Source organism: Chiloscyllium plagiosum, unplaced genomic scaffold, assembly GCF_037043375.1.
Source record: "Chiloscyllium plagiosum isolate Xiang-an unplaced genomic scaffold, Cpla_swu_hap1 HiC_scaffold_3, whole genome shotgun sequence".
Taxonomy (NCBI): Eukaryota; Metazoa; Chordata; class Chondrichthyes; order Orectolobiformes; family Hemiscylliidae; genus Chiloscyllium; species Chiloscyllium plagiosum.
In genome coordinates, this window is record NW_028270141.1 from 128,689,811 (window position 1) to 128,761,899 (window position 72,089).

At 44.2% G+C, this 72,089-nt stretch overlaps 2 protein-coding genes across 2 annotated transcripts; both read right to left on the reverse strand.

Annotated features, from left to right (window-relative positions):
- Positions 1 to 20,864: 20,864 nt before the first annotated feature.
- Positions 20,865 to 30,504, reverse strand: LOC148151342 (uncharacterized). The gene is made up of 4 exons (XM_087976394.1): positions 30,332 to 30,504; positions 26,845 to 26,974; positions 24,147 to 24,321; positions 20,865 to 22,379 (listed from the first exon to the last, which is right to left on the reverse strand). The coding sequence occupies exons 1-4, from the start codon at positions 30,461 to 30,463 to the stop codon at positions 22,205 to 22,207; spliced, it is 612 nt and encodes a 203-aa protein (XP_087832520.1). The 5' UTR covers positions 30,464 to 30,504; the 3' UTR covers positions 20,865 to 22,204.
- An 8,577-nt stretch (positions 30,505 to 39,081) lies between these two features.
- Positions 39,082 to 56,945, reverse strand: LOC122545690 (uncharacterized). The gene is made up of 4 exons (XM_087976398.1): positions 56,814 to 56,945; positions 55,380 to 55,521; positions 50,267 to 50,441; positions 39,082 to 40,795 (listed from the first exon to the last, which is right to left on the reverse strand). Exons 1-4 carry the CDS (start codon positions 56,943 to 56,945, stop codon positions 40,633 to 40,635), a joined length of 612 nt encoding a protein of 203 aa, XP_087832524.1. The 3' UTR covers positions 39,082 to 40,632.
- Between the last annotated feature and the right edge of the window lie 15,144 nt (positions 56,946 to 72,089).

Consider the following 72,089-nt stretch of genomic DNA (forward strand, 5'->3'; position numbering starts at 1 on the left):
GGGATCTTGCAGGAGGTGGTGTTCTCATGTAATTACTGCCCTTAGTCCTTCTAGAGAGTAGAGAGCACAGATTTAGACGTTGATGCCAAAGAAGCAAGCTGATTGGTTGAAATACAATCTGAGTGATTTTCCAGCCTTCCCTGTACAGGCAAGTGGTGTGTAGTCTATTCCACTCCTGACCTGTACCTTGTCGATGGTGGACAGGGTTCAGTGAGATACTTGATAGAAAGTGAGGGCTGCAGATGCTGGAGATCAGAGCTGAAAATGTGTTGTTGGAAAAGCGCAGCAGGTCAGGCAGTATCCAAGAAACAGGAGAATCGACGTTTCGGGCATAAGCCCTCCTGAAGAACGGCTTATGCCCGAAACGTCGATTCTCCTGTTCCTTGGATGCTGCCTGACCTGCTGCGCTTTTCCAGCAACACATTTTCAGCTCGGTGAGATACTGCAGTGTATCTTGTAGATGGTACACGTTGTTAACTTTGTGTGTTGATGGTGGGAGGAGACATTTCCAAAGGAGCTGATTTCCGGGGCTGAGGTGGGAGAGGCTGACCTTGTCATCGAGGCTGTGTCTGAACAAATGTGATATTAAGGAGTTCCAGCAAAACTGGAATCAATGGGAACTGGGAGGAATTTCCACTGGTTGGAGTCATACCTGCACATGCTCACTAACCACCTCCCTCTTCAATGGGACTGCCTGAAGCCGTCTCGAAGCTGTCTCTGTTACCAGTTTCATTTCATTCTTCATCTCAATTGACCCCTCCTGAGAAATCTTTTCTGTCCCTTTCAGGTGTTAAGGAACACCAGCCCAAATAAATCTCTGAAGAAGAGTCACACTGAACATGAATCACTGACTCTGCTTCTGTCTCCAGAGATTCAGCAAGTCCTGGACAATATCTGGGATTGGGCTGACAGGTGGTAGGTGACATTTAGAATGGAGAACATAGAACATACAAGAGTGCAGCACAGAAACAGGCCCTTCAGCCCAACATATCTGTGCTGACCATGATGCAACTCTACACCATTCCTAACTACCTGCACAAGGTCTATATCCCTCTGTTCCCTTAAATGTCTCTTAAACTTTACTCCCATATCTACATCTTCCAGTGCCCTGGGTAGCACATTCCAGGCACTGATCACACTGTGTATAAAACCTCCCCTCGCACATTCTCCTCTCACCATAAACCTGTGCCCACTAGTGTTTGAGATTTCCACCCTCGGATAAAGACTCAGACTGTCTACCCTCTCCATACATCTCATTATTTAATATACTTCCATCAGTTCGTCCCTCAGCCTCTGATGTTCTAATGAAAACAATCCGACTGTGCCCAAACTCTCCTGATAGTAAATACACTCCAATCCAGGCAACATCCTGATAAATCTCTCTTGCACCATGTCCGAGGCCCCCACATCCTTCCTGTAATCTGCAGCGTGACTTTGTAACTTTTATACTCAAGCCCCAGACTGATGAAGGCAAACAAGCCATTATTCCTTCTTTACAACCTTCTCCACTTGTATTGCCACTTTCAGCGAGCTATGGACTTGACCCAAGATCCCTCTGCAGATCAATTCTTGCCATTTCTGATATAATTTTGAACTCTTGCTTTTGACCTTCCGATGTGCATTATCTCACAATTGCCTGGATTAAACACCACATGCCATTTCATTGCCCAACTTTCCAAGCGATCTCTATTTGTTGCTGTATCCATTGACAACCTTCCTCACTGTCCATAACTGCACCAATTTGGTTTGCACCACATAACTGTCAGGCACTGACCATCTCCAACAAGAGAGAAGGTAAACATCACCCACTGACATTCAATGGCATCACAGTCACTGGATCCACCACTTCAGTGAAAACAGACACAACATATTCATTCAGCTCCTCGACCACTTCTCTATTCCTTCAAATAAATCCATCGAACTCTGTCTGGAATGAACCCACATCCGTTTTATCCAAATATTTACCATACCAGTGGGAACTTTTGCTGGACATTTCTCTGTTTTTTATGGAATTCCTCACCAAACCTGTCTCCCCTTATCGGCCACGGGGCTGTCCATTCTGATTGCTTTTCGATTCTGTTCCTGTAATCATGATGGAGCAGAAAGATGGAGGGTTCCCAATGGGCTGAAAGACTGACTCCTGTTGCTGTTGCCCTGTAACCTACTCTGATTCAGACAGGTTTTGTCACGAGAAATGAGAATTAAATGTCTATATTCTTAATTCTGTTGCAGGACTATTCCCAATGTAACCGATGGGAAACAATATGAAGAACTGGTCCTTGATTTCCTGAAAGACTTAAAAGAAGACAAGAGAATACTTGATGGGAAATTTGTTATTGGTTGGTATAAGAAACATGGACTAACACAAATAGCTTGAGAAAAAGAATTGGAATGAAACTTTTCTAGAAGGTTCTGTTACCTTTGTACATTTTGAACAGTGAGATTTGCTTAATTCTGAAATTGTTTTGTCTTCCCCAAACTACACATTGCATTAACCTAGACTACTGTGCATAACTCTGGTCTCCGTACCTAGAGAAAGATATACCCTTCTCCATCACTTCCAGTGAATGCAGTGACTGTTCCTTCGACATATTACGGACATGTGCCCACATTGGTGGAATTGGTCAAATTCCCAATGTCCTATCTCAGAAATCCCTGTATCCTGTTTATAAACACTGCCCTTTACTGGCAGTCAGTAATTTTACAAGCACTTATTCTTCAATCAAATTTATTCATATACAATAGCATCAATAGGGAGTATTTAGTTCCCCATTTACATTCACTGTTCTCACTGGTCGTTTAATCTAATGATTCCAATCAATGGAGTTATCCAAGTTACACTTCATTGGCCCCGGAATTCTGATCAGGTTCAGTCATTGTCACCGACACACTTCCCCCATTCCCCCTGACCCGACAACACCCCCGACATGACCATGTCAGATTGGACAAAGCCCCTCCACCTGACACCCATGACCCAGCTGGTCCCAAACCTCCATCACCTCCTCACCAACCCCAGGAGTCTACAGATCCCTCATCACTGACACACGACTCCCTTCGCCCCGACCACAGCCCCATTGGAATGGGATACCTTCCCCCCACCCCATTACCAGCAAAACAACAGCCCCTCCACTTCACCAGCCGTCACACCCTACTCAGCCCAACCCCACTAGCCCCTGAACAGACACTCCCTGCTCCTGCCAATGTGTTTGGAACTGACAGCAATTTGCATTCCCCCATCACCACCCAACACCCACACAGCCCCTGTCTCACTAACCTGAAACCCAACCCAAAGCGACCCAGGTGGTACTGACCCTCCGTCCCAACCTGGTAGCACCGCACTCCATCCCTCAACCTTCTGGACCTGACACCGCCCCTTCACCTCATCCACCTCACAACCCCAGCAGATCCATCAGTCACATTCCTCTCCAATGTAGTGCCAGCAGAACCGAAATGGTCCTTCACTCCATCCCAGCCCTTACACACCCCAAGCTTCCTCTCATGTACCTGACAATATACCTCTCCACCCCGAGCCCCATTCTCTCCCAACCCCTGGTCTTCTACCTTCCTCACCCACCTCCATGCTACGCCCTCACACACATTCCATTGAAACCCCTCACCCACCTGCCACTCTGTCCATCCTCCTTCCCACCCTCCCACCAACTGAAGCTCCTCCCCTTCCTGCCCATCATCCTCCCTCCACACTTCCCTCCACTCTCATCTTCACACGATGGTTTTCAGCTGTCCTGGGGGCTGTACCATCTTGTCTTTCCCCCGGGTCATAAAAAAGAAGGTCCACCATTCAATGAGATCATTGCTGATCTTCTCCTTCCAATCCACTTTCCCACACTGTCCCTCGATTGGGCAATCTGTCCAATGATGTCATTGCACTCACTGTAATTCACTCTTGGGTACGGAGAGTAAAACTACTGATGTCATCCACTGCTACAACTGAAGTGAGATTTTTGTACTCTTCACCCCCTTTGTAATAAAGGATAAGATACTGTTTGTTTCTCCAGTAGCTTGCTGAACCTGTCCATTAACGCTCTGTGTTTGATGTAGAAGGACATCCAGGTCACTCAGATGCCACCATTTTCCAGTCACTCACCAATACTAAACATTCCCTTGGGATATTTTTTCCACATTTGGTTCCTATCACATTTTCCCAAATTCTATCCCATCTGCCCAGTTCCTGTCCACTCCCTCAACTACACATTAACCAGACATCAGGTTCCAGCTCTGGTCGCTCTGACTGTCCCGGACAGAGCTGTCCTGAATGCTTGTGTTCCTTTTAATATCCTTTATAGTGAGGATTTCTCTTCAAAACTAAATTATTGCTCAGTGTTTCAGATTCATTTCTGACCAACCATCTCTGTTGGGCATTGGTGACACCAGTTTAAAGACTTCTTCCAGCACGTACAGAGGGTTAAATTCAATTGTAGATGGGGAGCTGGGTCCTTCACTGGGAAGCAGGGATTAAATGTTCTTTTCTCTAATCTTGTTTGAAAAGAATGAATTGTGCACATCCTGAGACAGGAAGGTTCTGGTGATGGATTATACTTCTGTTTAATCTCAGTCATGCTGGGTCAGAATGTTTCACGTTGATGTGGTCAGAGCTCATTGACAGTGGGAGGGATTACAGAGCCTGGTTGTTTGAGGTTGGTCGGTGCTGGAACTGCCCTGTGGAGTATTCCTACATGGAATGGATTTGTATTCCATCAATACTCATTGTTGTGACCCTTTTGGAATGATGTCCCACCTTCATCTGAAAGTTAGTGACACATGAGAATCAGTCAGCTTTGTGCTTTGGTGTCTGAGGTCAGAGGTCGCTCTTGTTGAACTCTGCAGCACAAGGGGAGGGGGCAGGAGAATGGGAGCTTTCATTGAGGCTCAGGACCAGGAGGGGTCAGTGACAGGAGGAAGAGGGATGTGGAGTGGAGCCTGGAGGAGGGTGAGGATCTTGCAATTGGAACCAGAAACATCCAGACACATGGAGAATTTTATATTCGTGAGGAATGTGTTCCCAGTCTCACTGGAGGAATTTACATTTGAACTGAAACCACCAAGAATGAAGAGAGTGGAAGTGGGGGACACTGTGGTTACTGCCATCAGGAACACCAGGCCAGGGTGAAAATTCTGCCCTCTGTGTGGGCAGTAGAATATTCTCTTTTCCTGCCATTCCTGATGGTCAGTCATTGTGCTGGGAATGAGGAGAAAGGTTGTTTTTCAATCCAGTTCAGTTTTACTCAGGTCAGTGCAGGTTCAGAAAACAGCTGGATCCAGGTGAGGAACAACAAGTGGAAGATTTTGGGAATCAGGAATGAAGCAGCTTCAAACTGGTCCCTGAAATGGAGAAAGAATCCCAACATGAAATCAGAATCCAGAGTCTGACGTTAGAATAAAATTCAGCTTCAGATCTGCTCCCACCCACGCTGGGAGCTCCCACCCACATACAGACTGACTGAATGTGTGATTGAAGAAATGATCTATCCCAATATGATTCCTGTTAACAGGCTGTTCATTCACATGCTTCTCGTGTGGAGTGAAGAAGCCATTGTCTTCGAGTTAGTGTTTGTCTGTGTTTTTCTAACTCCTGGGAAAGTATTCTCACTGTGAAATAAAGAGGGTGATGCATTACAACACTCAGTCTCCTGTTCAATTCTTACTCTGAGGGAAATCCGGGTCACTGATCACATCACAAGTTTAATATGAGATAAAATCTTCCACATTTCAGTGAAATGAATCTGTCGATGTATTGAAGATCAAAAGTAATAAATCTCCCATCTCAGAGAATTATCCTGTATTACTGTAGGGCATTTGGTCCACTGTGTACCAGTGCCAATGGGCAAACTGACACTGGGGATTTAAAGTCAGTTACATGTGTGGCTCAAAGATTGATGTATTTCTAATTTCTTCATTACAACCTACTTTCCCAACAGTTGTGGCATCATTTGCAAATCCCTGATCCTTTGGAATGGAGAGCAGGCTCGATGGGCTGAATGGCCCACTCCTGTTCCTACTTCCCATGGTATTGTAGTTACAGTGAAAGTCACCATCGTCCCAGAGGCTGTTCTCTCCCATTAGATAGAGGTGGCTGCTGGTGTAGAGTTTTACCTGAGGGTCAGCAGTCCTCAAGCAAGGGGTGAGGGGGAATATGATGGGGTAGCATTGTTGGTGTGTGATAGAATAGTAAGAAGTGATTTGGAATTGGAAGATGAAGTAATCAGGTGAGAAACTCACCTCCTGACTTCCCAAAGCCTCTCCAAGGCACAAGTCAGGACTGTGATGGAATATTCCCCAAGATGTGCTTCAGAATCTCGCCAAAGCTCCTCAGACAGAATTTTCCAAACACTCAAACATTGCCGCCTCGAAGGACAAGAATAACAGATACATGGAATCACCCCCACCTGCACGTTGCCCTCTAATCTACTCACCTTTCAGATTTGTTTAAGTTAAATTGATTTAGTTCACTTTCAATCCCCATTAAACACACTTCACTGGAGTACTCTGAATGCTGCCTCTCGGTGTAGCTGATACAAGTCCCTGACTCATCACTGAAGCAGTTCATACAAAATTGAGAAATATTACCCGTAACTGGAAATGGCTGACCCAGCACGAGATCCGACAGGCGACCCACCTTTGATCACTCGACTCAAAGTCAGTAGTTCTTGTGCAATGGTTGGTCTGTGCGATGAACATAGATCATAGGACGTGAGGCCCTTCAGCCCTTGATGTTGCGCCGACCTGTGAAAATAATCTGATGCCCATCCAACCTATACCTATGGATGTCCAATGCCCATTTAAATACCCCAAATATCTGTCCTAAATCTATCACCCCTCAATTTAAAGCTATGTCGCCTCCTGTTAGCCTTCACCATCCAAGGAAAAAGGCTCTCACTGTCCACCCTATCTAACCCTCTGATTATCTTATACATCTCGATTGAGTCACCTCTCAACCCTCCAACGAAAACTGCCTCAATTCTCTCAGCCTTTCCTCATAAGACCTTCCTTCCATACCAGGCAACATCCTAATAAATCTCCTCTGAACCCTTTCCAAAGCTTCCATATCCTTCCTATAATGCGATGACCAGACAACACGCAATACTCCAGGTGCTACCTTACCAGGTGAAGCATGACCACGGGCTCTGAAACTCAAACCACCTTCCAAATAAATGGCTACAAACCATATGCCTTCTTAACAACCCTATCAACCTGGATGGCAACTTTCAGGGATTTATGCACCCGGACACCGAGATATCTCTGTTCATCTGCACTGCCAAGAATTTTACCATAAGCCCAGCACTGTATTCCTGTTACTTCTTCCAAAGTGAACTACCTCACACTTTTCTGCATTAAACTCTATTTGCCACTTCTCAGCCCAACTCTGCACCTTATCCATGTCCCTCTGTAACCCACAACATCCTTCGGCACTATCCATAACTCTGCCTACGCCCACCTCCAAATCATTTATAAAAGTGACAAACAGCAGTTGCCCCAAAACAGATCCTTATGCCATACCACTGGTAACTGAGCTCTGGAATGATCATTTCCCATCAACCACCACCCTCTGTCTTCTTTCAGCTCGTCAATTTCTGATCCAAACCGCTAAATCACCTTCAATGCCAAAACTCTATATTTTGTACATTAGTCTACCATTTGGAACCTTATCAAATGGCTCACTGAAGTCCATATACACCACATCAACTGCCTTACCTTCACCTGTCTGTTTTCTCACCTTCTCAAGGAACTCAATAGAGTTAGTGAGGCACGATCTACCCTTCACTAAACTGTGTTGACTTTCCCTAATCAAATTATTCCTTTCCAAATGATTATTAATCCTACCTCTTTTCCAACATATTACCCACAACTGAAGTAACGCTCACTGGCCTATAATTACCAGGGTTGTCCCGACTCCCCTTCTTGAACAAGGGAACAGCATTTGCTATCCTCCAATCTCTGGCACTACTCCTGTCGATAATGATGACATAAAGATCAAAGCCAAAGGCTCAGCAATCTCCTCCCTGGCCAAACTGAGTTTTATGAACATAGAACATAGAACAATACAGCACAGAACAGGCCCTTCGGCCCACCATGTTGTGCCGAACATTTGTCCGAGCTTAAGCACCCATCCATGTAACTATCCAATTGCCAGTTAAAGTTCGCCAATGATTCTGACTCTACCACTCCCACAGGCAGCGCATTCCATGCCCCCACCACTCTCTGGGTAAAGAACCTACCCCTGACATCTCCCCTATACCTTCCACCCTTCACCTTAAATTTATGTCCCCTTGTAACACTCTGTTGTACCCGGGGAACAAGTTTCTGACTGTCTACTCTATCTATTCCTCTGATCATCTTATAAACCTCTATCAAGTCACCCCTCATCCTTCTCCGTCCCAATGAGAAAAGGCCTAGCACTCTCAACCTATCCTCATACGACCTATTCTCCATTCCAGGCAACATCCTGGTAAATCTTCTCTGCACCCTCTCCAAAGCTTCCACATCTTTCCTAAAGTGAGGCGACCAGAACTGGACACAGTACTCCAAATGTGGCCTTACCAAGGTCCTGTCTAGCTGCAACATCACCTCACGACTCTTGAATTCAATCCCTCTGCTAATGAACGCTAATACACCATAGGCCTTCTTACAAGGTCTATCTACCTGAGTGGCAACTGAAGCAGCTCATAATCATCAGCCACTTCAGCTGCTAATCTTACCATTTTAACTCTCTGCTCTTTCTCATGAGTTCGCACTACTTCAGGTAATGAATTTTTGAATTCCTCCAAAATAATTACCTCTCTAAAGGCATCCGTAGGTTTGCTCGATATTTAAAGGACTTATCCATCAACTAAAATTACTCAGTTTGATCCTTTCAAACTCAATATAGGTTTGACCAGGGTCCCTCCTTACATTCTTGAAACGTTGTCTATAGGCTTCTGGTACAAGCTCAGATGCACTTAAAATGGTTTTTTTCACCTCCTCATACTCCCCAGATCCCTCCTCTGATCGTGATGTGAATACCTCACATGCTCTACTTACATGTTTCATTTGGATCAACAAACCCCACATTGACACTGGCCACTGCATTTGTTTAGCCACTTTCTCAAATGAGATGAAAAAGGCTTCCACATCCTTCTCATCAAATTTAGGCAATGCTTGAACATACTTAAACGTTTCTCACTAGGCCTCTGACCACCAGGTGCTTGCTCCTCCTCACTCTCTTCCTCACTGAGCCTACCCTCAGCCTTTATCTCCAGCCTTTTAAGCTGACTTCCCTTTTTAAGTATCAGTTTTTGAAGTTCAAAAGCTCTCTCTTCTGTCTCTGCTCTCTCTTTTTCCGTCTTCTGCTTTTAATCGTAACTCAAACTGTCCCATTTCTGCTGCCCTTTCCTTATCTCTTGCCTCTCGCACAATCTGCTTCTTTTGCAATTGAATTCTGGCCATCTCTGTAGATTCTGATAATTTCTCCAGCAAGTTTAAACATTGAGCTACTGCTGTAATTCTCTCTCCTTTCCTCACAGAAGCAGGCAGTTCCAATTCCAGCTTGTCTGCAAATTCCTGCAGCTTAGTCTTATTCACCTTTTGCAAAACTTCCAAAGTCACCACATCCACATTCAGAAAATGGTTGACGACTGAAAGAGCCATTACTATTCCAAGTTGTGTCTCCCCAACCAAACCAACATCAGGAATAAAGACACTACCACTCACTGTTTAAAATCCCACAAAGAGCCCCTAATCTGTTATGGACTACACCAGACCACTCAAAACATTCTCAAGTAGGCAGCCCAGACCATAATTTTGCAATTTTTTTTTGGTCGGTGTACAGTGAAAGTTACCCAGAGTGAGGTAGCTAGGTTGACTATCAGGTTTTAAATCAGACAAAAATTTATTCACAAGATTCACAAAGAACAGAATAAAGAACCCCTACAGAACGCAGTCTATCCAAATTAGACTTAATTATGCAGCTCCCAATATACACTACAGTCCCAATAAGCAAACCCCTTTAAAACACAGTTAATAAAATGGAACAGATGCTTACAGGTTGAAGTTAGGAGGGCAGAAAAAGAGTCAGCCTGTTCACAAAGCCCCCAGCTGAGGTCCCAATTAGTTCTGGACTGATCTCAACTGCTCAGCTCGAGGAAGCCCATTCCTGATTAAGAGCGTTTGCCCAAAACATCGATTTTCCTGCTCCTCAGATGCTGTCTGAGGACCTGCACTCTTGACTCTGCTCAGTTCGAGAGCTGACCACTCTCCTTCCATAATACAGGTCACTTCTGAAACATGACCACTTTGGCCTGAAGTCTCACCTGTTTGTATATAAACAAAAAGACCTCTCTATACCGTTTAATCTCTGTACCAAACCAGTCTAATCAGCACCGGGAGCGTTTACGGCCCCTCTTTAAAAAACCAAGGACATAATATCCTTGAGAAAAGGAATAGCTTTTAGAAAAAAGGAACCAGTTTTGTGACAAGGGAAATGGGCCAAATGTTGGCAAATTAGTTTAGAATATCTGGTTGGCATGGAAGGGTTGGACAGAAAGGTCTATTTCCATACTGTACAGCTCTGTGACTGTAATAGTGTCCCCTCCAGCTGTGAAGTCATCCATGGGGCTCACGAGTATTTTTGTCACTGATCTGACTGTCTTTGAGCAGTTTAATGCTGTGTTTTCACAAGATGTGAGTTCTGTGTGAAGCAGGATTAACTGTTTACCACGTCCATTGCCTTCAAACCAGTCGACTGCCTTGAATGGCTGATCTCTTTACAGAGTTCTGTTGTTGTGAACTGTTTACAACGGAACCAGTTCAGATTTCTTTCAGTTGTTTTGAGTTTGCTTCACTTGACCATTCTCCTTCCCAGGAGAAAGTGAGGACCGCAAATGCTGGAGACCAGAGTTGAAAAGTGTGGTGCTGGAAAAGCGCAGCAGGCCAGGCAGCATCCGAGGAGCAGGAGAATCAACGTTTCGGGCATAAGCCCTCCTTGAATCCTGAAGAAGGGCTTATGCCCGAAACGTCGATTCTCCTGCTCCTCGGATGCAGCCTGGCCTGCTGCGCTTTTCCAGCACCATACTTTTCAACTGCATTCCCCTTCCCAGCATGCATCAGAAACTGCCCTGACCAGCCATTTTAGGTTACAAACATTTCAAGCAGAAAGCTAAAAATCACACAACATCAGGTTATAGTCCAACAGCTTTAATTGGAAGCACACTAGCTTTTGGAGCGACGCTCCTTCATCGCTTCAAAAGCTAGTGTGCTTCCAATTAAAGCTGTTGGACTATAACCTGGTGTTGTGTGATTTTTAGCTTTATACGACCCAGTCCAAAACCGGCATCTCCAAATCATTGAAGAAGAAAGTTCATCTTCTCAACAGCAACAAGGAATGTGCAATAAATACTCTCCCAGCCAGCCACACCCACATCCTGGGAGTGAATTAAAAATAACTCCTGATGTAACCACAGGATTCTCACTGTTTCTGTAAAGCAAACTCTGTCCCTGTCAATCTCACTTTAATGCAGCACTTCTCGATGGTTCAGGTTGGTAGGGTGGAAGGTGAGCACCGGGGCGTTCTGTCCTTGTTATGGTTGGAGGGGTGGGGTCTGAGGGTGGAGGTGCAGGATGTAGACGAGATGCGTTGGAGGGCATCTTTAACCACGTGGGAAGGGAAATTGCGGTCTGTAAAGAAGGAGGCCATCTGGTGTGTTCTGTGGTGGAACTGGTCCTCCTGGGAGCAGATCCGGCGGAGGTGGAGGAATTGGGAATATGGGATGGCATTTTTGCAAGAGATAGGGTGGGAAGAGGTGTAATCCAGGTAGCTGTGGGAGTCGGTGGGTTTGTTGGCCATGCTAAATTGCCCATAGTGTTAGGTAAGGGGTGAATGTAGGGGTATGGGTGGGTTACGCTTCGGCGGGTCGGTGTGGACTTGTTGGGCCAAAGGGCCTGTTTCCACACTGTAATGTAATGTAATGTAATCTAATCTAGAATGCAAGCACTTGTTCATTATATTGTTACTCATCAAATATATTATGAAACGTTCTTCAACAAGACTATGAATGCAAACATTAATTCTCATTCCTCGTGACAAAGCCTATCTGGATCTGAGTAGATTAACAGGACAATATGAACAGGTGACAGTCACTCAGGCCATTGAGAACCCTCCACCATTCCGTGCAATTCCAGCTATGGGAATGTCATCAATAACCTCACAGAATGGGCAGACACGTGGCAGATGGAATTTAGGACAGGGAAGTGTGAGGTGAGGCACTCTGGGAAAAGGGATGTTGGGAATCATCGTAGACTGAATGGGACAGTTCTGAAGACCATGCAGGAACAGGGAGATCTGAGGTAGATTGATCGCTGAAGGAGGCAGCACCTATTAAGAAAGCATGGGGGACTTTGAGCTTCAATACTAGGGGTATTGAGTACAAATGGGGGTCGCCATGCTGAAGCTTTGTAAACCACTGGTGATGTCACAGGTTAAGTATTGTGTGAAGTGATAATCACCCACACTTTGGGAAAGGTGTGTGGGTCCTTGTGAGGGTGCAGATACTGGAATATTTGGAGGGATTTTTTTTGTTCTGGGGAAGGGGCGTTGCTGGTCCAGCATTTACTGCCCATCCTTCATTGCCCAGAGGGAGATTAAAAATCAGTGACATTGCTGTGGGTCTGGAGTCGCATGTCGGTAAGGGTGACAGATTTCCTTCCCTCAAGAACATTTGTGAACATGATATGTTCTTACAATAATCTACAGTGACCTGTTGGTTGCATTGGAACAGCTTTTTATTCCAGGTTTTACTGAATTCAAATGGCACCATGTGCTGTGGTGTGACTGATACTGATTAGATTAGATTAGATTACTTTACAGTGTGGAAACAGGCCCTTCGGCCCAACAAGTCCACACCGACCCGCCGAAGCGCAAACCACCCATACCCCTACATTTACCCCTTACCTAACATGACGGACAATTTAACATGGCCAATTCACCCAACCTGCACATCTTTGTGACTGTGGGAGGAAACCGGAGCTCCCGGAGGAAACCCACACAGACACGGGGAGAATGTGCAAACTCCACACAGTCAGTCGCCTGAGGCGGGAATTGAACCCGGGTCTCTGGCACTGCGAGGCTGATGTCCCTTCAGCATAAGCCTGGGGTTCTGGATGGCATCCAGTGACATTACCACTGTCCCTCCGACAATTTTAGTATCAGAGTTCAGTTGAAGAAACCAAGGTCATTCTGCTTCAAGTAAAGGGGTTTGACCGTTGGTGAGAAAATATTTCTCCTCAGTGTGGGAGCCTTGGAGGACACAACTGGGGAACTGGGATGGGTCAGTGGAAATTGCATATCATTTACATCACATTGCTCTTCACAGTAGAGGACACTGTAACAGTATAGGACAACAGATACGGAAGAAGCTAATGAGAGGAAAGATCTTGTGACAATCTACCACATGGGGCAAAGTATTTGACAAACTGATGAGATTAAAGGCAGGCCTTTAATCATCGCGCTCTCATATCTGCTTCTACCACCTCCCTCGGCAGCACATTCCAGGCATCGCCTCACACATCTCCTTTTCCCCTCTCACCTTAAACATGTGCCCTCTAGTATTTGAGATTTTCACTCTGGGAAGAAGGATCAGTTTATCCACTCTATCTATGACTCACATCATTATCTGTATTTCTATCAGTCTCTGATGCTTTGGCGAAAACAGTCCACATTTCCCCAACCACTCCCTCTAACTTAGAAACTCCAATCCAGGTAACATCCTGTTGAACCCCTTTCACACCGTCTACAATGTCTCCACAATCCTTCCTATAGTTTGGCGATCAGAACTGCACACAATGCTCCAAATGTGGCCCAATTAACACGTTAGCAACGTGACTTGCTAACTTTTTGCCCAATGCCGGATAAGGTGAAGGCACGTAATACGCCTTCTTTACCACCTTATCCATTGGCGTTGCCACTTCCAGGGGGCTGTGCATTTCTACTTGAAGGTCCCACTGTACGTTAATGTTCTGAAGAGTCCTGCCTTTTACTGTATACTTTTCTCTTACATTTGATCTCCCAAAATGCATCACCCCTCACTTAACCAGATGAAACTCCATCTGCCATTTCTCCACCCAACTTTCCAACTTATCTGTATCCACATTGACTATGAAATGTCACTGTCAGAGATTTGTGTAGAAATATCCCAGGTCTTTGTTCTTGAATTCCATCTTAATATTGTTCAGTTCAGTTTATGTTGGCTCCTCTGTTGGAATCCTCCTTATTTATTGCACGTTCCAAATTTTTTTTAATCATCGTCAATTTTTAAATTTACACCTCAAATACCCAAATGCAGATCTAACAACATTTCATAAAAGTGCAATTGGGTAACTGTGATCTCTCGGCAATAGCACTGCATATATTTTCTAATTCAACCTGTTAAGAGAAAGTATTACATACCTCTGGAGCAAGTGAGACTTGAATATGGCTCAGGGGTAGGGACACTGCACTGTGTACTTGCTCCCAGAGTGAGAAATACCTTATGACCACTATTATCTGCTGGCTGCCTTTTGGCCTATTCTATATGGGTTAGCTTAGTCAGGTGGTGTTGAGTTTTTATGAGCATTTCTAGAGTAAACTGGGGCCACAATGGGGTTCAGTTCAGTCGAAAAGACCCATGCCAGCAGCACAGTTGCTTAGATTTTTGGTGGGGGAGGGAAGTCTATTTTAACAGGCTCAAAGTATTCAAAGTCAGAGGAATGTCAGTGCACAAACAGGTCTGAGTGTCTCTGAGAGAGTCACGGTGAATCCCTTCTGATGAGTGCATGGAAATAGACTAAAAGAAAAAAAATGGTGTCCTCATGAGTACCTCATCAGATTCAACATGATAGAATGAGGGTGAGGATGGTACCTCACTGAGGTTGAGTGTCTGCGCAGGATATTGCTGATAAAAAGAATTGAGTCTTTCTTTTGCTGTTTACAATAAGATCCTTCCAAGTTGTCATGTATATGTAGAGCTCTTTATATTCTTTGTGCAACAGAATTATGTTCTGATTAAAGGTCTTCTGGTGGAATTATGTAAATTTATTTTTAAATTCCTTCACAGGGTGTGGGTGTTACTGGCTAGGCCAATAGTTATCACCCATCTCTCATTGCCCAGCGAGCGGGTAAGTGTCACCCACATTGATGTGAATCTGGAGGCACATGTATTCCAGACCAGGTCAGGATGGCAGTTTCCTTCACCATTAGTGAACGAGATGAGGGATTTTCTCTGGGAGTTGACAATGCCAATGGAATGGTAGGTGAGGACAAGGGAGACCCTATCTTAATTTAAATCAATATTTAACTCAATAAGTAAGAGTCTGACATTGGTGCCCTTGTTATCCAGTTCGTAGAATCGTATAGCCACAGAATCCCGAGTGTGGAAGCAGGCCATTTGGCCCATCGAATCCACACTGGCCATTCGAACAGCATCCCACCCAGACCCGCCTGCTCCCACCACCCTATCCCAATAATCCTACATATCCCATGGCTAATTCACCTAACCCACACATCTCTGGAGACCATGGGCTATATAACATGGTTGTTATCCACCTAAACTGCACATTTGCGAACTTGCCAGAGGATGTTGCAGTGTGAGTATAGGGCTGGGGTGATTGTGTCTGATGTGCATCTATTGTGATATTTCTAGTTTTAATAATTCCCATTGGTTGCTATTCATTGTGCCAGGCAGACCTTTACCCATTCCTGTGTCTGTCCAACTGTTGTGCTCTCTCTCTCTCTGGGCTCCATCTCCACCTCTCATTTACTCCTCCCACCTCCCACGACATCATCAGCACGTATTCCAACCTTCTCCCAGCATCAATCAGTTCTGAAGAAAGGTCACTAGCTCTGAAACATTAATTCTGCTTTCCCTCCACAGATGCTGCCAGACTTGCCGAGTTTTCCCAGCAATTTCTGTTTTCGTTTGAAGAGGAGGCGGCTGGTGCCTGCAAGCTGGAAGTTCTGAAACTGCGGTAAAGCGTCACCTTTTGCACCCTCTGAACTCTGTCTCCATCAGCAGTGCCTCAAGCTGGCTCAGAATTGTACAGCCCCCATTTTCCTCTTCCTCCTCCGGCTCACCGGACATTCTAACAAGAAACCTTCTCTTTTCCTTTCAGGCATTAAGGAACACAAGAGTGGAATTGAACCCAGGTCCCTGGCACTGGAACGCAGCTCACCCCTGAGTCACTGTGCCAGCCCTGTTCATTGAGAACTGTCAATGTGACATTGGTGACCTCAATTTCTCTGTGTCCCTTCCCATTTCAACTTATCTCCCTCTGAAATGACTGTGCTCTGTGGTTCCCAGTTCTAACCCTGACTTTCTGATCAAGCCTGCCAACAAGGGTGGTACTGTTGTTGCCTGGCGTACTGATCTCTGCATCTCAGAGACTGAGCGCCAACTCTCAGATGCCTCCTCCTACCTCTTCCAGGACCATGATCTAACCATTGAATGCCAGGCCATTGTGTCCATCACGGTCACTGATCTCATTTCACCTGGTGATCTCCACCCTGTGTCTCCAAGCTCATCGTCCCTCGACCCTGCTTCTTCCTCCTTCCCAAAATCCACAAACACAACCATCCAGGCAGACCCATTGTTACTGCCTGCTCCTGCTCCCCTGACACATCTCTTCCAACCTCGATCTGATTTCTTCCCACCTTGTCCAGTCCATTCCCAATTACATCCCCGATTCTTCTGATGCCTTACATCAGTTTCAGAATTTCCAGTTTGCGGGCACCAGCCACCTCCTCTTCAGCGTGGACCTGTGATCCCTTTACACGTCCATCCCCGATCAGGATGGTCTCAAGACTCTCCACCTCCTGAGAAAATGGCCTGAATCATCCCCATCCACCACTAACCTCCTCTGCCTGGCCAAGCCTGTTCTCACCCTGAACAACTCATCCCTTTAACTCCTCTCACTTTATTCAGGTCAAACAGGGGGTGGATGAGCACCCACATTGGCCATAGTTAGGTCTGTCTCTTTGTGGTGTACATGGGAAATTCTTTGTTCCAGTCCTGCTCTGACACCCACACACAAATCTTTCTCGTGTTCATTGATGACATCATCAGCGCTGCTTCCCTCTCTCAGTTTGAATTGGAAAAGTTTATTTGTTGCAATTTCAACTTTTACCCTGCTCTCACCTTCCCTGGTCCATTCCTGACTCCCCCCTTCCCCTCCTCGATATCTCTGTTTCCAATTCTGGCCACCAATATCCACCCCAAACCCACCAATTCCCACAGTTACCATGACTAACCATCCTCACACCTTGCTTCCTGTAAAGACTCAATTCCATTCTCCCAGTTCCTCCATCTCTGTCGTATCTGTTCTGATGATGTCAGTTTTGACAAATGAGTGCTCAGAAACCTCCACCATCTTCCTCAACCGAAGATTCTCCACCATCACGGTTGACAGAACCCTCAGCCGTGTCCGACCAACCTGCCACATTTTGGCCCTCACACTCTCTCTTCCCTCCCACAACAGTGATAGGGTCCCTCTTGTCCTCACCACAATCTAACCAGGATCCATATCCATAGAATCATTAGCCGCCATTTTCTCTCCCTCAGCGGGATGCCACCGCCGTACATGTGGCCCCCCCTCCCCTCCCCTCCCCTCCCCTCCCCTCCCTTCCCTTGTCAGCGTTCCACTGGCACTGTTCACTTTGAGACACTTTGGTCTACTCCTCCTCCACTCCCAACACCTTCCCACATCCCCACACTACTCTCCAATGGAATTGCCATCCTTTCTTTAACATGAGTACCAACCTTTTCCAGGCTGCCGTCAGTTCTGAAGAATGGTCGCTGGTCCCAAAATGTTAACTCTACTTTCTCCTAACAGATGGTGCCAGAGGTTTTCCAGCAATGTTTGGTTTTGTTCTTGATTTCCAGCATCCTCAGTTTTTAGGTTTTTAGCTGACTTGGTGAGCTTGGTTTGATTTATAATTGGAGAAAGTGAGGACTGCAGATACTGGAGATCAGAGTCGGAGAGTGTGGGCGCTGGAAAAGCACAGTGGGTCAGGCAGCATCCGAGGAGCAGGAGAGTCGAGGTTTCAGGCCTAAGTGCTTCATTAGCAATGAGTTTGATGAAGGTTCTGCTGGCACAATCGGTGAGTGCGGGGAACTTATATGTTAGTATAGAGGCGCAAGCAATGCTGGGGCTGTGAGTTCGAGCCACCCCGGGAGGAGCTTTATTCGACCGTTGCAAGATCCACTGCCTCCAAAACCAATGCACGGCCTACCTGGCACGTCACTTCTGCCTCGTAGTTGCCTCCACAGCAGCCACTTCTGCCCCCACCGATGTCACTCACCAGAACACCAACAATGATATTGCCTATGTCATACATTACATCATTTCTGCCCCCATGGATGACACCAAGGGCATCACTTCCCCTGACCCCAAGGATGAGGGTCACTTCTGTTGGTGATGTCACCCACGATCCCATAACCACACCCACTCCAGTTAATGTCTCCGCCCCCACTCCCAGCTCCAGCCCCACACCAGGTCGTAGCTCCCAGCCCTGCCATGTATTTACCATTCCCCCGATTCCCCCCTCCCTGAGGATGAACATTCAGGTCTCAGCAAAGGCCTCACCTTCATTCCCCCACACTCCTGGATCAATGGGTTTGACACGCGATGTGGCATCAAAGATTTCTTCCTTCGCCTCCGGGCTCAGTTTTTCCACCAAGACTCGTGCCCACCCTCCGAGAACCCCTTCTCCCGCCTGCAACACACCCCATCCACCTGGACACCCCATGCTGTCTGTTACCCGCCCTTGAACTCTGCATTTCCAACTGCTGCCAGGACATTGACTGCTGCAAACTGTCCACCCCCTCTCACCCATTCCAACCTCTCACACTCGCAACACGCAGCCCTCCACTTCCTCCGCTCCAATCCCAACCTCACCATCAAACCAGCAGACAAGGTGGGGGTGCAGTGGTAGTTTGGCACATCGCTGAAGCCAAGTGCCAACTCATGGACACGTCCTCCTACTGCCCCCTCAACCATGACCTCACCTCCCTCATTCCTGATGAAGAGCTTATGTCTGAAACGTCAATTCTCCTGCTCCTTGGATGCTGCCTGATCTGCTGTGCTTTTCCAGCACCACACTGCTCGACTTTGATGTATTATTGTCACAGATCTTGATCAATTGGGTCAATGGGCTGAAGAGTAGCAGTTGCAGTTTAGTTTGGTTTAATGCGATGTATTACACTTTTAGTAAAACAAACAAGGGCAGGACTGAAACAATTAAAAGTAGGGCCAAGGGTAATTTTGTAGAACAGAGACCTAAGGGTTCAGGTGCATATTCTTTGAACTTTGCATGATTTATGGATAGGATGGTTAAGAAGGTGTTTGGCACACTTGCCTTCATTGCTCAGACCTTTGAGTCTCGGAATTGGGAAGTCATTTTGAAGTTGTATGAGACTTGGTGAGGCCTTTTCTGGAGTACTGAAATGCCGCTTCAGCTGGAAAGAGTATTTGGGCCCTTGGATGGTGAGCAGGGAGGAGGGGAAGGGGCAGGTATTGCACCTTCTGCAGTTACCTGGGAAGGTGCCCTGGAAAGGAGAGGGGTGTTGGTGATCGAGGAATGGGCTAGGATGTCCTGGAGGGAATGATCCCTGTGAAATGCAGACAGTGGGAGTGAGGGGAAGATGTGTTTGGTGGTGCCTTTCTGCTGGTATTGTCTGAAATGTTGGAGAATGGCCCTTTGAATGCAGTGTGGCTGGTGAGATGAAAAGTGAGGGCAAGGGAGACGAGATCACGCTGTTGTGAGCGATGGGAGGGGCAAGGGCAGAACCACAGGTCATGGTCAGATGTGGCTGAGGGCCCTGTCAACCACAGTGGCAGGAAACCATAGTTATGGAAGAAGGAAGCCATGTCAGCAGCGCTGCTTTGGAAGGTGGCATCATCCGAACAGATACGATATCGGTGAAGGAACTGGGAGAGTGATGATGGGAGTTCTTGCAGGATGTGGGGCGTGACAAATTACAGTGAAGGTAGCTATGGGAGTCAGTGGCTTTGCAGTGGATGGCAGTGGACAGTTTATTCACCAAAATGGGGATGGAGAGGTCAAGGTAAGGAATGGAAGTGTTGGAAATGGACAGTGTGAAAGTTATAGAAGGGTGGAAGTTGGAGACAAAATGCACAATTTTCTTCAAGGTCCGGATGGGAGCAAAAGGCAGCGCCCAAACAGTTGTCGAAGTAAAGAATTGTGGGAGGGTACCTGTGTAGGACTGGAACAAGGATTGTTCCACATACTCCATAAAGAGACAGGCAGAACTGGGGCTCATGCAGGTGTCCATCGCCACTCCTTTGACTTGGCCGAAGTGAGGTGAATTAAAGGAGAAAGTGTTCAGAGAGAGAACAGATTTAGCCAGGCAGAGGAGTGTGGTGGTGGATAGGGAGTGTGCAGGCCTCTAGTCTAGGACAAAGCCAAGAGCTGTCAGACCATCCTGGTGGGGACTGCAGGTATTGAGGGATTGGGCATCTATGGTGTGGCAAAGTTGGTATTGTTTTATTTTCCTTATTGCTTCACTGTTTTGTTATACAGCAAAGACAGTAAATGGATCTTCCACCAGATGGTGACGATCCATCCGCTGCATGATTTGATTAACTGATGGATCCGACTCAAGGATCTGATTGGCCTGCACTACTCCTACCTTGTGAGTATGTATGCATGGGCCTTCCCCAAATTAACACTGTGGCCAGCCTTATAGTCAACGTCCACACCCACAAACAAAGTGTTGTCATGCATCACCCTTTATTTCACAGTGATTATACATTCCCAGCAGTTAGAAAAACATCAGATAAGCAAAGGCGAGAAAAGAAAGGCTTATTTACTCCATAAAAGAAACCCGTGAATGTGTCATTTCAAACAGGAATAAAACCTTTTCAGAATCACAGATTCAGTTTGTCTGTGCTCAATATGCGAAGATACTTTTGAGGAAGTCAGAATTGTATTTCATCTCCAGTCTCTGGATAATGATTTGGACCAATTTTAAAGTGCTTCATATTGGAGTCTCAAACAGATTCAGTGCCCCATTGGCAGATGCCTCCAGTGAATATGTTGCCCTCATACTGGGCACCATCTATGGTTGATCCAGTCATATTTGTCCAATTGTAATTTCACTGTACAGAAGGCACACATAAATTGAAATTAGAAGCTGTGCTAAAAAATCCTCTGCATCGTCACAATTTAAGCATTCCCTTGTAAGTAAATATTTCAATCTGAAACTAATAGAGAGGTAGAGAACCCAAATCCAATCTCACATCTGAAAAGTGTCATGATTTCACACGTAATTACTTCAGTACTTTGTGCTCTGCAACAATACACTGTTCTGTTATCAACTTTAAACATTCTGATGAGCATGACTGGAGTAAGCAAATATAATCCATTGCTGTGTGAAGAGAGAAAATTTTGGAACTTATCATATCACCAGAAACTTCTTGACCTCAGTTTGTACCCAATTTCTTTAAAGCAACTTTATAGAAAAGGGAAATTAGTAGATAGCTGAATCCCTGTTAGCGCAGAGTCTACTACCTGTGAACAATTGGGATTAATCCGATGTGTGTGTGAGACTTTAAGATCAAATCACCAGAGGAGTCACTAAAGTCTTTCCCCTCTCCCTAAGATCCAGGTATCGGAAATGAATCCAGTCCTCCATTTGAAGCCAAGCCATTGTTTTATAAATATTTACCATCACTTCCTTCCCTTTGTGCTCTCTGCAATTTATTTTAACTGGGAAATGACAGGACTGCAGTTCCTAGTGAGAGCGAAGAACTAAAGAACTACCTACCCAGGATTATGTGATGACATTTTGAGTTGAATACATGCAAGAGGAGCTTCAGAAAGTAATTGACCAAAAACATTTGAAAACTGAATGTCCAACAGAATCAGAAAAGGCAAAAAAAACCTGACTGTTTTAGTGAACAGAGCTGAAGTAAGCTCATGCCAAAATGAGGCACTGTGAGTTGGAGACAAAACTTTCTCACTGCTGGTGAAGGGCAGTGTTTATGAAGAGGACCATAGGGCTCTGAGGAGAGGAGATTGGGGGAACTGTTCGATACTGCAAATACTGGCCCATGCACAGAGTGAAATCCAATGTGTACCAGATGGGAGATCAAAAGAGCTTAGAAACATAGAATAGTATTAAGCACAGCTCACTGTTTGATGTCTGAAATGTTTAGAAACGTTTTAACTTTTCTTTTGAAAGGCAACTTCCATTAGCCCAAGTTTGTTAAACCAACCGAGGTAAAAGAAACTGCTATCAAAGGATTTGCTGTCAGCTTCCAAGTCCTTCTTCAATTGAAGCACACGATCTCCGTATGCTTGGCTGCTAAGATTGCTGCCATCTTTTTCATCAAAAGCCCTGCAACAGAGTGAAGTAAATGTCAGTTTACTTTGGAGCATAAGGCCATTGAAAAGAAGAACAACAGCAGGCTATTCAGCTCCCACTTGAAATAACTGTAATAGAATAGAACATCAGATATCACAGGGAAATGATGTAGTTTGGGTGGGGCTCTGATCAAAGAGAGTGAAAGTATTCTTCCAAACACCAAGTGAGATATTTGTGAGAATGACAGAAAGAAGAGAAGCCCACCTTCAGATGAACGGACTCAGTTGAATGGGGAGGTATTGCCATGTTCTCCGAAGTAGGAAGTAAAGGTTTTGTGACGTGTGTCGACTCAGTAAAAGGTTTGTGTTAATCAGCATCTGCACCTGATGTGAGCAGCCCATTAATCACAGTCTGACCTGATTTTGAGTCACGTGGGTAAAAGAAGTGACGCACTTAATGTAAAAGACTTTGGTACAATACTCATAGAGATCAACACAGTGAGAAAATTAAACTTCTCAAATAATCCAGGCAAAAAAAACTGATGGCAAAAGTTTAGCTTTTGCAAACAGATGATATAAATCAAGAAAACTACAAATAGTCAAAGAGATGGACAGCATGAAAACAGCCTTTGGTCCAACTTGTCCATGCCAACCAGATATCCTAACTTAATCTGATCCCATTTGTCAGGAGTTGGCCCATATCCCTCTGAACCCTTCCTATTTATATACCCATCCAGATGCCTAATGATGGTGAGACAAAACGTGTTCAGCTATGTAAAGTGAGGCTTGAGTCTCTGGAGAAGAGTGGAGAATTTGTGGTAGGAGTACAGGTCAAACTCTCAGCTCCAGGAATACAACTTATCATTGCAAATGATAGAGCTGATACATCGATATCAGCTCCACTCTAGTTGAAAAGCCAGTGGAGGCGCAGGCAACTGAAGCAATGCAGGATGTTTATCCAGGAATCTTCCCAGATTGTGTCTTAATGAGATCACAGAGTCACAAGCTGAAGCAGGAGAGATCAAAAGGCACAGATAAGGAGGCATTCTCCAAGACTGTTTTTGATCAGATAAGTGGGACAGAGCAGGAGCCAATTGTTAAAAATGCAAGTATCTTTCGATCTGCGAAGCTTATTGAGTTACAGCAGAAAGGTGAGAATTTAAAGCAGTTGTATCAAAAGGCATATACATGGAAGGAGAGTGAATGTATCCCTGTGCAATATTACCTGAAAAATGATGCCTTAATGAGGAAATGGAGACAATCACACATTCAAGCAGATGAGAAATGGGCAGATGTTCATCAGATTGCTTTGCCAGTACAATATAGGAGATGTTGGAGTGGCACATGAGCTAGCACTTGGAGGTCATATCGGAATGAGCAAATCACAGGCTAAAATACAGAGATTTTTACTGGCCTGGACTACACAAAGATGGAGTTGAATTTTGCCAGGCATGTCATACATGTCAGCTAATAGGAAACCGCAGGCAGTAATAAAACCTGTACCTTTAATTCGTATTCCAGCATATGAGGAATCTTTCACAAGAGTCTTGATTGATTATGTAAGTCCCCTACCTCAAACAAAAAGTGGGAATAAGTACTTATTAACAATAATGGATATATCGACTAGATTTCCTGAGGCAGTCCCATTACACAATATCACAACAAGAAGGGTTGTAGAAGAATTACTTAAAATGTTCACTGAACATGGACTACCAGTAGAGACACTGTCACAATATCAACCCTTTGCTTCAGGAGACACAAAAAAAGCATTTTAAGTCATTTTGTTACACATCATACTCACCTGATATAGAACCAATCATGAATTTTTGCTCCGATTTGAACTAATGGATCTTTTGGCTGAGGTGTACTTGTGATTTGAGGAGTTAATGTAACAAATACTTTGAAGTTATCTTGTATTTTGCCATCTTTTATGTATCCAATGATTCCCCAAGGGGCCTCGAGAGGAACAATTGTTTCTGCAGACAAAAGGGAACACAGTTGCAGTGTTTGACAAGGTGATAATTAGGGGCATTGCCTGTCGTGATTTAAAAGTTACAAATGGGGGAGGGATGATGGACTGGTTAACACCCTACACATCTATCATTCTCTTGAAATACCTGTAGCCCTGCTTGATTGACAGCTCTGGTTAGAGACAAAAAAAACAGCAAATGCAGGAATCCAAGATGAACAAGCAGGAGGCTGAAAGAGCACAGCAAGCCAGACAGCATCAGGACTGAAGAAGGGTTACACCTGAAACATTGACTTCTCCACCTGATTGACAGTTGTGACTGTGACTACTTTTGTCACCTTCACAATATTTATTTAATCGAGGTTAAGAGTTTCAGTGTTTGTGGTTTCTGCAGTTAAAGCTGCAATGAGTTTTGATGATTGCCAACATTTATATCCCGCCGTAAAAAGAGGTTTATTTTAACGGAGTGGAAAGTTATGAAAGAATGAACTTCTAAAAAAATTTTCATAAATCCTGCTGTCAATATGTGGGTCATTGCTTCTGTACAGTGTACCGTGGGTAAATAGGCAGTGGTGCTCCCTAGCATTGGGGACTTGAGGGTCTATGGAGTTTGAGGGGCATACATTGACCTGGGCATACAAGAAACTGTAGGGTTTGTTTGTGGCCTGGATGGAAGGTTGGGGTGGGGATGACAGAATGGGTTTGGGACAAAGACTGTCGGGTTTTTCTGTTTTTATTGGAACTGGGATGAAAAGGCTGCCTCCAAACTTTTTCCCAGGTTCATGGCCTGGCAGCAGCCCACAGCTGACTTCTGACTGTCTTCCTTGTCATTTCCTCCAAGCACAGGGAAGACAACTCTCACTTTCCATTTTCAGATGAAAATCTAGGCCTGCATCTCCAGATTCTCCAGCCAAGACAGACAGTTTCTCAGAATTCACCCTCTCAGTGTCATCAGCAACTTGGATCTTGTAATGGGATCACCTTCTTCTAACATCTGGGGCCTCAGCACTTATATCCAGAGTATCCATTAATTATGCTTGCCATCATGAAAATGCTACTTTTATTTCTACTTCCTTTTTTCCTTCATTAACCAATACTCTTTCTTGCCGATATTTTACCTCCAATATTTACTGTCAAATTAGTTTTTTATGAACAACCTTATCAAAACATTTTAGAACTTTAAGCATTCTATTGGTACTGATTCCCTTTTACCCTCAAAAACCTCTTGCTTTCATTACCTAGATCACTGAGGAAAGGAATTGGGACGTCATGTTTTGACTGTACAGGATACTGGTGAAGTCAATTTTGGAGTCATGTATCCAGTCTTTGTTGCACTGCTAAAGGAGAGATATTATTAAATTGGAGAGGTTGAGAAGGTTTGCCAGGATGTTGCTGGTTCTGGAGGCTTTGAGTTATCAGGAGAGGCAGGATAGGCTGGGACTTTTTTCACTGGTGTGGCGGGGGTTGCTTGGTAACTTTATAGAGTCTTACAAGATCATGAGGGGCATAGATAAGATAAATAACAAATAACTCTGGGGTGTGTGAGTTCAAAAATAGAGGGCATTAGTTTTAATGTGAGAGGAGAAACATTTAAAAGGGACCTGAGGGTCAATGATGTTTCTTATGTGGAATAAACTGCCAGAGGCAGTGGTAGATGCAGGTACAGTTACAACATTTAAAAGACATTTGGGCAAGTTGATAAATAGGAAAGGTTTCAAGGAATATGGGCCAAACACGGGCAACTGGAACTAATTTACTTTGGGAAACACGATCAGCATGGATGAGTTGGACTAAAGGGAATGTTTCTGTGCTATATGGCTATGACTCTTTTACTGTATTTTAGCATCTGGAGAGATTTGGAAAATTAGACCTCACAGTTCCATTTTTCAGAACCTTTTCTATTCTATTGGTCTTCTTGAAATGTTTCTATCCTGGAATATTTATTTCCAAACATTGGTGTCTTTGTAAGAATATCTCTGGGTACTGGATCTATTTTCCTTTTATCTATTTATGTAACCAGTTTACCTGAAGTATTACAAATGCTTTGTACATTCAACGAAAGAGTCTTCAATTTATTTACTGATAATCTTTACATTGACCTTACTCACCGATACACTATTCCCATGAAACTCTCTGTCTCTTCCTATGTCACTTGGCTTACCTTTTTCCAGGTCACCCCTCTGCCCTATTGCCTTGACTTTTGTCCCCGAGATTAGAAAACCTTACTTTACCCCACCTAGCTCTGGGCTGGATAAGGTTGCCATGTCCAAAGACAAATCAGAGATCATGATTGGAATGAGAAAGTGTGCTTGGTATCCCACTGTACCCATATATGGACAGCTTCCACAGATTCCAATAGGTTAGTAATGGAGGGCACAATGGACAGAATCCTGGAATGACCACTAAGATCAGCAAGCTGGAATCCTTTGGTCAGTGTGTTTCTACATACAGAAAGTTTCAAATAAGCCAGGTCAAATATTTCAGGGTTGTTTTCAATTCCAATGTTACAGTGAAGGAACAGGAAAATTACCTGCATCATTGTGGAACTGTGAATATTCAAAAAATCTTTTGAGGCCGGCCTCCACCACATTATTGATAACCATTCCGTGTATTTCTGTTTCAACCCAGGGGGCAAATTTAAATTCTGCTTCTTCATAACCCTAAAACAAGAAAATAACATTTATTAACATATGATGTGTGGGAAATCGTGTCTCATGAACTTGATTGAGATTTTTGAGCAAGTAACAAGATTGATGAGGGCAGAGTGGTAGCCATGATCTATATGAACTTCAGTAAGGCATTTGACAAGGTTCCTCATGGAAGACTGGTTAGCAAGGTTAGATCTCACAGAATTCAGGGAGAACTAGCCATTTGGATACAGAACTGGCTCAAAGATAGAAGACAGAGGGTGGTGGTGGAGGGTTGCCTTTCAGACTGGAGGCCTGGTACCAGTGGAGTGTCACAAGGATCGGTGCTGGGTCCTCTACTTTTTGTCATTTACATAAATGATTTGAATGTGAACAAGTAGGTATACTTGGTAACTTTGCAGATGACACCAAAATTGGAGGTGTAGTGGGCAGCAAAGTTACCTTGGAGTACAACATGATCTTGACCAAATGAGCCAATGGGCTGAGGCATGGCAGATGGAGTTAATTTAGATAAATGTGAGGCACTACATTTTGATTAAACAAATCACAGCAGGATTTATACTCTTAATAGTACGGTCCTAGCGAGTGTTGCTTAAAAAAGACCTTGGAGTGTAGGTTCATAGCTACTTGAAAGTAGAGTCGCGGGTAGATACAGTAGTGAAAAGGGAGTTTAGTATGCTTTCGTTTATTGGTCAGAACATTGAGTATAGGAGTTGGGAGGTCATGTTGAGGCTATAGAGGACATTGGCTCAGCCACATTTGGAATATTGCGTGCAATTCTGGTCTCCTTCCTAACGGAAGAATGTTGTGAAATTTGAATGCGTTCCAAAAAGATTTACAAAGGTGTTGCCAGGCGTGGAGGATTTGAGCAATAGGGAGAGGCTGACTCTGCTGGGGCTGTTGTCCCTGGAGCATCGGAGGCTTAGGGGTGACCTTATAGAAGTTTGTAAAATCATGAGGGGCATGGATAGGATAAGTAGACAAACTCTTTTCCCTGGGGTAGGGGAGTCCAGAAATAGAGGGCATAGGTTTAGGGTGAGAGGGGAAAGATGTAAAGGGACCTAAAGGGCAACCTTTCCACACAGAAGGTGCCACAGGAATGGAGGAGGCCGGCACAATTACAGCTTTTAAAAGGCATCTGGATGGGAATGAAAATAGGGAAGGTTTAGAATTACAATCTCTATAGTATGGAAATAGGCCCTTCGGCCCAACAAGTCCACACCGATCCTCCAAAGACTAACCCACCCAGACCCATTCCCCTACTCTATCTAATGCACCTAACCCTATGGGCAATTTAGCATGGCCAATTCACCTGATTTGCACATCTTTGGATTGTGGGAGGAAACCAGAGCACCCGGAGGAAACCCACACAGACACAGGGAGAGTGTGCAAACTCCACACAGACACTCGCCCGAGGCTGGAATTGAACCCAGGTCCCTGGTGCTGTGAGGCAGCAATGATGGCCACTGAGCCACCTTCAAGTTTAGAGGGATATGGGCCAAAGGCTGGCAAATGGTACTAGATTAGTTTAGGATAACTGGTTGACATGGATGAGTTTGACCAAAGGGTCTGTTTCCGTGCTGTACATCTCTATGACTGTAAAGTGTCTCTGAAAAAGAACTTTGTTCAGAGGACTGTCCCAGGTGTCTGGATGGAGCATTAAGGTGTCATTTAAGCTTTGAGTTTTAATGGGAATTGGGAGATGTTGTTGGGATCTTGGTCTCAACACTTCTTAATTCATTTTGTTTTCCATGCAACTCTTTCATCTTGGTCATTTTTTGCACAATGGGCCATTTTCTCCCTTGGGTCTTTGGTATAAAATGTATGGAATGTTATTGAAAATCTTCCACACTCAGTTCTGCAGATGTACACAAGATCAAGAAAATGTCAATGGCGTTGAATTTGGTCCTCGTTTCTGGTTGAGAAATTTGGACAAAAAATAACCAATTTCAAAAGAATATCTGATATTAGAAACAGGAACAAGGCAGTAAGATCTTGGCTGATCTTTGACTACACTTGATCTTCCAGTTTCTCACCTTGTTATGATACCTCCTGATGTGTTTTGAGCCCAAAGATTTATCTACCCCAGCCTTGAATATTCTCACCAGTTGATCATCGACAACTAAATAGTCTAAAGATTGATGATCATCTGAGTGAAGCTGGAGATTCCACAACAGGCTCATCGCTGCTTTCCAATGCTATCCCTATCTCCCTTGATATTATTTAGAAATCTATCGGTTGATGTCTTAAACATAATCAATGGCCAAGCTCCCAGGGGTAAAGGTTTCCAAACTTCACTGCCCTCTTAGTGAAGCGATTCTCCTCATCTCAGTCCGAAATGGCTGGTTCTCTTATTCTGAGACTGAGTTCTCCAATTCCCGAGACTCCAAGCCAACAGAAACACCCTTTCTACATAGAACATAGAACATAGAAGAATACAGCGCAGTACAGGCCCTTCGGCCCTCGATGTTGCGCCGATCCAAGCCCATCTAACCTACACTAGCCCACTATCCTCCATATGCCTATCCAATGCCCGCTTAAATGCCCATAATGAGGGAGAGTCCACCACTGCTACTGGCAGGGCATTCCATGAACTCACGACTCGCTGAGTAAAGAACCTACCCCTAACATCTGTCCTATACCGACCCCCCTTAATTTAAAGCTATGCCCCCTTGTAATAGCTGACTCCATACGTGGAAAAAGATTCTCACTGTCTACCCTATCTAAACCCCTAATCATCTTTTACACCTCTATCAAGTCACCCCTAAACCTTCTTTTCTCCAATGAAAACAACCCCAAGTGCCTCAGCCTTTCCTCATACGATCTTTCTACCATACCAGGCAACATCCTGGTAAACCTCCTCTGCACCCGTTCCAGTGCCTCCACATCCTTCCTATAGTATGGCGACCAAAACTGCACACAATACTCCAGATGCGGCCGCACCAGAGTCTTATACAACTGCAACATGACCTCAGTACTCCGGAACTCAATTCCTCTACCAATAAAAGCCAGTACGCCATATGCCTTCTTCACCGCACTATTTACCTGGGTGGCAACTTTCAAAGATTTGTGTACATGGACACCAAGATCCCTCTGCTCATCCACACTACCAAGTATCCGACCATTAGCCCAGTACCCCATCTACCTTAGCTGGCCCTTTAAGTGTTTTTAAAATGTCAATGAGTAGACCTCGCAGTCTTGAAAACTCTGGAGATTATGTGCCCAATCTGTTGTCCTGAGGATGAATATCAGTGCAGTCATGTTTCAGAGTTGAGGGGTAGAGTGGTTGTGGGCGATCGGATACAGTCATTAAATAATTTATACTGGTACAAAAATGACAGAATGCAATAAACTTTGAATCGTACTTACATTCTCCAAGATGGCAGCCTCTGGTTCAGGACAGTTCAATTCTTCACAGAAATTTTCCACTTCTTGTACGTCGTTCTGCGCAGCAACCAGATACCCGAAGAGGACAGACACAGTTAAGAAGAGTCTCAGCATCTTGGTGTCTGCTTAAATCGGTCTTGAACGCACTGACTGACTCTCAGCACCTTCAGGTCGATCTGATGTTTGAGTAGAGACTATGGATTGCTTTATACTATTTTGGGGTGATAGTTTTGAATATGGCTTGGCTGCAGGCATGAATGTCACATGATAAGGAAACAGATACAGAAACACAACAGCTGACTAAATATGGAAATATTATTTCATTACAACCTTGTGATGGATCATGGGTCCAGTTCGTCCTTTCTGTGGATAGTCAGAGGCTGGATACACCAAAAGATATGAATCAGTGTCCCTCAGAAATCCCGATCCAATCTTGTGTCCTAAAGTCTTCGGGTGGGTCTCTCACCCTGAATTCGATGTGGAGACTTTGGAGAGATCTGATTAGATTCCTACAGTATGGAAACAGGCCCTTCGGCCCCACAAGTCTAGATTAACCCTCAGAAGATTAACTCACCCAAACCCATTACCCCACTCGATATTTACCCCTCAGCAAAAGAGAGGACTGTAGATGCTAGAGATCAGAGTCAAGATTAGAGTGGTGCTGGAAAAGCACAACAGGTCAGGCAGCATCCGAGGAGCAGGAAAATCAACGTTTTGGGCAAAAGCCCTTCAGGAATGATTCCAGATGAAGGGCTTTTGTCTGAAACATTGATTTTCCTGTTCCTCAGATGCTGCCTGACCTGTTGTGCTTTTCCAGCACCACTCTAACCTTGACTATATTTACGCCTAACAAATGCACCTAACACTATGGGCAATTGAGCATGGCCAATTTACTGAACCTGCACGCCTTTGGATTGTGAGAGGAAACCAGAGCACCTGGAGGAAACCCACGCAGACACGGTGTGAATGTGCAAACTCCACACAGACAGTCGCCCGAGGCAGGAATCAAACCCGCATCCCTGACTCTGTGAGGCTGCAGTGCTAACCACTGTGCCGACTCACTGAGTTTGCCCAAGAAATAATTCATGGATAATAAAAACATTTCTAATTCCAGGTTAACTATACAGTTCACCCACTTGATTCCCACAGTGCCCCCACCTCCGATGTCACCAAATTCCCTGGCTACACAACAGTACTACAACCCACTATTCAACCATTCTGTGTGGATCTGGTTGTCCAGCATCACCCAATTATACCATTGACCAGGTGATTAACCCTGTCATCACCAGACTAGCCCTTCTGATCCAATGAACACCCACCATGTGACTACACCCCATCCTGATCTGACTTTCCCCAGACTGAACCAACCACTCACATATGTGTAGAACTGCAGGAGATAGGCGAGGTCCTCAATGAATATTTCTCCTCAGTGTTTACTGTGGAGAAAGACATGGTGACGTGAGAACTTGGGGAAGTTAATAGTGATACCTTGAAGACAATCCATATCAGAATCGAGGATTGCTGGATGTATTAGAATGTATGAAGGTGGATAAATCTCTGGTCCTGGCCAGATATACCCAAGAATCCTACAAGAGAGGAGAGAAGAAATTGCAGGGACCCCGGCTGATATTTTTACATCATTGTTAGCCACGGGTGAGGTTCGGGAAGGCTGGAAGGTAGCAAATGTTGTGCCCTTATTCAAGAAAGACAGCAAAGAAAAACCTGGAAACTATTGACCAGTAAGCCTAACCTCTGTGGGAGATAAGTTACTTGAGAAAATTCTAAGAGAGAAGTTATACATGCTTTTGGAAAGACAGAGTTTGATTAAGTGTAGTCAGCATGGCTTTGTGCACGGGAGATCATGTTTCACAAATTTGTTAGAGTTCTTTGATGAAGTGACCAGGAGAGTTGACAAGGACAGAGTGGTAAATGTAGTCTATATGGACTTCAATAAGGCCTTTGATACGGTTCCACATGGTAGGCTGCTCGAGAAGGTTAGATCGCTTGGAATCCAGAGAGAGCTGGCAAATTGGATACTCAATTGGCGTGATGGTAGGAAGCAGAGGGTAAGAGTGGAAGGATGCTTGTTATGCTGGAGGCCTGTGACTGGTGAAGTCCCTCAGGGGTCGGTGTTGGGCCCATTATTGTTTGTTATCGAGAGCGATGATTTGGATGAGAATGGGCAAGGCATGATTAGTAAGTTTGCAGATAACATTGAAGTAGGTGATATTATGGACAGAGAGGAAGGCTTTCAGAAAATACAGCAGGACTTTGATCAGCTGGGGAAGTGGACCGAGAAATAGCAAATGGAGTTTAATATAGCAAGCGTGAGGTCTTGCATTTTGGAACAACAAATCAAAGCAGGAGTTTCTTGGTGAATGGTAGGGCCTTAAGGAGTGTAGTGGAACAGAGAGACCTTGGAGTTCTGGTGCACAGTTCCCTCAACATGGAGACCTACACTCCAAGTAGATGGGGGAGTGAAGAAGGCTTTTGGCACACTGGCCTTAATTAGTCAGGGCACTGAGTATAGAAATTGGGAAATGATGTTGCAGTTGTACAGGATGTTGGTGAGGCCACACTTGGAGCACTGTGTTCAGTTTTGGTCACCTTGCAATAGGAAGGATGTGATTAAACGGGAAAGAGTGCAGAAGAAATATACAAGGATGTTACCAGGACACAACAAAAGTTATAGGCAGAGGTTGGACAAGCTAGGACTTTTCAATTTAGGACATAGGAGACTGAGGGAGGATCTCACAGAAGGGTATAAGATCATCAGAGGCATGGATAAGGTGAATGCACTCAGTTTTTTGTCCCAAGGGTTGGGGAATCGAGCACTCGAGGGCATCAGTTTAAGGTTAGAGGGGAAAGAATAAAAAGGAACCTGAGGGGCAACCTTTTTACACAGAGGGTGGTATGCATATGGCATGAGCTGCCAGCAGAAGTGGTTGCTGTGGGTACATTAACAATATTTAAAAGGCATTTGGACAAATACATGGAGAGGAAAAATTTGGAAATATATGGACCAAGTGTAGGGAAATGGGGTTAGCGTGGTTAGACATTTTGTACGTCATCAACCAATTTGGACCAAAAGGCCTGTCTCTGGATTGTTCGGACTCTATGACTCTATGATTCACCTCCTTCACCGGCTCATGCAACCAAATCTAATCACTGACCCCACCACCAATGGTCTGACCTAACCTCTCTCCCACCTCGGCCCTCTGTGACCTAACGCAACTGCCTTTATCCCCCACCGACCTATCCTGACGTGAAGACAACCTCATCACACGACCACGACCCCATCACCCAAACCAACTAGTCCCAACCCTAAGATCAACCTCACCCTCACACCACTCCAGTAACTCCTCATCTGCTAATCTTTACTGTCCTTTAAGCCACCCGTCTGCCACTCTACCCCCAGACCTATCTACCACCCTGCTCACTCCCCCACCTGCCACTCTACTCCCTTACCCATCTGCCACACTGACACCTCCACCACCTGCCACTTTACCCATGTTTGTTACATTTTTACTCTCTCTCTAGCTTTTCACAAAGGCTTTGGGATAACTCTTCACCTTATTGCGATGTTGGTGCTTGTGCTGTAAAAGGTGGGTACTGCTTCTACAAAGATTCTCAGTGCTGCTTTCTGTGGGGAGTCTTATACTGGGTGAGTTCTGCAGGATCCTCCATCTGAAGACTGGTTGAATAATTGGAGTGTTCAGTAACTATAGCCGGATTCTTCGGGGGGTTGGAGCAATGTGGGCAATGGTAAGATGTGTGGCTGAATCGGGAGAGAAGTCTGGTAAGATTTACTTCAATGTTTTGATCATCTCAGTTCACCATTTACACATTTCACAAGCAGCGTGGCAAATTCTCACTGGGCAATGGTGAGTCCCAATTGATGGCGATTATTGTTTGGTAATGTCCTGGTTGACGGTTTAACTCATTTCATTAATATTCCGGCTGTGCTCTTACCAAACTTGACAAACAAATAGCCATCAGGACATCTTTGCTAATTTTGAACCTGCTGGAACCATACCAGGATCTGGGGGCAATTGGAAAATTACAGCACTTTGCAACACTAGCCATAGGGTTTGTAGCATTGTTTCATTTTGTCTCCTTAAATTCTTCAATGCTTGTCTCTACAGATCTTAATTTCTTTCAGTATTAACACAAGTTGTTGGGATTTAGTGGCAGTTAGATTTAAAGTTGAAAACAAGATGTAAATTGATTTGAAAATTTTCCAGGTGATAACCAATCAGAAAGAATTGCAGGTAAATTTTAAATATCATTTGATAAAATCTTCAAGTAGTAAAATACATGGACTTGTTTGATACAAATCGGTCAGATGAATTGACTTTGCATTTTGTGACTGTTTTTCTGCATCTCTCATGAGTTCAACATCAAAAGATGTAAAATACCATGTAAATATTACTGAGAGGCCGAGAGATGGGTTGTGGGTGTCTGACCGCAAAGTACACAACTCAACTCTGTAGCTCCCTCAAATCCAGGATCATGGTCAATGTCCCTGAAATCTGGACCACAAAAAGTTCACTGAAGTAAAGCCAGCTTCCAGAGGCAAATCTGAAGCCTAATTCTATTTTTCCGTCTTGACATTTCAGGGCCTGCATTTCAGAGAAATATTTGGTTCCCCTTTTTAAATCTGTAAATTGTTCAAGTGCTCTTCAGTCTCCCAACAAACAATCTTCAGCAGAATCATAACTGACTGGATCATTGCGCATTGTCTTCATGTTGTTTATTTCCTCCTGGGACATGATCATTCGTGACAGACTGACATTTATTACCTATTCCTTCCTGTTGTTTAGACAATGGTGGCAAGTTGTAATGTTGAGCCACTGCGGTCTGTGATATGAGTATTTGTAGCGAGACAGGAGAGTGACCTCTTCTGAATAAGACCATTTGTTAGACCCCAGCAAGATGCTTGTGTACAGTTGTTTATGACACAATTTATAACAAGAGGAATTGAACATGAAAGTAAGGATGCACTGAGCATTCATGTGCCTACATGTCAAATACTGGGTGCAGTTTCTATTTCCTTATTTAAGGAAGATTGTCAATGTACTGGAGGTGGTTTACAGAAAGATTACTAGATTAAAAGCTGAAGTGAATGAGTCATGCGGGATACACTGGATGGGATGGGCTTGTCTCCACTAGAGTTTAGAAGAGTGAGGGGTAATTGGATTAAGTGTACAAGACTCCTGAAGGGTCTTGAGAAGGTGAACATGGAAAACATGTTTCTTTTTGTGGTTCAGTCCAGAAGTAGGACGTCATTACTGTAAAATTGGGTCACCCGATTGGAATATTTTCCTGTCAGAAGGTTGTATGACTTTACATTTTGTGTAAGAGCACTTGAACAATTTACAGATTTAAAAATGGGAGCTACCTATTTCTCTGCAGCTCTCATGAGTTCAACATCAAAAGATGTAAAATACCATGTAAATATTACTGAGAAGCCGAGAGATGGGTTGTGGGTGTCTCAGTGCAAAGTCGTCAAGTGAACTCCCTCAAATCCAGGATCATGGTCAATGCCCCTGAAATCTGGATCACGAAAAACTCACTGAAGTAAAGCCAGCATCCAGAGGCAAATCTGAAGCCAAATTCTATTTTTCTGTCTTGACATATAAGGGCCTGCATTTCAGAGAAATAGGTAGCTCCCATTTTTAAATCTGTAAATTGTTCAAGTGCTCTTCAGTCCCCCAACAAACAATCTTCATTGTGCATTGCGTTCATGTTGTTTATTTCTTCCTGGGACATGAAAATTAGTGACAGACTGACATTTATTAGCCATTCCTTCCTTCCCTTTAGACAATGGTGGCAAGTTGTAATATTGAACCACTGCGGTCTGTGATATGAGTATTTGTAGCGAGACAGGAGGGTGACCTCTTCTGGATAAGACCATTTGTTAGACCGCAGCAAGATGATTGGGTACAGTCAGTGGGTGGCACATTATCAGAGAAGTATTGGACAGGGTGCAGAAGTGATTTACAAGAATGGTTCCAGGAATGAGACACTTCACTTATGAGGCTAGATTGAAGAAGTTAGGACTGTTTGCTTTGGAGAGAAGAAGGCTATGAGGAGATGTGATGGACTTTTCAAAATCATGATCGAGCTGGATAGAGTAGGTCGGGTGAAGTTGTTCCTGATGATAAAAGGAACAGAAATAAGAAGGCAGAGATTTAGAGTCAGTGGCAATCACCTGCTAATACATATGGTTGTCCACTTCGGACATTCCGTGTCACTGGTCAGGTTTGTGTGAGTCCTTGTGAGGCTGATGAGGCCGATCCTAGAGACGTATCTCCAACCACTTTGGGCAGGTGCTTCTGGGAGCAGGTGGAAGTGGTCCTTGGCCTTGAGATCATTGGCATTCCTTTCTCTGGTACCTTCTCTCTACTTCCTCTTGCCGAGGAGCTGCTCAAAGAATTGTGTCTTTTCATGCAGGAGTCTCCTCCAAGTCAGTTTGTTCTGAACAAAGGTCTCCCATATATTGATGTTTATGTTATATTTCTTGAGGGAAGTGTCAGGGAGTCTCTGAAATGCTGCCTTTGTCCTTCTATTCTTCACCCAGAAGGAAGGTTCTTGGAAAAGATTTGCTTTGACAGTCAGAACATGGACATCCTAAGCACATGGCCGGCCCAGGGGAGGTGGTTATTGATGGTCATGGCCTCGCTGTTGCTGCTATTAGCTACTTCAAGGAGGCTGATATTAATATGCCTGTCCTCCCAGCTAATGTGGACAATCTGTCTCAAACAGTGTTAATCATATTTCTCAAGGGTCTGGAGGTGCCGTCTACATGTAGTCCAAGGTTTGTAGCCCAGTAAAAGGAGTCAGAAGTAAACCTGCCATATACTCAAGGGTCTTGGTATCAACACGAATATCATGGTCATTAACGGCTTTCATCCCAAAGTGTCAAAGATGATTCTCTCAGATTGGATGTGATGTTGAATCTCTGCATCAATATCAGCCTTAGATGAGAGATAGCTTCCCAGGTAAGGGAAATGTTTCAGGTTTGGGAGGATTTCTCTGTTGATCTTAACAGAGGAATTGGCTGGAGCTTGATCCGGGAAGGGCTGGAAAAGGATTAGAGCTTTCTTGAGAGTGCATGAAGATTCTCTTCCAAGAGAGCAGAAATGCCAATTGTCATCAGCGTACTGTGGGGGTTCATTTCTTTGTTGATTTCAACCAGTTGAAAAGTTTTTTCCTGTCCCCAGAAAAATGTCCACAGCAATGAGAAGCCTGTTCTTGACAAGATGGGGAATGGAGGCAATGAAGGTGGAGGAAAGGATGGGCTGTTGACCCATCCCTGCTTAACCCCAAAGGATTCTGTCATATTGTTGGCGAGGACTGACACTGATATCTTGCCACAGAGGAGATGGAGAATTTTGATGAATTTGATTGAACGGCCAGCCTGAATTGAAAGCCTCATTCACATTGGTGAAGTTCATGTAGAGTGCTTGGTCATGTAGAGTGGTTCGTGTTGTTCCTGGCTTTCCTCTTGAAGTTGGTGAGCAGTGAAAGGCACACATGTTTTCAGGAAAGATTTCCTCCCTCACTGGCGATGATCTTCTTGGTGATGGAGAGTGGGGAGACTCCTCGGTCGTTCCCACCAACCTCTTGCTCCTTTCTTGGAGATGGAGGTGATGGTGCCATCCCTAGGATTGACAGGGATTGCTTTGCCCCAGATTTTCAGGAACAGCTGATATTCAGCTCTGCTTCTCCAATTTGGAAATCTCTGCTCGAATCTCCTCTCTTCCTGTGGTTTTCCCATTTGTTATCTGTCAAATGGTGACTTCAATTTCTGCCAAACGATTATCTTTGATGGGGAGTGGGGAGATTTCCTCAAATAAGTCTCTGTCGATAAATTTTCTCATGGTTTAAGGAGTTCTTTGAAGTATTGGCTTCTTTGAAGTTTGTGCAAAGAGGTCCGGGCATCCTTATGTACGAATTTCAGGAAATTCATGTGCAGCGACAGTTTATGGAATTTTAGCATTTATTATGAAAGAAATGCAGTATAAAAGCTGGGAAGAATGCTGAAAATAGAAATACAGAAACTTAGAAAATAGGTGCAAGAGTAGGCCATTCAGCCTTTCAAGCCTGGCCCACCGTTCAATCCGATCATGGCTGATCATGCGATCTCAGTGACCCATTCCCATCCTCGCCACGTACTCCTTGATCTCATCAGCCACAAGGACCACATCCAGTTGCCTCTTGAATTTCTCTAATAAACTGGCCTCGGCAGCTTCCAATGGGAGAGAATTCCACCGATTCATAATGTTCTGAGTGAAGAAAGTCTTCCTTATCTCTGTCCTGAATGGCTTACCCATTATCCTTAGATCCCTAGTTTTGGATTTCTCCAACATCTGGATCATTCTTCCTTCATTTGGCCTATGTACAAGGTGTAAGTTAGACTGCTCCTGGAGTGTTGCTAAACTGATAGCTATTCCACACGCATCTATCTTGAGCCACACATGTTAGTCCTTGACTTTATTATCCCCAATGTCACTTTGCCTGTAGCTCATGTACACAGTGGACCAAATGCCCTCTGTTAGTGTGGGATCATTCTCTGAAATTGGAGAATTATTACTTTTAATCTTCAATACTTCAACATATTCATTTCACTGAAATATGGAAAGGTGTATACAATGTTAAATTGTGATGTGAGCAGTGGCCCAGATTTCCCTCAGAGTGAGAATTGAACAGGAGACTAAGAGTTATGATGCATCACCCTCTTTATTTCACAGTGAGAATACATTCCCAGCAGACAGAAAAACACAGACAAACACAAACCCGAAGACTATGGCCTCTTCCCTCCACATGAGAAGCCTGTGAATGAACGGTCTGTTAACAGGAATCATATTGGGATAGATCATTTCTCCAATCACACATTCAGTCAGTCTATATTGTGAGTGGGAGCTACCAGTGTGGGTGGGAGCAGATCTGAAGCTGAATTTTATTCTAACGTCAGACTCTGGATTCTGATTTCACTTTGGGATTCTTTCTCCATTTCAGGGACCAGTTTGAAGCTGCTTCATTCCTGATTCCCAAAATCTTCCACTTGTCCTTCCTCACCAGGATCCAGCTGTTTTCTGAACCTGCACTGACCTGAGTAAAGCTGAACTGGATTAAGAAACAACCTTTCTCGTCATTCCCAGCACAATGTCTGACCAGTGTCAGTTCAGTGTCTGACCATCAGGAATGGCAGGAAAAGGGAATATTTTACTGCCCACACAGGGTGGAATTTTCACCCTGGCCAGGTGTTCTTGATGGCAGTAACCACAGTGTCCCCCACTTCCACTCTCTTCATTCTTGTTGGTTCCAGTTCAAATGTAAAGTACCCACAATGTGACTGGGGATGCATTCCTCATGTATTTAGAATACTCTGTGTGTCCGATGTTACTGTTTGCAAGGCCCTCACCCTCCTCCAGACTCCGGTCCACATCCCTCTTCCTCCTCTCACTGACCCTTGCTGGTCCTGAGTTCAATGCAAGCTCCCATTATCCTGCCCCCTCCCCCCTCCCCTTGTTCTGCAGAGTTCAACAAGTGAAACCTCTGACCTCAGACACAACAGCACAAAGCTGACTGATTCTTACGTGTCACTAACTTTCAGATGAAGGTGGGACATCATTACAAAAGGAGCACAACAATGAGTATTGATGGTTTACGAATCCATTCCATATAGGAATACTCCAAAGGGCAGTTCCAGCACTGACCAATCTCAAACAACCAGGCTCTGTAATCCCTCCCACTGTCAATGAGCTCTGACCACATCAACATGAAACCTTCTGACCCAGCATGATTGAGATTAAACAGAAGCATAATCTATCACCAGGACCATCCCTGTCTCAGGCCGTGCACAATGCATTCATTTCAAATAAGATTAGAGAAAAGGAAATCAAATCCCTGCTTCCCAGTGAAGGATCCAGCTCCCCATGTACAATTGAATTTAACCCTTTGTACATGCCATAAAATGACCTTAAACTGATGTAACCAATGCCCCACAGAGGTGGTTAGTTAGAAATGAATCTGAAACACTGACCAAAAATTTAGATTTGACAAGAAATCCCGATTATAAAGAATTATAATGACCAGTCACTGCATTCACTGGAAGGTAAGTATAAGAGTGTATCTTTCTCTAGGTAAGGAGACCCAAGTTATGCACAGTACTCTAGGTTAATTCAATGTGTAGTTTGGGGAAGATAAAGCAGATTTTAGAATTCAGCATCTCACTGTTCAGTATTATAATGGTAACAGAATCGACCAGAAAAATTTCATTCTGATTCCTGTCTAAACCATATTTGCGTTAGTCCACCTTTATTATACCAAATGATAACAAATTTCCATTCAAATGTTCCTTTTTCTTCTTCCAGTTCCTTCAAGAAGTCCAGCACCAGTTCTTTATATTCTTCCCATTCATATTTCTCATGAAATGTCCTGCAACAGAATTAAGCGTATAGGCATTTAATTCTCATTCCTCATGACAAAACCTGTCTAGATCAGAGTAGATTAACAGGACAATAGGAATAGGAGTCAGTCTTTCAGCCCATTGAGAACCCTCCATTGTGATTACAGGAACAGAATCAATCGATGATCAGAATAGACAGTCCCATAGCAAGTAAAGTGTTCTCAACATTACATGGGGCGCAGTCAGAGAAATCTTGGTGAGAGACTGACTAATAAAGAAAATGGTATCATATAACTAGATGATTGATCACTGAATCAGGGAAGCCTTTCATTTTTATAGAATCCCTATATTGTGGAAACAGGCCGTTTGACCTTACAAGTCCACACCGACACCTCTGAAAAGTAACTTACCCAGACCCATTCCCCTAACCTATTATCCTACATTTACCCCTGACTAATGGGCCTAACCTACACATCCCTGAACACTATTGGAAATTTAGCATGACCATTTCACCTAATCTTCATATTTCTGGACTGTGGGAGGAAACTGGAGCACCGAGAGGAAACCCACGCAGACACTGGGAGAATGTGCAGACTCCACGCAGACAGTCACCTGAGGCTGGAATCAAACTCGGGTGCCTGGCGTTGTGAGGCAGTAGTGCTAACCACTGAGCCACCGTGCGATCCTGAGCCTCCATGAAAACCTGGAACGGCCCCAATTTGAGCATTGTGGCCATTTTAGCAAATACATGAATGCCCTTGAAAAGTTGCAGAGAGAGCTCTTTCTAGAAATTTCCACAAAGGACAAATAAGAAAATCATCAGGAAGAGGAGAATTGAATATGTCTGTAATCCATCAAAAACACATAAATGAATTGCAAAAACTTGAAAGATAAGTCAAAATGACATTTTGGCTATATCAAAAGTGATTCAATTGCAGGCAGATTTAGGAGAATTGATAATGATGAACTGAGAAATGGCAGAAGAGTTGAATGTTTATGTTGTATCTGCAGTCACTGATATGGTGCATTCACTGATTATGCCATTGAATATCAGGGGGTGATGGTTAGACTCTGTGTTACAATTGTCTGACACTTATGTGGTGTGAAAGTCATTTGTCACAGTTTGAGCAACTCCTGTTAAAGAGAGAGGTCATTCATGAGCAAGTGTCAGGTATGTCTCCAACCAACGGATATTCTTCCCAGTTCCCATTGATTCCAGTTTTGCTCGAACTCCTTAAAGCCACATTTGTTCCAACACAGCCTTATTGGCAAGTGCAGTCACTCTTAGCTCAGGCCTAGAATTCAGCTGCTTTGGCTGTGTCTCCCTCTAACACTGACACACTGTGGTAGCAATGTGCACCATCTACAAGGTACAATGTAATATCTCACTGAAGCCTGTCCACACTGACAAGGCATAGGTCAGGAATGTGATAGACTACACACCACCTGCTTGGATAGGTAAAGCTGCAAAATCACTCAAGAATCTCACCACCATCCAGGACATTGCAGCCCACTTGACTGGCACCTTTTCCACCACCTTCAATATTCGCTCCCTTCACCAATGCACAGTGGCACAGTGTGTACCATCTACCATGTCACGAATCACCTTGCTCCTTTGGCATTAACTTCCAGGAGGAACCCGTGGAGTAACTGAACTCAAACTGAAAAAGGGATATCACAGGAGGGCTGTGACCTGATTGGCGGGTAGGGAATCTGTCCCAAATTTGAAAAAATAACACGGCATAACTAACTAATAAATTAATTAAGTCGAGCTGGCTGGGCAGGTGATGTGCTGTAGCTGTATGATGTGGGAGCTGGCTGATCCCTTTGCGAGCTGCATTGACCACATCTGCAGCAAATGTTGGTTGCTCAAGGAACTTTGGCTCAGAATTAATGAGCTGAAATGTGAGCTTCAAACACTGTGGCACATCAGGGAGGGGGAGAGTTACCTGGACGTTGTGTTTCAGGAGGCAGTCACACCTGGTAGATTAAGTATCACAAATTTGGTAAGGGACAGGGACAGCAGTGTGTGACTGCAAGTGAGGCAGATAGGAGGATCCTGTATTCAGACAGATGAGCCTCAGCTCTTGACTTTGTACAAGGTGCATGAGGTACTTGCTGTCTGTGTAGATGAGGAACAGGGCTGTGGGGAGGGTGAGCCAGCTGACCATGGCATTGTGATAGAGGAGGCCATTCAAGAGGGGGGAGCAAAAAGACTAGTGGTAATTGTAGGGGATTCGAGAATTAGGGGAATAGATAGCATCCTTTGTAAGCAGGATAGAGAGAACTGCATGGTATGTTGCCTGCCTGGTGCCACTGTAAGGGCCACCTCTGACCGGCTTGAAAGGAAATTGGAGAGGGAGGAGAAGGATCCAATTTTTGTGGTCCACGTTGGGACAATCAACATTGTCTCGATGAAGAAAGAGGATCAGTTTAGGGATTATTGGAAAGTAGGATCTAAATTAAAGAACAGGTCCTCAAGGGTTATAATCTCTGGATTACTACCTGAGCCACGTGCAGATTGGCATTGGGAAACAGGAACAAAGGAAGTAATCACGTGGCTAAAAGAGTGATGTGGGAAAGAGGGGTTCCTTTTCATGGGCGCAGGCATCGGTATTGGAACAGGAGGGATCTGTACCATTGGGATGGTCTCTACCTGAACCGAGCTGGGACTAATATTCTCTAGAGAAAGGTAAATAGGGTGGTCAACAAATTAGAAAGTTGGGGGAAAGCGAAGGGTAAAACTCAAAGAAGTATCAAGGCCAGTGGGAAACAAAGCAGCAGGTTAACATCACTGGAGGTGGATTCAACTGCATGGAAAAGTATGAAAAAAATGACAAGTAAGGAGAACTCAGAAGCAATTATTAAAGTCTCCAGAACACAAAATAGGACACGGTGTTTGGAAAGGGTCAGGTATCAAACTTCAAACACACTGAATAAACGAATAACAATGAGAAGAGGGATGGTAAATACAGGACTGAAGGTATATCTAAATGCACACAGCATACGGAATAAGGTAAATAAGCTTGTGTTGCAGATCACAATTGGCAGGTATGCTGTGGTGGGCATCACGGAGACGTGGCTGCAAAGGGATCAGGACTGGGAGCTAAATATCCAAGGATATGCATCCTATAGAAAAGACAGGCAAATGGACAGAGGGGGTGGTGTTGCCCTATGAATAAGAAATGAAATTAAATCAAGAGCAAGAAACGATGTCGGGTCGGATGATGTATAATATGTCTAGAGTTGAGGAACCACAAAGGTAAAAAAACCAGAATGGGAGTTATGTACAGGCCTCCAAACAGTAGTCAGGATGTGGAGCGCACGATACGCTAGGAGATAGAAAAGGCATATAAGAAAGGCAAGGTTACAATGATCACGGGGACTTCAATATGCAGGTGGACTGGGAAAATCAGGTTGGTAGTGGATTGTAAGAGAGGGAATTTGAACAATGTTTATGAGATGGCTTTTTGGAGCAGCTTGTGGTGGAGCCCACTAGAGAACGGTATTTCTGAATTTATTGATGCGCAATGAGGCAGACTTGATAAGGGAGCTTAAGGTGAAGGAACCCTTAGGAGGCAGTGACCATAATATGATAGAAATTACTCTGCAATTAGAGAGGGAGAAGGTGGAATCAGATGAAACGGTATTATAGCTCAATAAAGGCAACTACAGAGGCGTGGAGAGGAACTGACCAGAATGGACTAGAAGAGGAGCCCAGCAAGAAAGGCAGTGGCACAGCAACAGCAAGAGTTTCTGGGATACAGTAAAAATTCATCCCGAGGAGAAAGAAGTACCAAGGCCAGTGGGAAACAAAGCAGCAGGTTAACATCACTGGAGGTGGATTCAACTGCAAGGAAAAGTATGAAAAAAATGACAAGTAAGGAGAACTCAGAGGTTGAGGCAACCATGGCTGACAAGAGAAGTCAGGGACAGCATAAAAGCAAAAGAGAAAGCATACAATGCGGTGAACAGCAGTGGGAACCCAGAGAATTGGGAAGCTTACAAAAACCAATAGAGGACAACGATAAAAGAAATAAGGAAGGAGAATATCGACTATGACCATAAGCTAGCCAGTAATATAAAAGAAGATTGCAAGAATTTCTTCAGATACCTAAAGGGCAAAAGAGAGGCAAAATAGACATTGGGTTGCTGGAAAACAAGGCTGGAGAAGTGGTAATGGGGAACAAAGACATAGTGGAGGAACTGAATAAGTATTTTGCATCAGTCTTCATGGTGGAAGACACGAGTAACATCCCAAAAATTCCAGAGAGTCAGAGGTGAGTATGGTGGCCGTCACCAAGGAGAAGGTGCTGGGAAATTTGGAAGGTTTGATTGGGGAGAAATAATCTGGACCAGATGGACCACACCCCAGAAAGAGACAGCTGAAGAGATAGTGGAGACATTAATGGTGATCTTCCAGGAATCACTGGAGTCAGGAAGGGTCTCAGAGGACTGGAAAATTGCTAATGTAACTCCCTTATTTTAAAAGGGAATACGACAAAAGAGGGGAAATTACAGGCTGATTAGTCTGATCTTGATCGTTGTTAAGATTATGGAATCCATTGTGAAGGATGAAATTTCTCAATACTTGGAAGTGTATGATGAAATAGGGCAAAATCAGCAAGGTTGCATCAAGAGAAGGTCACACCTGACAAATCTGTTTGAATTCTTTGAGGAGGTAATGCACGAGTTAGACCAAGGGGAGCCAATGGATGTTATCTACTTGGACTTCCAGAAGGCCTTTGACAAGGTGCCACACAGGAGGCTACTGAGTAAGACAAGGGCCCGTGGTGTCAGAGGCAAGGTGCTAGCATGGATAGAAGATTGGCTGTCTGGCAGAAAGCAGAGAGTGGGGATAAAAAGAGTTCTTTTCAGGATGTCAGCCAGTGACTAGTAGTGTTCCTCAAGGCACTGTGTTGGGACTACAACTTTTCACTTTATACATTAATGATCTGATGAAGGAACTGAGGTATTCTGGCTAAATGTGCAGATGATATAATGATAGGTAGAGGGACAGGCATCATTGAGAAGGCAGGGAGGCTGCAGACTGATCTGGATCGGTTAAGAGAGTCGGCAAAAAAAGTGGCAGATGGTGTACAGCTTGGAAAAGTGTGAGATCATGCACATTGGCCAGAAGAACAGAGACATAAACTATTTTCTAAATGGGGAGAAGATTCAAAAATCTGAAGTGCATAGGGACTTGGGAGTTCTCGTCCAGGATTCTCTTAAGGTAAATTTGCAGGTTTTTAGGAAGGCAAATACAATCTTGGCATTTATTTGGAAAGGACTAGAATATAAAAGCAGGGATATACTTCTGAGGCTCTAAATGTCAGACCACATTTAGAGTAATGTGAGCAGCTTTGGCCCCCATACCTCAGGAAGAATGTATTGGCCTTGGAGGGGTCCAGAGGAGGTTAATGAGAATGGTCCCAGTAATGAAAAGCTTAACATATGAAGAATGTTTTATTACTCTGGGTCGATACTCGATGGAATTTAGAAGGATGAAGGGGGATCTAATTGAAACTTACAGAATACTGAACGGCCTGGACAAAGTGGACGTAGGGAAGTTGCTTCCATGAGCAGGAGAGACTAGGATCCAAAGGCACAGCTTCAGAGTAAAGGGAAGATCCTTTAGAACAGAGATGAGGAGAAATGTCTTCAGCTAGAGCATGGTGAATCTATGAAATTCATTGTCACCAAAGGCTGTAGAAGCCAGGTCATTGAGTATATTTGAGACTGAGATCGATAGGTTCTTGATTGCCAAGGGGATCAAAGGTTATCATGAGAAAGCAGAATAATGGAGTTGAGAAACTTATCAACCATGGTTGAATGGCTGAGCTATGGGCCAAATGGCCTAATTTCTGCTCCGATGCCTTATGGTCTTATGGCCTAAAACTCTGCCCTCTACCATCGAGTAGGTCAGGGGCAGTAAGTACATGAGAATATCACCGCCCGCAAGATCCCCTCCAAACCACACACAATCCTGATTTGGTAATATATCATTGTGCCGTCAGTGTCAGTGGATCAAGTATCTGGAACTGCCTTCCTGACAGCAGGACTGCAACAGTTCAAGAGGACAACTCACCACCGCCATCTCCAGGGCAACTAGAGATAGGACAAGTCACATCCCAGGAATGAATAAAAAATAAACCACCATCAGGATCTGGCCATGAGAGAGACTCCGACACCTGCCCTTTCTGCTGACCCACCTCACCCACTCCACACCCCAACACAGTTCTGTGATCCTCTCCCTGGTATCACAGACCTATCAGCCTGGGAGTCAGTGCTGATGCTCGGCCTCTCAGATACAGTGCCTCAGCAGCCAGGAGCCAGCAGTGCTTGAGGGTCACTGAATGCAGCAAGCTTTCCCTGAGAGAGCTGATGTGGGGCTCTTATCAGCTCTCCAGTCTGTGGGCGATACACTGATCACCTCCATTCAATTGTGAGCTAATGATTTACAACTGCATCTATTAGAACTGCACCCTTTGAAAAACAAATCCATCAAAAATATCCTTTCTGCTACAAGGTCTGATTCACAAAAGGATCTTGTCAGACAGTGATTTTCAAATCACTGAAAATTCCTGAAGGAGTGACTGTCTTCCTCTCAGGCTATAGGGAGAGTTTAATACTTTTTCGGTACTGTGCGAATGTTACTCATGGGACTGCTCGTGGAATCTTGCTGTGCTGAAATTGCTGCGGACAGTTTCCTGCCCTAAAAATGTTGCCACCTTCTGCCAACCCACGTCAAGAATGGCACATGCCCACCCTGACATCTCAGAACCTTCAACATCACACTCTTTTGTTTTGATAGGTACATTTCCCAAGAAAGACAACATGAGATAGCTGCGGCAAATAGAATTAAGGAGAATCCAAAGAGTTTTTACAAATACATTAAGGACAAAAGGGTCGCAAGGGAGAGAATAGCGCCCCTCAAAGATCAGCAAGGCAGCCCTTGTGTGGAGCCGCAGAAAATGGGGGGGATACTAAATGAATATTTTGCATCAGTATTTACTGTGGAAAAGGATATGGAAGATATAGACTATAGGGAAATAGATGGTGACATCTTGCAAAATGTCCAGATTACAGAGGAGAAAGTGCTGGATGTCTTGAAACCGTTAAAGGTGGGTAAATCCCCAGGACCTGATCAGGTGTACCGAGAACTTTGTGGGAAGCCAGAGATGTGATTGCTGGGCCTCTTGCTGAGGTATTGGTATCATAGATAGTCACAGGTGAGGTGCCGGAAGACTGGAGGTTGCCAAACGTAGTGCCACTGTTTAAGAAGGGCGGTAAGGACAAGCCAGGGAACTATAGACCAGTGAGCCTGACCTCGGTGGTGGGCAAGTTGTTGGAGGGAATCCTGAGGAACAGGATGTACATGTATTTGGAAAGGCAAGGACTGATTAGAATAGTCAACATGGCCTTGTGCGGGGGAAATCATGTCTCACAAACTTGATTGAGTTTTTTGAAGAAGTAACAAAGAGGATTGATGAGGGCAGAGCAGTAGACATGATCTATATGGACTTCATCAGTAAGGCATTTGACAAGGTTCCCCATGGGAAACTGATGAGCAAGGTTAGATCTCATGGAGTACGGGGTGAACTAGCCATTTGGATACAGAACTGGCTCAAAGGTAGAAGACAGAGGATGGTGGTGGAGGGTTGTTTTTCAGACTGGAGACCTGTGACCATTGGAGTGCCACAAGGATCGGTGCTGGGGCCTCTACTTTTTGTCATTTACATAATTGATTTGGATGCGAGCATAAGAGGTACAGTTCGTAAGTTTGCAGATGACACCAAAATTGGAGGTGTAGTGGACAACGAAGAGGGTTAGCTCAAATTACAACAGGATCTTGACCAGATGGGCCAATGAGCTGAGAAGTGGCAGATGGAGTTTAATTCAGATAAATGCGAGGTGCTGCATTTTTGGAAAGCAAATCTTAGCAGGATTTATATACTTAATGATAAGGTCCTAGGGAGTGTTGCTGAACAAAGTGACCTTGGAGTGCAGGTTCATAGCTCCTTGAAAGTGGAGTCGCAAGTAGATAAGATAGTGAATAAGGCGTTTGGTATGCTTTCCTTTATTGGTCAGAGTATTGAGTACAAGGGTTGGGAGGTCATATTGCAGCTGTACAGGACATTGGTTAGGCCACTGTTGGAATATTGGCGCAATTCTGGTCTCCTTCCTATTGGAAAGATGTTGTGAAACTTGAAAGGGTTCAGAAAAGATTTACAAGGATGTTGCCAGGGTTGGAGGATTTGAGCTATGGGAGAGGCTGAGCAGACTGGGACTGTTTTCCTTGGAGCGTCGGAGGCTGAGGGGTGACCTTATAGAGGTTTACAAAATTATGAGGGGCATGGATAGAGTAAATAGGCAAAGTCTTTTCTCCAGGGTGGGGGAGTCCAGAACGAGAGGGCATAGGTTCAGGGTGAGAGGGGAAAGATATAAAAGAGACCTAAGGGACAACGTTTTCACGCAGAGGGTGGTACATGTATGGAATGAGCTGCCAGAGGAAGTAGTGGAGGCTGGTACAATTGCAACATTTAAGAGGCATTGGGATGGGTATATGAATAGGAAGGGTTTGGAGGGATATGGGCCAGTGCTGGCAGGTGGGACTAGATTGGGTTGGAATATCTGGTCGGCATGGACGGGTTGGACCGAAGGTTTTGTTTCCATGCTGTACATCTCTATGACTGTATGACTCTAAGAGCTTTGTGGCATGGTGTTAAGGCAACAATCTCTTGCTCAATCTCAAAGAAGTAATCCACCGAAGCTAAATTATTATCTTGTGTTTGGCACGAAGCAAGACCAAAAAAATGTCTAGAAAATGACTGAGATACAGAGGCCAGTGAGAATGAGAAGTTGAAAGGAAAATGTCACAGTAAAGAAATGATGTTGGAGAAATTGATGGATGACATTTGAAATTCCCTGGGACTCTGATTATTCACATCCCAGTAAGGTGAAGGTGGGTAGAGAGATGTGGGGACATTGGCTTTTATTCTCAAATCTTCAAAGTACTATTGATTCTGGAATGCTGCCTTCTGAACTGTGGAAGCTCAGTCACTGAGTATGATCTAGACAGATATTGATGCACTTCAAGATAGTAATGACGTCAAGACATATGGGAATATTGTGGTAAAATTCCACTGAATTTAGCCATTACCTAGAAGGGTGAAGCAGTCTAAAGGATCTGAATGACTTACTCCTACTCCAAAGTCCCTTTGTTCAAATGAAGTGGAAGTGTTCTGTGAAAAATGTTAAGCATGTTGCAGATGAGACTTTTAGAATCCAGGAGCCAGCTTCTCGTGAATGTGGAGGACTGGCTGTGTTGTCAGGAGGTGGAGTTGCAGATTGTGAGAAATGAACCAATCCACAACTCTATTCACATTGACCAATGTCCCAGTCTGACTGAATGGACCTGTTAATCTCAGTCTGACCCAGACTGGAATGATGGTGACATAAAGAAACATTAATCACAATATTTCAGCATCAAAACTCACTTGACAAAGTAGTGACCTGGAGTTAATTCTTTTAATTTAATGTTTTGATCTGTAGGTTCAGGCATACTTCTGACTTCAGGAACAATGCCAACACCGATATAGACTGTCTCTGGAAATGTTTGATTTACCAAGTATCCGGCAAGTCCCCAAGGTGCAGTTAAAGGAACAATTGTTTCTGCAGATAAAGAAAACACTGTTATTTACATGTTTATCTTTCAATATTGTTGCTGAAGTTGCTTGCACCACTATTTCAGGCAGTGAATTCTATATCATGTATGAACATATGTGCACATAAACATACAAACTGGGAACAGGAGACAGTCGTTCAACTCCTCACAGCTAAACCACTGATACCACAGCATTGCATTGCTTTTTGAAAATTTAACAAATATCTATTTAGGTTTCTTTCTTGCAATCCTAAATTTTAATTAATAAGCTTCAGGCACAAGCTTCTAAATATTGAGCATTGCATCATTGACTGTGCTGTACTCTGCAGTTCTACTCCACTTGTTCTTCTGACAATCTGGCATACACAGTCAGAGCTGTACCTTCCAAATTACTTTGTCCCGTTAAGGTCTGGACCTCTCTGAGTCACATCTTCTGTTTAACAACCTTTTCAAATGGGGTAAAAGAGCTTTTGATTCTACCTTCAGTAAATTTCAGCACTATGTGTAGATTCTTGGTTAAATCAAATCCCTCTTTGGGACAAGAATCATCCTCCAAGCTCCTCCCTCCTTCCTTCTTCATTCTTCGTTGAAGCTTTTCTTTGACTAAATCCAGTTGTCCAAGTTCCCTGTATCATTGGGGATCCAAGGTTTCCTCGTTCTCACTTGCACGTTTTACCACCTTCTCCATTCTAATTTTCTTTTAAGAATTCCTCCCATTCCATTTCAATTTTTCTGATTCTCTTTCCCTTATTTCTGTTTGTCTTCAAACTGAAGGCCTATCATTTCTAACTTGAGCTTTGTTAATTTCACCTATGACATTATATTTTCATTTTTCTTTCTTCTAATTGGGGATGTGATGGTCGAATGGTATTATTGCTTGTGTATTAATCCAGACAGCTAGATAATATCCTGTGGTAGAGTGTGAGTTCATGATGGAAAAAAATGAATGGAATTCAAATTCTAATGATGACCATGCCATTGGTCGGAAATACCCATCTCATTCAGAATTCCCCTTTTGAAAAGAAAACTGCTGTCCTTACCTAATCTGGTCTATATGCAATTCTAGATTGACAGAATAGTGGTTGACTCTTAACTGCCCTCTGGTCAATACGACATGAGCAATAAAAACTGGCATAGTCAGCAATAAAAATTGGCATAGCCAGCAATGCCCACATTCTCATAAATGAATGAGAAAACAATGCTAACTGTTGAATAATAACTTGAACCATCTCATCTTGAGAACAACTTACTTTTCTAATTATAACTCTAATTTTAGTCTTCATCAAATAATCCACTGTTAGAGCTTTCATTTCAAGAAAGCTCTTAGCAACATTCAAATCCATCTTCAAGTTATATTGAATGAATGTCACCATAATGGAGCTGTTTTATGTCCTGAACCACACCTGAGTTGTTACTTTAAAAGAAAGAGATAGATCTCGCTTAAATCCAGCAATTTCAAAAATATTGCAAAAGAGCCAAATATTATGATGCCAGCTGATGTTATGACTGGACAAGTCAAATCTCAGGTGGCATTATGTGTTGATAGATCATGTTGTGAATTGTTTCTGGTTTTCGTGAGCTGGTCTTTCACAGAAAAGCGAACATTGAATTTTGCAGATTTGCCTTTAAAAGAAAACAGAAGATTATTATACAGAAGAGTTGAAACTAAGGCAGGTTAAAGTAAATTATTTTCATAGAATATACATTTGATGATTTCAAAACATATGGCAAAAATATTTTCCTATTCCAAAAGCACCCTGCACGATACTTGCACCAGAGAGAATCCCTTTCTCTATTTCCACCCCACCCCCCCGCCCACACACACATTAAATTTTATCTTCTCCTTCTTTCGAGAGAAATCAATTTACACATCTGGCCTCAGCCAAGAACACTTCAGAAAATCCGCTCAGCTAAACCAATTCCTTTTTCATTAAACTACGGATGTCATCATTATTTATCAAAATCAATCTCTGATTCTCTAAACTATAGCATAATACATAACTGCTTACTGTATTCACTCATACAGGTTTCCCAATGTGAATAAAAAGATATTTATGCAGAAATTGGATTATAATTGGAAACAGGAGAATGTGCCGATCTATGAGTAGAAAGTGCAGAAGTAGCATTTAGTGAATTGTTCCTTCAGAGAGCTGGCCCCGGCATGATGGGCTGAATGGGCTCTTATAATACTGTTCAATTTTAATATTCAATGGATTTCTCAGAGTTGAATTTCTCCAATGTGGAGTTGATCACATTGTGAGAAGGGAATATGACAATGCAAGAAATGCTTCCCCTTTACCTGACAGCAGTGTAGGAGTTTTGGAAACTAAGGTGGGAGGAGGTAAAGGGTAAAAGTTGTATCTTCTGGGCTAACCTGTGAAGGTGTGTGAGAATAGCTATCTGGATAATGGGGTTGATTGAGTAACAGTGGAATTTCAATTGAATGTGAAATGACATAGTCAAAGACTTGAGCACAAATATCCTCGGCCTTAGTTCTTGCACCCCTGGTTAGTATTGTATCACGTAACCTGAATTGACTTTACTGTTTGAATCCTCATTACTGTTAAGGGCATGTGGTGTTATCACTGGGGTAATAATCCACCCAGGCTATGGTTATGGTAACTTTGGCTCGAATCCCATTACAAGAGACTGAGGAATTTTGAATTCAGTAAAGTTTGGATTTTAAAAATTGTCCTAACGATCACCATATGAACTCCATTGATCAGTATAAAAAAACTTAACTGGTTCAATAATGTCCTTCATCCATATCTGGCCTGGCTTACATCTAAATTTGGACTTACAGCAATGACCTTACAGGCAAATTAATACTGGGTCTGGCCAGTGATGTCAACATCCCATTGATAACTGACAAAAATATTCACTTCCCAACTATTTTGTATCACTTTTAAATGTTGAAATTACACCTTATACACTCAAGTCCAGATTATTAACATTCTGTGAAAGTGCAATATTGATCTCTGGGGAATGGTGCTTTAGGTATTTTCAAAGCAACCTGTTCAGAGATGTCATCATATACCTCTGGCCCAAGAGGATCTTGAAGATGGATCTCCAAGCTGAGAGGTGCAGACACTACCACTGCATCATAGAGCCCGAGGATGATACTTGCCTCCAGTATGAGAAATAGCTGCTTAACACTACTTTCTGCTTTCTCTCCATCAAACAATTGAGTATCAATGCTGCCAATCTCTTTAATACCAACATCTGTAATTTTGCTCAGTGTTTTCCATAATAATTTGTCATATACCTTTTAAATTTTGATACATAAAACATCAAATGTGTTTCATTCCTCTGACCATTACCAGCTAATGGTAATGGTCAGAGGCAGGCACGGTGGCACAGTGGTTAGAACTGTTGCCTCACAGTGCCAGAAACCTGGGTTCAATTCCCGCCTCAGGCGATTGACTGTGGAGTTTGCACATTCTCCCCGTGTCTGCGTGGGTTTCCTCTGGATGCTACGGTTTCCTCCCACAGTCCAAAAGTGTGCAGGTTAGGTGAATTGGCCGTGCTAAATTGCTTGTAGTGTTAGGTGAAGGGGTAAAATGTAGGGGAATGGGTCTGGGCGGGTCGGTGTGGACTTGTTGGGCCAAAGGGCCTGTTTCCACACTGTAAGTAATCTAATCTAATGTCTATATGAAGTCAATTAAACATGATTTGTCTTTTGAACGGCAGAAATTCCTTCCACTTACCAACAGTCCAAACCTAACAGTCCAGCAATACCTGCAAATAAAGTTTATAATACATGATTTACCTGATTTAAAAACTTGGATTCCAATGCCAACTTGAATTTGTTTTATCATTTTTAGTTCTCTGAAGGTAACTTGCTCACTTAACGGTCGGATATGCATTATTTTTCAACTTGGTGGTGCTGTAGCTTTTCATGAAAGAACTTCACCTACTCTAAATGGAGAATTTACAAAATTTAGACTGTGTAATGATCTATAGAATGAGGCCAGGGGCCATAATGAGGTTCTATTCGAAAGACATGAAGGTGCTGATGTTGGACTAGGGTGGACAAGGACAGAATCACATGTCAGGTGAACCTGACGAAGAAGAAGCTTTCTGAAAGTTTGTGCTTTCAAATAAACCTGCTGGGCTATACCCTGGTGTCATGTCACTTCTGAGTCTGTTTAAAAACAAGATAGCAGCTTAGTTTTAGGCAATCTGCTGGTCAACTGCCTCAAAGTATTCAATGTCAAAGAGAAGTCAATAAGTTAGTCTGTGTGTTTTTGGGAGAGATGGAGGGAATCACAATTAGTGGATGTGCAGAAAGTTGCCACCTGCAAACGTTTGTGTCCTCATCGATTGAGTAAACATTAAAGAGTGAAGATGTGAGTGACACTTTACTGAGTTTGAGTGTCAATATGCAAGGATATTGTTGGGAAAAGGCTTGAATCATTCATCTTGCTATTTATAATAATATTTTTTCTAATATTTTTAAAATTCCTTTATGAAATAAATGTATTTTTAAATTTGATGAATAGTGACAGCCTTGTGGAATTAGATTAGGATTACATTACAGTGTGGAAATAGGCTCTTCGGTCCAACAAGTCCACACTGACCCACCGAAGCGTATCCCACCCATACCCCTACATTTACCCCTTACCTAACACTACCGTCAATTTAGCATGGCCAATTCACCTGACCTGCACATCTTTGGACTGTGGGAGGAAACCGGAGCCCCCGGCGGAAACCCACGCCGACACGGGGAGAACGTGCAAACTCCACACAGTCAGTCGCCTGAGGCGGGAATTGAACCCGAGTCTCTGGCGCTGTGAGGCAGCAGTGCTAACCACTGTGCCACCGTGCCGCCCAAAGGCACAGCACAGGTAATTCTTTGTCAATGCAGAACGTATCAAGCAAGAAATGCGAAAGAGTCAAAAGTCATTTCATATTCTGTTGTTACTTTGATGGAAGATCTGACATACCATCAGCATTGCCAAAAAATGCATAATTGAACAGTTTATCCAGGCTGATTTCCATTTCTCTCTTCAAATCTGTCTTCAAATCCGAAACAAGAACTGCTGCTTCAGCCCATTGAATGTGTAGAAATTCTATTTCATCATAATCCTAAGATGAGAGTGAAATATGTATTACCGTTTAATATAACTGAACTTCTACCAAAGTTTGTCAATGCTGAAAGAACTGGACCAGGTGTTCAGGTGTGCAAGAGTCTTCATGTTCTGGAGCAACTGAACGTGAAACAGGGTTTGGAGTTTTTAATGGGATTCCTGACAGCAACATTTCCTGATTCATTCCCTTTCTCTCTCACTCTTTCATCTTTCATGTTGTCGTGTTAGACTCACCTTGCTCCTTCCCTTTGGGTTTGCAATAGCAACATTTAGAGAATGTTATTGAAACCCTTCGACATTGAGCCAACGTTAATGACCACATGTCCCGGTGTTGTGTATCTCTCTGTGTGTTTTAACACATTATTTAAACAGAGAAATGCCTTGAGGAATGAGGGATGGGCAACAAATATCAGCCATGCCAGTGACACCTTCACTGAATGAAAGGATAAAAACACCATTACTTACAGCCTGCTGAATTGGGGCAGGTGATGGCCTCATGGGATTTATTACAAGGCTATTAATCCAGAGAGGCAAAAGTGAGGACTGCAGATGCTGGAAACTAGTGTCTAGATTAGAGCAGTGCTGGAAAGGCACAGCACGTCAGGCAGGATCCGAGAAGCAGGAAAATCCACATTTTGGACAAAAGCCATTGATCAGGAAGGGCTTTTGTCCAAAATGTCAATTTTCCTGCTCCTTGATGCTGCCTGACCTGCCGTGCTTTTCCAGCACCTCTCTAATGGAGACACTATTAATCCAGAGTGCCAGGTCATGTTCTGGGGACCTGGAGTGAACCCCACGAGGGTAGATGATAGAATTTGAATTCAGTTAAAAAAACCTCGAATTATGGGTCTTTCCAGGCTTGGAAATCAGAGGATTTCCCTCAAAACCAGACTTGGCCTCTTCCATATAGGACAGAACTGCCTTTCAGTAACAGGGCTGGATTGAGTGAAGACAAGAGCAGTAGGAGAGCTCCCTGACTCTACAGTCCTTGTGTTGTCCCCCACCATCCCCCTCTCTGTGAGCACACTGACCCCTCCCTTCACCTGCTGCTGGAGATGGAAGCCCTGATATTCTTCTTACTGCACAAGCTGGCAGTGGGAGCCAGGCAGGTGATGGCAGCTCATGTAGAAAGTGTTAATGAGGCCCGAGGAGTAATTTCAGTCCAGCCTCATGGTTCAGGGTTGGGATGTACACTGTCAGTGCACTGCAGGTTAGGGACTAAAAACAACATGGAATAATTTCCACTGGTACAAACACAACAGAACAGAGGAAACTCTCAGCTATACTGACTGTGTCCTGGGTGACTTGATCCGACTTGAGACAGTCAACACTGTCACAGAAGTCGAGCACCTCCTGCTCTGTGTTCCGTGCAGCAATTTTATGTCCAAAGAGGACAGACACAGTTAAGAAGATTCTCATCATATTGGTGTTCTCTCAGATCACTGGTGAACGCACTGACTGACTCTCAGCACCTTCAGATGGATCTGCAGTTTGAGCACAGAATTACACTCGTTATGTACTCTTTGATTAGGATGATTTTGAATATAGTTTATCCTTAGGTAGGAACGTCATGGAGGAACATTCCAGCTGATTAATTATGGAAATTTCTCTTAGCTCTGACTTTGCAATGGATTCAGAAATCCTTAACTCTGTGTGCTGGCTCCTGGGAACACTGAACACTTGGGAAAGTTGTTTTTGTAATTGCTACCCACTCACATACTCAGGGTTGTCACTCTTCCCAGTTTGGGAATCCACTGGATTGGAAGATTAATTTCCCTGTCACTGGTGATGAGGAGAAAATGATTTCACCTTTGGGGTTCAGTTTTGTACATCTTCATTTCCTGCAGCTTTTCCTTCATTCAGTTTGAACACGGGGGCTATTCTGCTCCCTGACCATGGACAGACCGCTTTTTACTCACAGTAGCAGGGTAAGGCCGGTGGGGTGTTCACTGCCCTATGATTGGAGCATCTCACAAAGATCCTGTTTGTGTCTTTCCCTCCTTCCCTGAGATATGCTGAGACTGGCTGAATGATTTCCCCCCCAACTTCAAAACTACTCCCACTGATATCCAGCTCCTGACACAGCCTGTCACTGGGGTACACTTCCCCTGGCAGTGTTTATCACTGCATTAGTGTTCACATGGCATTGACTCTGGCGGGGTTACTCATTCATTGTCATAGAGATGGACAGCACGGAAACAGACCCTTCGGTCCAACTAGTCCATGCCGACCAGATATCCCAATCTAGTCAGGTCCCATTTACCAACACTTGGCCCGTATCCCTCTAAACCCTTCCTATTCACATACCCATCCAAATGCCTTTTACCAGCCTCCACAACTTCCTCTGGCAGCTTATTCCATAGACACACCACCCTCGGCGTGAAAAAATTGCCCCAACGATCCCTTTTATATCTGTCCCCCTCTCATCCTAAACCTATACCCTTGAGTTCTCGACTCCCCCACCCTGGTGAAAAGACTCATCTGCACAACTGTAAACATAACGTGGTGAGGATCACTCCCCCTTTCTGATCTTTATCTTTCTTCGGAATCGTCCATGAATATTTTCCTCTGGAGTGGGGATGGCCCGATGGGTTGAACCCATCTCTCAGCATTCCCTTCATCAATTTTGACTGTTGATCTGCTGTAAACCTGGTGCTGGAGCCCTCTGACATTCAATCAAAGTTTACAGCCTTTTCCTCATTCCCCTCCCTGACTGCATTTTCCAAACTCCGACAACGAAATGTTTTTCCTCCCTACAGATGTGATTATAACCACTGACACAGGCAGTGAGACTGTGACTCCTCTTGTGAGATCTGTCAGCTCAAACCTGGTGTATTTTCACATTTTGGTTGGTTAGGCCCAGCTAAATGTAAGGATTTAATGTTTTGTACGTTTTTTTCTGAGTAAAGGTGGCAGAATAGGATATTCAACCCCTCGAGACTGTCCCTCCATTCCCACCCTCTGGTTTGTCCAAGTGTCACTCCAGCTCCCACTCCCATCTCTTCCCCACTCCCTGCTCCAGGTTTCCCTTCCCCTTCCCCAGTTGTAATCTCTCCCAGACCTTTTCCTGGACCACTTTCCCGATGCCAGGGATCATTCCCTCCAGTCTCAGGGGGTGTCCCCATGCCGAGTGGTATCACTCTCCCACCCACCACCCACTTCCTCATTCCTGCTTGGTTCAGGTTTTACCACAAGATGTGTCACTGTTCCAGGGAGTAAAGAGCCTGCGAGAATTACAGGTACATTTTGTGTCTCATGTTGTAAAATTTGCAGTTAGTCAAATTCAGGGATTTGGATGGTCCTGGTGTGGGTGAAGTCACTTTATGTCTCGTAACAATATTTCTTTGCATGTCTCATGGTTCAACGTTAAAATGTATCGCCATGGAGACATTATTGTGAAATGGGCCAAATGGCGACGTGCATGTCTCTTTATGCAAAGTAATAAAATTAGCTCAGTATCTCACTCATGAACAGCAATGGTGTAAATGTTGGTCAAATCTGGACCACACAATATTCACTGAAAGAAAGACAGACCCAAACGGCAGACCTGAGGCTAAGTTTCAATTGTCCATCTGTACATTTACAGGGTCTGCATTTCAGAGCAATGGGTGGAGCTGACATTTATCTTTATATGAGTGGTTCAAGTGCTCTTCATTCACATCGAAGAAATAAAAAATGTAAAAAAAAACCTGAACCCACAACAGTACTTCAGTTCAGTCATTTCACTTTGCAGACACAGTATTTTCTGTTGCCTCTCGGTGAGCAGGAGATTCTGACAAGGTGGGTTTTATTGTTCATTCCTTCTTACCCGAAGATGGTGGTGAGCCCTGTTCTTGAGTTGCGACAGTCCATGTCTTTTATCTAGTAATGTGTGTTTCTAAGAGCCTGCAGACACCTCGACCAGTATTCACAATATTTATTTACCCAGGATCCTTAGTGTGTACCAGGTAAGGACAACACAGCATGAGACTGCAGTCAGTCAGCCAAGTCCCAACTTTATTTGAGACAACAAAGGGAAAAACTACACTCGACAATTTTACCAACTCTATTTCTAACGATCCGATTCTTTTGAATATTAAAACACTTCCCAGACCTTTTGCTGCTCTGTTGAATTGTTCTGTCTGTACCTCTCTTCATGAGTTGATTCTCTCTCTGGTCGGAGGGTGAACTGGTCTGCTCACTGCTGTGTCCTGACCTGCCTGTAGGGAATGAGGAGAGTGGGGTCCGGTCAAGTCCTGCCAGGCCGGGTTCTTATACCCTCCTGGCTCCCTTGTGGAACCTTCCAAGGACTTGCTAATCTGGGCAATTGAACTAATTGGTTTTGTCACCTTGAAATGCTGCTAATGGTACTCGATGGCTTGCTAACAGTGACCCGTTCGATGTGTCTGCCTTGGGCCTGGAAGTCTGGTTTCATCCCAGAATACACACCTGGTCTTGTGCCTGACTGAGGCATGTCCCATGCATCTTGTGATGTTTGTTTAACACACTTTGTAATGTGCTCTGGTGCCTCTCCAGTTTTCAATTATCCGGGCGTAAATCTAGCAAGGACTTGTCCCTGGGCAGAATTGTCTCTTGTGTGTCTGTCTTGGCTCAGGATTCCCAGCATGCTTTGCTTTTTGGCCAATTTTTGTGCCCTGTTTATTCCAGTTGCTGTTCCTGTATTTCTGCCCTCCCTTCTTAATGGTTTTTATTTCACCTGAGCAGTCGCAGGCATTTTCAATGCTCCACCCACAAACCCTGGTCACCCGACACCTGGAGAAAGAACGCCTCATCTTTCACCTTGGAACCCTCCAACCACACGGGATCAATGTGAATTTCATCAGCTTCTTCGTTTCCCCTCCCCCCACCTTATCCCAGATCCAACCTTCCAACTGGGCACCACCCTCTTGAACTGTCCTCCCAGTCCATCTTCCTTCCTCCATGTCTGCTCCACCCTCCTCTCTGCCCTATTACCTTCACACCCAACTTCATCTACCTATCCCAGGCAATCCCAGCCATCTTCCCCCCCACCCCATCCCCCTCCCATTTATCTCTCAGCCCCCTTGGGCCACAAGCCTCAATCCTGCTGAAGGGCATATGCCAAAAATGTTGATTCTCCCGCTCCTGGGATGCTGCCTGACCGGCTGAGCTTTTCCAGCACCACACTCTTTGACTCTGATCTCCAGTATCTGCAGTCCTCACTTTCTCCTCCCTGCTACAATGTGGTGTCAGTACCCAGCATTGTTCAGTGAGCAGTTCCAGGATTTGAAGACAGTGACGGTCACACAATGGAGAGGGGATTCTGAGGTGATGGCGTTCCCATCCACGTGCTGCCCTCATCCTTCCAGTGGCCCTTATACTTCCAGTAAGTTGATGCTTGGATATAACAATGTTAATAAGATGGGAACAACAAGGAGCAGTACATCACAGGAAGTAGGCCTTTGGCCCACCAAGCCTGTGCCAACACATGATACATTTCTAAACTAAAACCCTTTTGTCTCTGTGCAGTCCATGCCCCTTTTTCCCGTCTATTCATGTTTCTGACACTTTGCTTCTTAAATGTTGCTGTTGTATTCTCTGACAGCACATTCCGGGCATTTACCACCCTCTGGGAAAAAATCTTTCCTCTCACATCTGTTTTAAAAGTTCACCTTTTCACCTGAAATCTATCTCCTCTAGTGAGTGACATTTATATCCTGAGGAAAAGATTCCATTTGTGCATTCTCTCCATGCCTCTCATAATTTTGAAAATTTCTATCAGATAGCCCCTCAGCCTCTGAGGTTAGTTGAAAATAGAGCCCAGAAGAATACAGCACAGGAATGGGCTCTTCAGCCCACGATGTTGTGGTGAAAATGATGCCAATTAAAACTAATCCCTTCTGCCTACCCTTTGTTCATACCCCTCCATCCCTTGCATATCCATGTGCTTATCTAAAAATCTCTTAAATGCCCCGATTGTATCTCCCTCATCCATCATCGTTGGCAGTGCATTCCAGACCCTTACCACTCTCTGTGTAAAGAAAATGCATACTCCCTAACTTTATATATTTCATCTCTGGGTAAAACCCTAACTATGCATCTCAAAATTTTATAAACTTCTATCAAATCTCCCTTCAGCCTCCTCCACCCCAGAGAAAACAACCCTAATTTTTCTAGCCTCTTCTTATTGCTCATACCCTCTAATCCAGGCAACATCCTGGAAAACCACTTTTACAACCTCTGCAAAGCCTCCACATCTTTCCTGTGAAGTGGTGACCAGAACTGAACGCAATACCCTCAGTGTGGCCAGACCAGAGTCTTATAAAGCTGCAACATGAAATCTTGACTCTTGTACTTAATTCCTCAACCAATAAAGGCAAGCATGCCATACACCTTCTTTACGACCCTATCGACTGGTGTGGCCAATTTAGGGAAGCTATCGAATTGAACCCCAAAATCCCTTTGTACAGCAATGCTGTTCAGGGTCCTGCTATTAACTGTATACATTTCCTTAACATTTGAATTCCCAAATGCAGCACCTCACACTTACCCAGATTAAACTCCATCTATCATTTCTCCACCCATATCTGCACTGATCTATATCCTGCCGAATCCTTTGACAACCTTCTACACTATGCCCAACTCCACAGATCCTTGTATCATCTGCAGACTTACTAAACCACACATCTGCATTTTCATCCAAGTCGTTTTTATAAATATCACAACCAGCAGAGATCCCAGTACAGATCCCTGTGGAACACCATTAAGTCAGGAACCTCCAGCTTGAAAACACCCTTCTACCACTACCCTCTGCCTTCTATGGGCAAGACAATTCTGAATCCATGTGGCCAAGTCACCGGGGATCCCATCCTACTGAGATCTTAATCTTCTGGATGAGCCTACCATGAGGAACATTACTGAAAGTCTTATTAAAATCCATGCAGCCAACATCCACTGCTGTCCCCTCATCAGTCACCACTGTCACCGTTTTAGAAAATGCAATCACTTTAGTCAGGCATGATCCGTGCTTCACAAAGCCATGCTGACCATCCCTAATTAGGCCTGGCTTTTCCAAATGTGTGTAGATCCGATCCTATTCCCTATCTCAACCATTAATGTGAGACACACCCTGGATTATCCCTATTTCCCTTCTTGAACAGAGGAACAACATTAGCTACTCGCCAGTCCTCCAGGACCTCTCTGATGGCTAATGAGGACACAAACATCTTGGTCAAGACCCAAACAATCTCTTCCCCTACCTCTCTCAATAACCTGGGGTGGATAGCATTATGCCCTGGGGACTTATCCATCTTAATGCTCTTTAAGGGACCCAACACCATTTCTTTCTTGATCTCAAAATACCATAGTATGTTAGCATGCTCCACCCAAATCTCACTATCCTCCATATCCTTCTCCTGGGGGAATACTGATGCAAAGTACTCATTTAGGATCTCACCCACATCCTCAGTCTCCAAGCACAAGTTCCCTCCTTCCTTGAGTGGTCCTACTTTCTCCCTAGTTAGCCTCTCATTTGTAATGTATGTATAGAATGCCTTCGGATTCTCTTTAACCCGACTTGCCAAGGTCATTTCATGTCCTCTTCTTGCTGTCCTCATTCCCTGCTTGAGTTCTTCCTGCTTTTTTAACATTTCTCACAGGCCCTGTCCGATTTTAGCTTCCTAAACTTTACATATGCTTCTTTTTTGCTTTTGCCTAAATTCATAACCTCCCTTATTATTCAAGGGTCCCTAACCTTGCCATCCTTGTCCTTCTTCCTTACGAGAACATGCAGGTCCTGAACTCTCGTCAGCAGGTCTTTAAACAATTCCCACATGTCAAATGTGGACCTGCCTGATAACAGCTCCTTCCAATTAACACTTTCTCACTCCTGCCTAATACTGACATAATTTTCCCATCTCCAATTTATCAGCTTGCCACAAGGTCCTGACTAATCCTTACTCATTGCTATCTTAAAACTGAAGGAGTTGTGATCACTGTTTCCAAGCTGCTATCCCATTGAAAGGTCAGTCACTTGGCCAGGGTCATTTGCCAGCACAAGGTCCAGTATCGCCCCCTCATTCTCTAATTGGACTATCCACGAGCTATTTCAAGAAGCCTTCTCTGATACACTTAACAAATTCTGCCCGATCTAAACCTTTTGCTGCAAGGGAGTCCCTGTTGATATTGGGGAAGTTAAAGTCACCCAGTGTGAAAACACTTTTTATTGCATATTTCCATAATCTGCCTACATATTTGTTTCTCGGGTGTCTCGGTGGCTGTTAGGGGGCCTACAGTATAATCCTGTCAGCGTGATTACACCCATCTTTTGTTTGAGCTTTGTCCATATTTCCCTCGTAGATAAGCCCTCAAGTATGTCCTCTCTGAGTACGGATGTAATGCAACTCCTCCACCTCTTTTACCTTCCTGTCCATCTCGTCTAAAACAATAAAACCCTGGAATGTTAAGCAGCCAGTCCTGTCCCTCTCTCAATCAACACTGTAATAGCTGCAACATCACAGTTCCATGTAGGGCCAGGCTCTAAGCTCATCTGCCTTACCTTTAATACCTCTTGCATTGAAATAAACACACTTCAGCCCATTAGTACCATCGTGTATATTTACCTGTCTCTGCCTTTCTTTTCTTTCTGATTTACTGGTCCTAACATGTATCTTCCCCTTAATCCTTCCACTTTGAGACCTGCTGCTCTGGTTTCCATCCTCCTGCCTCCCTAGTTTAACCTAACCGAGTAGCACCAGCAAACCTTCCTACGAGGATATCAGTTCCCCTCCAGTTTAGGTGCAAACTGACCCTCTTGTACAGGTCACCCCTTCTCCAGAAGAGATCCCATTGATCCAAGAACCTGAAACCCTGCCACCTGCACCAGCTCCTTAGCCACACATTCATCTCTCCGACCTTTCTATTCCTTGCCTCACTAGCACGTGGCATTGGTAATAACCCAGAGGTTACTATCCTTGAGGGTGGTAAATAAACCAAGTTTGTCCAATCTTACTCATAGCTAATACCCTCCAAACCAAGTGACATTCTGGTAAATCCTTTCTGTTCATTGTCCAAAGTCTTCAAATCCTTCTAGTTTTGTGGTGACCAGAACTAAATTCAATATTCCAAAAGTAGCCTAACTAAAATTCAATACAACTGCAACATAAATTGTCATGTTTTATACTCTATGCCCAGATCGATGGAGGCAAGGATGGCCTACACCTTCGTGACCACCTTAACTATTTGTGCTGCCACTTTCAGGGAACTGTGGGCCTGTGTACCTTGACCCTCTGTTTGTCAATGCTTCCAAATGTTCTGCCATTTACTGGATACTTCCTTCCGACATGACAATGTCAATAATGCATCACTTCACATTTCTCTGCATTAAATTCAATCTGCTATTTCTGCACCCAGGTCACCACCATATCTATATCCTGCTGCATCCTCTGGCAATCCCACTTACTATCCACAGCTCCCCCAATCCTTGTGTCATCCACAAACTTATAAATCAGACCACATTTTATAAGATACCATTAGGTAATAATCAGGAAATTATATAGAAATCAAATTTGAACAAATGTGTGAGGGAGGGCTTCAGATATGTGGATCATTGGGATACCTTGTGGGGAAGGTGGGACCTGTACAAGGAGGACGGGTTTCACCTGAACACAGAGTGTGTGAGGAAGGATAGACAGCAGATAGGGCAAAGTTTCAGTAAGTGTGATTGGTTGAAGAGTGTCTGTTTTAACTCAAGAAGTGTCAGGAATAATGGTAATGAACTTAGAGCATGGATCAGTGCTTGGAGCTACGATGTTGTGGCCATTACGGAGACTTGGATATCACAGGGATAGGAATGGTTATTGGATGTTCCAGGGTTGAGATGTTTCAAACGGAATAGGGAGGGAGGTAAAAGAGATGGGGGAGTGGTATTACTAATCAGCGATAGTATCACAGCTGCAGAAAGGGAGGTTATTGAGGAAAGTTTGTCTACTGTGTTAGTATGGTTGGAAATCAGAAACAGGCAGGGAGCAGTCACTTTATTGGGAGTTTCTTCTAGACCCGCCCCCCCAAGAGCAACAGAGACATGGAGCAGCAGATTGGGTAGCAAAAAAGCAAATTACTGCAGATGCTGGAATCTGAAACCAAAAGAGAAAATGCTGGAAAATCTCAGCAGGTCTGGCAGCATCTGTAAGGAGAGAAAAGAGCTGATGTTTCAAGTCTAACTGACCCTTTGTCAAAGCTAAAAAAAGGGGAGAAATAGGGAGGTATTTATACGAGGCTGAGAGAAGGTGAGTCATGGCTCCAGAAGCAAAGGTCGCAGTAAAGAGGTGATACTGACAGTGCATCGAGAGATTATAGGGAGATTAGGGGCTGGGAATGACCAAGGCTGAAGCCAGTGCTATGTGACAAAATATGTGGGGGATGGGGGGGGAGGGGTGAAGCAGAGGCAAAATGGAATACAGGGGAGAAGGATAGCAAAGGGGGAAAAGGAGAGGAAGAAGGCGATGAGAGAGTGGGGAGTGAGAGAAAGAGAAACAATAAAGAAATAAGAGATGCAGAACAGTGAAAACAATTTTTTAAAAATAAATGAAATAAAATATCTGAAGTTGTTGAATTCAGTGTTGAGAGCGGCAGACTGTAACATACCGAGTCAGAAGATGAGATGCTGTTCCCCAAGTTTGCATTGAGCTTCACTGGAACATTGCAGCAGGCCAAGGACAGACGTGTGGGCATGGGAGCAGGATTGGGTGTTGAAGTGGCAAGCCACAGGAAGGTCTGGGACCTGATTGCGTACAGACTAAAGGTGCTCAAACAAAGCGATCACCCAGTCGGCGTTTTGTCTCTCTGAGAGAGAGGAGACCACATTGGGAACAACGAATGCAAGAGACCAAATTGAAAGAGGTACAAGTGAAACGCTGCTTAATCTGAAATGAGTGTCTGGGGCCTTGGATGGTGAGCATGGAAGAGGTAAAAGGGCAGGTGTTGCACCTTCTGCGATTACATGGGAAGGTGCCGTGTGTGATGGGAGAGGTGTTAGGTGTGATGGAGGAGTGGACTAGGTTGTCCAGGAGGGAACGATTTCTGCGGAATGCAGATAGGAGGAGGGAAGGGAAGATGTGTTTAGTGGTGGCGTTGTGTTCGAGTTGGCGAAAATGGCGGAGGATTATTCTTTGCATGTGAAGGCTGGTGGGGTGAAAGGTGAGAACAAGAGGGACCCTATCCTTGTTCTGGGAGGGGAGGGAGGGGGTGAGGGTCAAGGCGTGGGAGATGGACCGCACGCTGTTGAGAGCCCTGTCAATAACTGTAGGTGGGAAGCCACGGTTGGAGAAGAAGGAGCACATATTAAGAGCACCACTTTGGAAAGTGGCCTCATTGGAACAAATGCGGCAGAGGCGAAGGAGCTGAGAGAAAGGGATAGAGTCCTTCCAGGATGGAGAGTGAGAAGAGCTGTAGTCCAGATAGCTGTGGGAGTCAGAGGGCTTGTAATGGATACTAGTGGATAGACTATTGCCGGAAATGGAAACAGAAAGGTCAAGGAAAGGAGGGCAAGTGTCAGAGATGGACCAGGTGAAGGTGATGGAGGGATGGAAACTGAAAGCAAAGTTTATGAATTTTTCCAGGTCAGGGCGAGAGCATGAAGCCGCACTGAAATAGTCATCGACGTACCGATAAAGCAGTTGTGGGAGGGGACCCAGGTAGGCCTGGAACAAGAAATGTTCCACATACCCCATGAAAAGGCAGGCATAGCTAGGACCCATGTGGGTACCCATTGCTACACCTTTGATTTGGAGAAAATGGGATGAGTTGAAGGAGAAGTTGTTGAGAGAGAGAACAAGTTCAGCCAGGCAGAGGAGAGTGGCGGTGGATGGAGATTCTTCGGGCCTCTTTTCGAGAAAGAAGCGAAGAACTTTCAAGCCGAATTGGTGTGGGATGGAGGTGTAAAGAGATTGCACATCCATGGTGAATAGAAGGTGGTTAGGGCCTGCGAATTGAAAGCTGTCAATGTGTCGCAAGGCATCAAAGGAATCCCGGTTGTAGGTGGGGAGGGAATGAACCAGAGGAGTGTGGATGGAGTCAAGGGAGGAGGAAATAAGTTCAGTGGGGCAGGAGCATGCTGACACAATGGACCTGCTGGGACAGTCCCTCTTGTGGAGTTTGGGCAGTAGGTAGAAACAGGCTGTCCGGGTTTAGGAGACTATGAGCTTGGAAGCTGTGGGGGGGGAGGCATCCGGAGGAAATGAATCAGTCACGGTGTTGGAGACAATGGCTTGATGCTCAGTGGTGTGATCATGCTCCAGGGGGAGGTAGGAGGAGGAATCTGAGAGTTGGCGCTCTCAGAGATTGGGTGGCAGATTTTGGAAAGGTGCAGAAGTAACAGGATTGTTGTCATGGGTGACTTCAACTTCCCTAATATTTATTGAAACCTCCTGAATGCAAATAGTTTGGGTAGAGCAGACTTTGTCAGCTGTGTCCAGGAAGGATTTCTAACTCAATATGTAGATAGGCTGAATGCAAGGAGGCCATATTGGATTTGGTGCTTGGCAATGAACCAGGTCAGGGGTCAGATCTCTCGGCGGGAGATGGTGATCACAATTCCCTGACCTTTACTATAGTCATAGAGAGGGATAGGAGCAGACAGTATGGGAAAGTATTTAATTGGGGAGGGGGTATTACAATGCTCTTAGGCAGGAACTATGGAGAATACATTGGGAACAGGTGTTCTCAGGGAAATGCAGGACAGTATGTGGAGGTTGTCTGGGGAGTGCTTGTTGCAAGTACTGGATAGGTTTGTCCCACTGAAGCAAGGAAGGGATGGTAGGGTGAGGGAACCTTAGATGACATCTAGTCAAGAGGAAGAAGGAAACTTTCTTAAGGTTGAAGAAGCAAGGATCAGACAGGGCTCTAGAGGGTTACAAGGTAGCCAGGAAGAAACTGAAGAATGGACTTAGGAAAGCTAGAAGAAGGCATGAATAAGCCTTGATGGGTAGGATTAAAGAAAACCCCAAGGTGTTTTACACTTACGTGAGGAACAAGAGGATGGCCAGAGTGAGGGTAGGGCTGATCAGGGATAGCAGAGGGAACTTGTGCCTGGAGTTGGAGGAGGTAGGGGAGGCCCTAAACGAATACTTTGCTTCAGTATTCACCTGTGAGAGGGACTAGTTTGTGAAGACAGCATGAAACAGGCTGATAAGCTCAAACAGATTGATGTTAAGAAGGAGGATGTGTTGGAAATTTTGAAAAAACGTGAGGATGGATAAGTCCCCTGGACCCCAGAGAAGGATATATGCAAGGTTGCGAAGGGAAATGAGGTGAGAGATATCTGCGACTTTGGCGAATGTCTTTGTGTCCTCACTGTCCACTGGAGTACTACCAGATAATTGGAGGGTGGCAAAAGTTGTTCCCTTGTGCAAGAAAGGGAATAGGGATAAACCTGGGAATTACAGGGCAGTCAGTCTTGCATCAGTGGTGGGCAAATTATTGGAGAGGATTCTGAGAGACAGGATTTATGATTATTTGGAAATGCTTAATTTGATGAGAGATAGTCAACATGGCTTTGTGAGGGGCAGGTTATGTCACATAAGCCTCATTGAATTATTTGAGAATGTAGGGAATGCTGGATGATGAGAGAAATTGAGGGTTTGGTGAAGAAAAAGAAGGAAACATGTCAGATACATACAGAATGGATGGAGTGGATCCTTAGAAGAGTATAAAAGGCAATAGGAGTATAGTTAAGAGGGAAATCAGGAGGGCAAAAGGGGGACATGAGAGAGCTCTGGCAAATAGGGTTAAAGAGAATGCAAAGGGATTTTACAAACACACTAAGGACAAAAGGGTGACTAGTGGGATAATAGAGCCCCTCAAAGGTCAACAAGGTGATGTTTGTGTGGAGCTGCAGGAGATGGGGGGAGATAGTAATAGAGTATTTTGCATCAGTGTTTACTGTGGAGGAGGACATGGAAGATATAGAATGTGGGGACAGAGATGGTGACATCTTGAAAAGTGTTAATATTACAGAGAAGGAAGTGCTGGATGTCTTGAAACATATAAAAGGTGGATAAATCCTCAGGACCTGATCAGGTGTTCCCTAAAACTCTGTGGGAAGCTAGGGAAGTGATTGCTGGGCCCCTTGCTGAGATATTTGCATCATTGATAGTCACAGGTGAGGTGGCGGAAAACTGGAGGTTGGCAAACGTGGTGCCACTATTTAAGAAAAGTGGTAAGAAAAGTGTAAAACATGCTTCACATTTTCCCAAAGGACTCAGAAACAAACATGATCAGCAAAGTGATCGTCATCCTTCCATCTGTGAGAGATGGTGGGAAAGCAGCCTCAGTATTTGCTGAGATTATCTGCTGCCCTCTGAATGTCTGAACAATTGATTCTGGAAAGAATCATCATCAAACACACCCTGACAAGCTGTCTCTCTCTGACACGAGTGATAATGAACTGGCCCAAAACAGGGCAGCAAACAGTGAGCTCCTGACCAGACTGAATTTGAATGAAATGTGCCCCAAGGACTGAAGGCAGAAAACTTCATGACAGAAATCAGCTGCCTCTTGATCAGCTCCTGTTCCTACAATTATCATCCTGAGGACGACAGACAGAATGAAGCAAAAACTCAAAATATCGATGTTCCCTCAGATCGGTGAATTCACGGCTGGATTCTGAGTATCTTCAGGTGGATCTGCAGTTTGAGCAGTGAGCTCAGATATTTACATACTGTTTTTGGAGCTGTTTTTGGAATAAATTACTCAAACATGAAACACAGGAGGCAAATAGCAGCAATTTGCTTCTGGAACAGTTTCCTTCATTCCAACTTTGAGATGGATTTTGAAATGATTAACTCACTGAGTGCTGGCTCCAGGGAAGTCTGAAGGTCCCCAGCAGCATTTTGCTTTCAGCTCCCACAGTGTCAGGCTGAGAGTTTCCCTGGTAATACAGAAAGTACAGCATTGTCAGAGTAGTTTGTCAGAGTAGATGAGATAAATCAACTTCACTCAACAACCTTCCCTTGGCTCTCAATGCTCCCATTAAGGAAGTCACACTCCAGGGTATTTAAATGGCTGGTGTAATCTGCAGTCTGTGCTGGGTTAGACAATCTCACCCAGGTGGCAGGAAGGTCACAACAGGAAGTTTAACCTCCTGGTGTCAGGATGGTGACTAGCATCGTCCCAGTTGAGGGGAATAGCCAGTGAACTCTGCTGAATTATGTCTCTGTGTGGGTGCTGAGTGAGGACAGTGATGTTTAAACAGCACATCACTTCCAGTGGGGTCAGAAACATCTCAGAGGTGAGAAACCACACGAGTTATCGAGAGAGTCACCGTGATGTCTCGGTGAAATACAGGGCCAGCTCCTTCCTGCAGTGACGAATGTTACAGTCTGGTATCGCAGGAGCACTTGCTCTGTCAATGTCTTTCTGAATTCTGCTTCCTCAATGGTGAACACAGAGTTAAATAATCCCCTCAGTGGGGCTGTTCTCTGCTGACTGGGGTCTTCAGATTCTTTCTTTATTACTCAGATAATGAAGCAGTTCATGCACACACACAGCAATTCAGAGCTGGACAACATTGATGCCCGGATGGCAAGTGAAATCCATGCGGTGAAAGTGCCAGGCAGTGACCATGTCTGATCATATTAACATTATTGGGTCCAAATTTCAAACTTCTGGTCATGCTCATTGACCAGAAAGTGAACCAGACCAGCCACATCAATACTGTTTCTATCCGGCCAGATTCGAAACTGCACTGACTCTCCCTCTGCACAAACAAACCTCAATAAACATCACAATTCTGGTGTGCCATGGAATATTCCCAATTTCCTGGGGCTGTGTTCCCACTCCAGAAACTAGACACAACAGACCTCAATAAACCAATCCCCTTGACCAGAATCCCATCCATTATCTTCAGTACTCCATTTTCTCCTCTGTTGGTATATTGCATGTCAGTCTGTTCTTGCTACAGGATGGACTGCAGTGAGGTACTGCAGCTTCTTCAGCTGCTCATTCTCATTCCATAGTCAGCATGGTTTTGTGAAGGGCAGGTCGTGCCTCACAAACCTTATTGAATTCTTTGAGAAGGTGACTAAGGAGGTGGACGAGGGGAAAGCGGTAGATGTGGTGTATATGGATTTTAGTAAGGCGTTTGATAAGTTTCCCATGGTAGACTACTGCAAAAAATACGGAGGTATGGCATTGAGGGTGAGTTGGAGGGTTGGATTAGGAGTTGGCTGGCTGGAAGAAGACAGAGGGTAGTAGTTGATGGCAAAGGTTCATCTTGTAGTGCCGTCACTAGCGGTGTTCCGCAAGGATCTGTTTTGGCACCATTGCTGTTTGTCATTTTTATAAATGACCTGGAGGAGGGGTTAGAAGGTTGGGTGAGCAAGTTTGCAGATGATACGAAAGTCGGAGGAGTTGTAGACAGTGAGGAAGGACGTGGCAGGTTACAGTGGGATATAGATAAGCTGCAGAACTGGGCAGAAAGGTGGCAAATGGAGTTCAATGTAGATAAGTGTGAGGTGATTCACTTTGGTAAGAATAACAAAAAGATGTGGTACTGGGCTAATGGTCAGATACTTGGTAGTGTGGATGAGCAGAGTGATCTTGGTGTCCATG

Excerpts from the sequence above, each read along its gene's own strand:
- LOC122545690 (XM_087976398.1), bottom strand. The coding sequence starts at position 56,945 with ATGATGAGAATCTTCTTAACTGTGTCTGTCCTCTTTGGACATAAAATT. Across the intron at positions 55,522-56,813 it reads ATCAAGTCACCCAGGACACA|GATTATGATGAAATAGAATT; the intron begins GTCAGTATAGCT and ends CTCTCATCTTAG. Across the intron at positions 50,442-55,379 it reads ATTTTTTGGCAATGCTGATG|AAACAATTGTTCCTTTAACT; the intron begins GTATGTCAGATC and ends CTTTATCTGCAG.
- LOC148151342 (XM_087976394.1), bottom strand. The coding sequence starts at position 30,463 with ATGCTGAGACTCTTCTTAACTGTGTCTGTCCTCTTCGGGTATCTGGTT. Across the intron at positions 24,322-26,844 it reads ACAGTTCCACAATGATGCAG|AAACAATTGTTCCTCTCGAG; the intron begins GTAATTTTCCTG and ends TTTTGTCTGCAG. Across the intron at positions 22,380-24,146 it reads CATGATTGGTTCTATATCAG|GGCTTTTGATGAAAAAGATG; the intron begins GTGAGTATGATG and ends ACTCTGTTGCAG.